The following is a 71,375-nucleotide window of genomic DNA, read 5'->3' on the forward strand; positions in this document are numbered from 1 at the left end:
CTTTAATTTACAATCTGTAATAACAGCAGTACCAGTCAAAAGTTGGGACACCTACTCATTCAAGGGTTTTTCATATTTTCTACATTGTAGAATAGTGACATCAAAACTACGAAATAACACATATGGAATCATGTAATAACAAAAAAAGTGTCAAACAAATCAAAATATATTTGAAATTCTTCAAAGTAGCCACCCTTTACCTTGACAGCTATACACACTCTTGGCATTCACTCAACCAGCTTCATGAGGAATGCTTTTCAAAACAGTCTTGAAGGAGTTCCCACATATGCTGAGAACTTGTTGGCTTCTTTACCTTCACTCTGCATCCAACTAATCCCAAACCATCTCAATTGGGTTGAGGTCAGGTGATTTTGGAGGCCAGGTCATCTGATGCAGCACTCCATCACACTCCTTGGTCAAATAGCCCTTACACAGCCTGGAGGTGTGTTTTGGGTCATTGTCATGTTGAGAAAAAAAAGATAGTTCCACTAAGTGCAAACCAGATGGGATGGTGTATCGCTGAAGAATGCTGTGGTAGCCATGCTGGTTAAGTGTGCCTTGAATTCTAAATAAATCACCAGAAAAGCACCCCCACACCATAACACCTCCTCCATGCTTCACGCTGGAGATCATCCGTTCACATACTCTGCGTCTCACAATGACACAGTGATTGGATCCAAAAATCTCAAATTTGGACTCATCAGACCAAAGGACAGATTTCCACCAGTCTAATGTCCATTGCTTGTGTTTCTTGGCCCAAGCAAGTCTTCTTATTGGTGTCCTTAGTAGTGGTTTCTTTGCAGCAATTTGACCATGATGGCCTGATTCGCACAGTCTCCTCTGAACAGCTGACGTTGAGATGTCTGTTACTTGAAGTCTGAAGCATTTATTTGGGCTGCAATCTGAGGTGCAGTTAACTCTAATGAATTTGTCCTCTGCAGCTGAGGTAACTCTGGGTCTTCCTTTCCTGTGGCGGTCCTCATGAGAGCCAGTTTCATCATAGCGCTTGATGGTTTTTGCGACTGCACTTGAAGTTCCCGTATAGACTGACTTTCATGTCTTACTGGTGGACCGTTGTCTTAATGATGGACCGTTGTTTCTCTTTGCTTATTTGAGCTGTTCTTGCCATAATATGGACTTTATATTTGACCAAATAGGGCTATCTTCTGTAAACCATCCCTACCTTGTAACACAACTGATCGGCTGAAACGCATTAAGAAGGAAATAAGGTTACTTTTTACAAGGCACACCTGTTAAATGAAATGCAGTCCAGGTGACTACCTCTTGATGCTGGTTGAGAGAAGGCCAAGAGTGTGCAAAGCTGTCAAGGCAAAGGGTGGCTACTTTGAAGAATGTAAAATATATTTTTGTTTAGCACTTTTTTGGTTACTACATGATTCCATATGTGTTATTTCATAGTTTTGATGTCTTCACTATTATTCTAAAATGTAGAAAAGAGTATAAAAAAAAGAAAAACCCTTGAATGAGTAAGTGTGTCCAAACTTGACTGGTACTGTATGTTATGTAGGAAAAAGTCAGTTATAAATTATTCTCTCTTGGTTAAAAACCAGTTGTCATAGGCATTTGACTATATGTTCAATATACTTGCCCTCTCGTAAATTCTGTAAGAGTAATGTGAATACCAATTATTTATAGTGCCCAAAATAAAGGGTAAATACATAAAACAAAATAAAGTTCGGATCTTATATCGCTCAGATATAGGACATACACTTCAGAAAAACTTTATTTAGATTTATCTGTTCCATGTAGTGAATCTGTTATTCAATGTGTTTGTATGGGCTAATAGCAGTATGTCCAAATACAATGTTCATCAAATTCTTAATTAAATATTGTTGGGGGATACTTCAAGCTGTCTTAGAATTAAAACAGCAAAATTATCCTTGGTATGACCTTAAAACAATTCCATATAGCTTAGTAGGCATGATTACCAACGATGAGACAGCCTACAGGGAGGAGGTGAGAGCCCTCGGAGTGTGGTGTCAGGTAAATAGCCTCTCACTCAATGTCAGCAAAACAAAAAAGAGATGATCGTGGACTTCAGGAAACAGCATTGGCCACTTTAATAAATGGAACACTATTCACTTTAATAATTCCACATTAAGAATGTTTACATATCTTGCATTACTCATTTCATGTATATACTGTATCCTATCTAATTACTTTATCTATTGCATCTTAGCCGCTGTCACTGCTCATCCATATATTTTCTACTTATATATTCTTATTCCTTTACTAGATTGTGTATTAGATTTTGTTGTGGAATTTGTTAGATATTACTGTTGGATATGGAGGCATAAGCATTTCGCTACACTCGCAATAACATCTGCTAACCATGTATGTGACCAATAAAATGTTGTTTGATAACTCCATCGCTTCTATTCATAATATAATAGCATTTAAAAAAATGTTTTCCAGAAAATGTTTTAATTAATCAGTATATTTGATGTTAAGTGGCATGATGGATGCATGTACTAGTGCTTTTTCCATACCCTAGTCCTCTGATCGAGTGAAACAGCGGGAACCGGGATTCATCAGACCAGGCAATGTTTTTCCAAATGTCCAGTGTTTTCGTTCCTTAGCCCACTGCAACCGCAGTGTCTTGTTTTGTGCTGAACGAAGTGGAACTCTGTAAGGTAGTCGGCTGCCATGCCACATCAATGTATGGCGAGTTGTGCATTATTTTATGGGCAGAAATGTTGTACCGGACTGTCAGTTGACTAATTGTAGCCCGTCTGTTGCTCTGCACATTTTGCCTCCTTTGTCCTCTTTCATCAATCACCAGTGTTCAACCACCGGCCTGCCGGTTGGCTAGATGTCCTTTGGGTGGTGGACTATTGATACACACCGGAAACTGTTGAGCGTGAAAAACCCATTAGCGGTGCAATTTAGTGCGCGGGACACCTACTACCATACCCCGTTCAAAGGCACTTCAATTTTTAGTCTTGCCCATTCACCCTCTGAATGGCACACATACACAACCCATGCCGCAAGGCTTAAATCCTTCGGTCAGTATATGTCATAGAAAGAGGGGTAGGAAGTGTCCCATGAAATAACATTATATATAGATTCTACAGACCCTAGTGAATAATCCCAACCCCACTTTTACTTCGGCACCTAAACAAGTTCTCTCTAAAAACCAATATATAATATACAGTGTATGCATTGGGGGCATTTATTTGACCTTGGAACATGTTTTAAACCCCAAATGTAATGAAAATATCACTCAACAATATTTAATATTTCTTCATGTTTAACATTTAGACAATTTTTCATATATCATTAATAAATACAGATTAATAATGGAACTTCTACTATTACATGAGACTTTTATTATGAACGTTTCCGAAATTCTGTGACCCGGAAGTACTTTTTGAGTGTTGCTGACGACACGCTGACGTTGGTCAAATCCAGCAGAAAACGAGGAAGCGGAGATATAAAGTACTGTATCTCTGGAGAAAGTATCTAACGAGTGGCATACATTAATCTACCGAGGCGACATTACCACAGTTATAAGAGCTAGCAACTAACAAGGTTAGTTACAAATATCTTTGACATTACTCTCCAGCCTTCAAGGTGGACATCTCACCACTGGTAACGTAATACAGTATCCTTTCATCCCCGTTTTATTTATGTAGTTAGCTACTGTAACGTCAGTTTTCTAATTTCAACAAAAATAACTGACTAGCTAGTTCGGTTAGCTAACTGTTGCTGCCTAATTTACAGTTTTTATGCAATGCTATTCGTAGCAAGTTAGTTAACTAGCTAGCTATGTCTGATCATTCAAGTTAATTTAGCCAGCTAACTGAATCTGACAGCGAGTTGGGACTCAATTCATTCTGAACTACAACCAGCCAAGTTAAACAGCGATGCAGTCGGGCCAAAATGTGACGGAGTGTCACGGCGAAGGGGCGCTTGGCAAATCTGACAATACGGCGACTTTGAGATACATTCCCACTCTGAAGACGGAGGACACTGGTCCAACCGTGGATAATAAAAAAGTTGGGGACACCCTGGTCACCAATGAGAGCAACCTCAGGGCGCCGAGTCCCCGTGGAGCAAATGGTGATGACGATTCTGAAGCGGAGTCGTACCGGGATGGGCGGACAGAGGTGGTGGACATGGATATGAAAGGCAGAGCGTTCGCCTGGTGCCGAGACTTCCTTTCCGGGTCATGGAAAAGCATTCCCGAGGCAGATTTTCAGATCAGCATTGTCAGGTAATCTGGGATGAGGATTGAAAGATCTGGGACTTTTTCTCACACAGGCAAATCATAATCTCTCACGCTCTGAAACACACACTTAAAAATAATGCCACACTATCTGACATAACTTTATGAGTATCCTATAAGGTATTGTACTGTGCTCCATGCCGTCCACGTTAGCACACATGAAAGTGACAATCCAATGTCCAACTTCTCTTTCTCCCTCTCGGTTTATCTACAGTGGTGGACTCAGCAACCTGCTGTTCATGTGCAGTCTGCCAGACCATGCCCACACTATTGGAGATGAACCTCGCAGGGTCTTGTTGCGAGTCTATGGGGCCATCCTACAGGTCAGCCACCTTAAATCAAGCCTATAATTGTCCCAGATGGCTAATGTAGTTTGTCTAGCTATAGCCTAGATTTAGTTTAACTCTGCCTGTTCACATTGAAGTGACTGGGAATTTATCATCAGAATCGCCTTGATTCGCCAAGTAAATAAATAAATCATACTGATACTGGCTTTCTGGAACACAGTCCAAATTAAAGCATTGCAAAAACTTGGCAAGTTTCTGTACAAGCCAGAATGTTGAATACAATTACATTTGAAGTCAGAAGTTTACATGCACCTTAGCCAAATGCATTGAAACTCAGTTTATCACAATTCTTGACATTTAGTCCTCTGAAAAATACCCTGTCTTAGGTCAGTTAGGATCACCACTTTTATTTTAAGTATGTGAAATGTCAGAATAATAGTTGAGAAAATGATTTAATTCAAGCTTTTATTTCTTTCATCACTTTCCCAGTGGGTCAGAAGTTTACATGCAGACAATTAGTATTTGGTAGCATTGGCTTTTAAATTGTTTAACTTGGGTCAAACATTTCGGGTAGCCTTCCACAAGCTTCCCACAATAATTTGGGTGACTTTTGTCCCATTCCTCCTGACAGAGCTGGTGTAACTGAGTCAGGTTTGTAGGCCTCTTTGCTCGCACACGCCTTTTCCGTTCTGCCCACACTTCTATAGGATTAAGGTCAGGGCTTTGTGATGGCCACTCCAATACCTTGACTTTGTTGTCCTTAAGCCATTTTGCCACAACTTTGGAAGTATGCTTGGGGTCATTGTCTATTTGGAAGACCCATTTGTGACCAAGCTTTAACTTCCTGACTGGTGTCTTGAGATGTTACTTCAATCTATCCACAATTGTCCTTACTCACAATGCCATCTATTTTGTGAAGTGCACCAGTCCCTCCTGCAGCAAAGCACTCCCACAACATGATGCTGCCACCCCCGTGCTTCACGGTTGGGATGGTGTTCTTCGGCTTGCAAGCCTCCCCCTTTCTCCTCCAAACATAACGATGGTCATTATAGCCAAACAGTTCTATTTTTGTTTCATCAGACCAGAAGACATTTCTCCAAAAAGTACGATCTTTGTCCCCATGTGCAGTTACAAACCGTAGTGTATTTTTTATGGCTGTTTTGGAGCAGTAGCTTCTTCCTTGCTGAGCGGCCTTTCAGGTTATGTCGATATAGGACTCGTTTTACTGTGGGTATAGATACTTTTGTACCTGTTTCCTCCAGCATCTTCACAAGGTCCTTTGCTGTTGTTCTGGGATTGATTTGACATTTCGCACCAAAGTACATTCATCTCTACGAAACAGAACGCGTCTCCTTCCTGAGAGGTATGACGGCTGCGTGGTCACATGGTGTTTATACTTGTGTACTATTGTTTGTACTGACTTGTGGAAGTCCACAATTTTTTTTTTCTGAGGTCTTGGCTGATTTCTTTTGATTTTCCCATGATGTCAAGCAAAGTGGCACTGAGTTTGAAGGTAGGCCTTGAAATACATCCACAGGTACACCTCCAATTGACTCATGATGTCAATTAGCCTATTAGAAGCTTCTAAAGCCATGACATAATCTTCTGGAATTTTCCAAGCTGTTTAAAGGCACAGTCAACTTAGTGTTTGTAAACTTCTGACCCACTGGAATTGTGATACAGTGAAATAATCCGTCTGAAAACAATTGGTGGGAAAATTACTTGTCATGCACAAGTAGATGTCCTAACCGACTTGCCAAAACTATAGTTTGTTAACAAGAAATTTGTGGAGTGGTTGAAAAAACGAGTTTTAATGACTCCAACCTAAGTGTATGTAAACTTCCAACTTTAACTGTACATACACACTGAGTATACAAAACATTACGACATAGCTTTCACATGTTCAGTCTATGATCCCTTATTGATGTCACCTGTTAAATCGACTTCAATCAGTGTAAAGGAGATGGGTTAAAGAAGGAATGTTAAGCCTGAGACATGGATTGTGTATGTCTGCCGTTGATAGGGTGAATGGGCAAGACAAAATATTTAAGTGCCTTTTGAATGGGCAAAATGCTAACCTCCTGTGTTATTGTAATGTTGAGCGGTTAGCATGTCCTTGGGATATATTTGTGCATCAAACTTTCTCACTCATTATTATTCACAATACATTATTAATTACAATAAAAATTACACAATACATTATTTACTATTCATTTCTATTGGGCACAAAATAATCTGATAACCAACCAAAACAAAAAGCAAATGCATCCAATAAAATTCTAACGTCACGTCACAAGCTTGATGTAGTCATTGCGTGCTATGACTATGGGACCAAATACTGAACTTTGTACTACTTTAATACACAAGTGAATTTGTACCAATTAATTTGGCCCTTAAAATGAGGGGGACGGGATGATTTATGTACAGAAAGTGCTGCAATTTCTAAATGATTCACCTGATATGTGTAAAAAAAAAAATACCCTTAAAGCAAAGCTAACAGTCAAAACAATCAAATGTGTCACTGTCCCAATACTTTTGGAGCTCACTGTATTGGAACATCAAATTTCAATAAAATCACAGTATCGAATCGCAATACATATAGTATCGTGAGGTCCCTGGCAATTACCCTAGAATATATAGATGAAGAATATACGATGTGCAAGTGACGTTATTCTAAGTCATACTTCTGGGGTCATGTTCTGGCTCTTTTGAATGTGCTTCAAGATTATGTCATCAAATTCATGAAAATGTGGTCATTTAAGGTGTGTGGGTGTGTACGTATATATTGCAGTGAAAAAGTATTTTCCCCATTGCTGATTTTTGATGCTGAATGTTATCAGATCTTCAACACAAACCTAATATTAGATCAAGGGGACCTGAGTTAACAAATAAAGTTATGCAACACCCAATTCCCCTGTGTGATAAAGTAATTGCCCCCCTTACACTCATTACTGGTTGTGCCACTTAGTTGCAATGACTGCAACCAAATGCTTCCTGTAGTTTTTGATCAGTCTCTCATATTGCTGTGGAGGAATTTTGGCCCACTCTTGCATGCAGAACTGTCTTAACTCAAATACACTTGTGGGTTTTCAAGCATGAACTACTCGTTTCAAGTACTGCCACAACATCTCAATTGGGATTAGGTCTGGACTTTGACTTCAAATTAGTTGCTTTTTAACCATTTTCATCTTGACTTGATTGTGTGTTTTGGATCATATTCTTGCTGCCTGACCCGGCTGCGCTTCAGCTTCAGCTCACAGACGGATGGCCTGACATTCTCATGTAGAATTCTCTGATACAGAGCAGAATTCATTGTTCCTTCTATTAAGGCAAGTCGTCCAGGTCCTGAGGCAGCAAAGCATCCCCAAACTATCACATTACCACCACCATGCTTGACTATTGTTATTCAGTATCAAAAATATGCAAAAGTAGAGAAAATTAGAAAGGGGCAAATACTTTTTCACAGCACTGTGTGTATATATAAAATTATATTTGTTTTGATTTAACCATACCTGATTCCTTTCATCAAAATATTTGACGCTCAAGAAGTAAGACACATTGCCGAAAGTTAGAAAAGTCTTATTTGGACTACGTCTCCTGCTGCTTTGATAGCATGTCAGTGTTCCTGCTCAAGCTGGGGATTTAGAGGATGGTAAGAATCCATTAGTTACAGGCCATTTGTGTTTAATATTAGATTACGCCGTTTAAAAAATAAACAACTTTGCCAGCCAATACTTTTTTCAAATGTTTAATTGTAGACCAGCAAGCTGTCAAAAGATTTGTAGTTCGTGTCTTTAGATCTAATGAAACGGATTCAACTTTTTGGCGTCGTGCTACTTCTTGGCCGTAAAATACAGCAAGTTAATTAACTTGGAAACCCATTTAAACAGTTTAAAAAATATATTATATCTTAATTGGTCGCATTTTCATGACTTTGACGATGCAAATTTGAGGCTCATTCTTAACCTACAAAAATGTACTTACATTTTACATATGAGTAATCCCGGGAATCAAACCGACTATTCTGGCGTTGCAAGTGCAATGCTCTACCAATTGAGCTACATGGGCTAAGCATTGCTACACCACATGAGCTAAGCATTGCCACATTCCACATACAATATGTACATTGTAGATCTACACAGGATGATAATTCCTGTGTTGAGATTAGTCATGTAGAACTGACAGATGGATAGATAAGCCTATTGTCTGATTTTCTCATATTTGCTTTATGTACAAAAAATGCACTGCGATAGGGAAGGATTCATGACAGAAAGACATGGCATAGGCTAGACCTTACATCAAACATACAGATTACTGTTATGTACTCAATATTACACAGTCCCTGAACAGAACATCTTCAGTCCGCATCAGCAACCTATGAAATGCTTCAATGGTCTCTGACTCATCTCGTGTGTGTGTGAACAGGGAGTGGATTCTCTTGTCTTGGAGAGTGTGATGTTTGCCATCCTGGCGGAGAGAGCCCTGGGGCCACGGCTCTATGGAATCTTCCCTGAGGGACGCCTGGAACAGTACCTGCCGGTACACACACACACACACACACACACGAGAATAATAACATCTATAGAAATATTGTAATATCCAGACCTTGCAACTTTTGCTGTGTGTTAGGTAGGCACACATTCATAACTGACTGTGAAACTTTGAAAAGGCTTTTAATAAAGTACAACTGGAATTTAAATAAATGCCTAGAATGTTTCAATTTTGGAGAATCTCATACAATGGTTTAAAGTTATGTATTTATTATGGATCACCATTAGCTGCTGCCAGGGAAGCAACATTTATTTGAAAAACATTACAATATATTCAGATTTCACAAACACTGTGTGCTCTCAGGGCCCTACTCCATCACTACCACATATCTACAATACAAAATCCACGTGTACGTGTGTATAGTACATATGTTACTGTGTGTAAGCATGTGTCTGTGCCTATGTTTGTTGCTTCACTGTCCCCGCTGTTCCATAAGGTGTATTTATATTTAATTCATTGTAGAATAATGCTGTAATGTAACATTTGGAAAAGGGGAAGGGGTCTGAATTCTTTCTGTTAGCACTGTATATATTTTGTGTGTGTTTTTTGAAAAAATATATGGGGGATTGGAAATGATGCATACATTGGAAGCTACAATCTATCTGCAATATTACAGCTGATCTCCCACCATAATAATGTATTTATTTATAATTACTTGAATATAACTTATGAATGCCTCATGAGCTTAGTTCAACTGTAGTACCCTATCAGAATCCTAAATAAAAGCTTTTTTTACGTCTTTGTTTATAAACAATGTAATTGTAAACAAACGTATACCCTCAACATGGTTAACTATAATCTCATGAATGGTCAGTCCTTGCTTCTGTACATCTGTCTATCAATTTTCAGCCCCATCTCTTTGCTGTTTACCAAATTAGTGGTGGGAATATCCCTTTGTTATTGTTTGAACTGCAGACTGCCCCTTTAAAAACAGTATCAGTTTAACACTGTGCAATACCTATGCATCGCTATATGGATCAATCAGTTTGAAATGGAATCCATTCGCAAGTGCTTCCAGAATGCATGATGTTGACGGGTCTTCTCTCTGACCAGCACATTACTTGTCATTTCTTTTTTACACTTTCTGACAAAGCCTCAAATAGACAGTTTGCAAATGTCAAATCTGTTTCAATCATGTGTTTGAAAGTATCTCTGCCTTTGTTTTTCACTGTGAGCTAAATGCATACAGATTCACTTTCACATTCCATGTGTGTAGAGAAATGTCTGCATATCCTTTTTTGTCCTATGCTTATTTTACCATGTGCGCTTACATACAGACATATGCACTTGTCATGTGTGTTCATAAAAATGTCTCTCAAACTCAAATATCGAACTCAACATACAGGTTGACAATAACAGATATCTCAATTGATAGTTTTAAGTGAGCATCTTTGTAGTGATTGAGGGGGGACAACCGGCGCTGGGATTTAATGACTGGCGAGTGCACCTTTTACATAAAGGTCCAGACTTTTGGGCAGATGTTGCAGAAAAGTCCCATACATTTTAAGTGAATATGAGTGTAAAGTCCTGTATCTTTGTGCTTATCTCCCAGAGCAACCGTCTGCGTACAGAGCAGCTCTTTGTTCCGGAACTGTCCGCTGAGATCGCCTCAAAGATGGCCCGCTTCCATAGGATGGTCATGCCCTTTAACAAGGAACCCAAGTGGCTGTTCGGGACCATTGGCAGGTGAGGATAGGATGGGACTGCTCTCTCCAAGTCAAAGCCTACACCAAGTATTGACTAAGGAGCACTGTAAAAATATGTATTGATTTGAATTTGAGGTAACTGTTTGCAGGTAGTACTTTTCATCAGCTGTTTTCCACAATACTCAATAATGCTCTGTCTGGTGTTGTCTCAGGTACATGGATCAGGTGATGAACTTAAAGTTTGCCCGGGAGGCTCACGTCAAGAAATACAACAAGTTGATTAAGTACGACCTCCCGGCAGAGCTGGAGAGTCTCCGGTGAGTCAGGAGATGCTGGGGAAGGGAATGGCTGGAAAGGACAATGATCTGGCAAGGGAGATGTCTGGGAATGGCAAGGCTATGGGAGGAGAGGAGGTGGGAGTGGCCGGGGAAAGTAATGCTATGGCAGGGGAGCTAAAAGGGGGGAAACAGGCATGTTTAGGGAAGGCGGGAGAGTTGGTAGATCCATGTCACAATGGACCTTACTCAACCGCACACAAATACACACACACATCATATACATGAGCAAACTCTTTCACGTCCACAATCATGTTACTCTCTAATAAATATGTGGTGTTCTCTCTCTGCAGCCAGTTAGAAAGTTGACCTCTCCCCCAGTGCCTTTCTCTGACACTGCCCTATCAGGAGACTGTTGGACTTTAGCTTCCTGTGACACCACACACACCCAGACCAGCAGTGTGTGCCCCATAGAGATAGTTAGAGAAGGATGCAACTTTGTATTTGGCCTATTATGCGTCTGTGAGAGCATGGGCAGTGCCATTGAGGCCATCTCCATTTTGAAGTAGTACGTTTTCTTCTACTACTATGAGTTGGTAACAAACTGAAAGGGTGCATACTGCCACCTGAGGGGTATACCATGTACCAGGTTTGAGGAGTTAGTAAGGTAACATTGGTCAACTCTGAGTTCAACTCAAGATAACCGGTCATACGAAATGGCTCACCTTTTAGCCAGGTACATTTCTATGGCAACGAATCCTTCAAAATTAACCTGCTATGGGCAGGCTAACTCAGGTCTAACTCCCATTTTATCCTGAATGAGCCACAAGTTGAGGACTAATGAAATCAGATACCCTCCCTCTGGCAAAGATTGTCATCATCCCCTTCATTTGAGGAAGACAACTGATCAAACATTTGACTAATATAATAAAAAATCACATCACACATTTAGTAATGATAGCCTTTGCTTTCCAAACTGTATGTTTTTCTCGTGATTGTATTTAGCCATTTGCAAAAGGCAAACTGACAGCCGTAACTAAACAGACATATATACACTGCTCAAAAAAATGTGCATGTGTCTGGCCACAAATGTGCATGTGTCTGCTCAAACGGTCAGAAACAGACTCCATGAGGGTGGTATGAGGGCCCGATGTCCACAGGTGGGGGTTGTGCTTACACCACTTAGCACATGAGCACATGTGACAGACGTGACAGAGTCTGGAGACGCCGTGGAGAACGTTCTGCTGCCTGCAACATCCTCCAGCATGACCGGTTTGGCGATGGGTCAGTCATGGTGTGGGGTGGCATTTCTTTGTGGGGCCGCACAGCCCTCCATGTGCTCGCCAGAGGTAGCCTGACTGCCAATAGGTACCGAGATGAGATCCTCAGACCCCTTGTGAGACCATATGCTGACACATGCACATTTGTGGCCTACTGGAGGTCATTTTGCAAGGCTCTGGCAGTGCACCTCCTTGCACAAAGGCGGAGGTAGCGGTCCTGCTGCTGGGTTGTTGCCCTCCTACGGCCTCCTCCACGTCTCCTGATGTACTGGCCTGTCTCCTGGTAGCGCCTCCATGCTCTGGACACTACACTGACAGACACAGCAAACCTTTTTGCCACAGCTCGCATTGATGTGCCATCCTGGATGAACTGCACTACCTGAGCCACTTGTGTGGGTTGTAGACTCCGTCTCATGCTACCACTAGAGTGAGAGCACCGCCAGCATTCAAAAGTGACCAAAACATCAGCCAGGAAGCATAGGAACTGAGAAGTGGTCTGTGGTCACCACCTGCAGAATCACTCCTTTATTGGGGGTGTCTTGCTAATTGCCTATAATTTCCACCTTTTGTCTATTCCATTTGCACAACAGCATGTGAAATTTATTGTCAATCAGTGTTGCTTCCTAAGTGGACAGTTTGATTTCACAGAAGTGTGATTGACTTGGAGTTACATTGTGTTGTTTAAGTGTTCCCTTTATTTTTTTGAGCAGTGTATAGATGGCAGTTCCCATTCAAGTCAAGACTGGCAGCCTTTGCTAGCCTACCCATGAGTTTAACGGTCAAATTAACGTTCCAAAACCCTTCTATAGATTATATGTCTATGACCACAACACGTCAAGCTGTTCCACAGATAGATGGAGCAATAGGAGTGGGAAAATGGTCATGCATTAATAAGCACACTAAACAATAAATAAAGACGGCACATAAAGGCCTATTTCACACTATAGCCTGCTGATTTTGCAAGATAATGTTTCTTTCATTTTGATATCGGCACAAATGAAAATGTGGCACTGAGTCGCCCAAGGATTCACGTTTCAGCATTGTCTCAATGAAGAGTCCGGCCTTTCACAAGCCATGTGCGAGATGCACGCACAGTTACAAGCCTGCTAGAGTTAGCGGCAACTGGACGAGCAATATTCACCGTCGTAATACGGATGAAGCTTGACCTGGAATGTGAAGCTAACTGAAGCTGGATAGCTTTATAAAAGCCTGAGTAGATTGCTTTGTAGTATACCTCTCCAGAGTGTGTTGTTTGAACAGGTATAAAGCAAAGATTGGTGATTATTGCCGCTTGCTGTTTATGGAATGTTTGCTCGCAAGTATAATTCATTGGCTGATCCTTCCTAATGACTTGGATGGAATTATTTGAACCTTCCGTACCCATAGGAAGTCCCACTGAGTTAACTACTTCAAAATGTTGAAACTCAATGATGCTTTGCCGCTGCCCATGCTCAAATGTGTTTTTGGGTACTAGAGATGTCTATCTAAGTCTATGGTGTGCCCTTACTGTCTGGCAGCCAGTCCTCTACACACCTCAAGGTCACCTGCTCTAATAATAATGATAGCTCACATTCATATCGTTTTCTACTACGTCAAGGTGCATTCAAGCGATCAGTCACATTATCACATGCGTAACAGCAACCTGGACCAATATTATACACATCTGTACAGCTTTGTTATGTCATTAGATGTGTATCTAAATGTCCAATGTACTAGCTACGAATTGCTGTGTAATAGTTGTAGAGTTACTGAAAGTGTTACCACATACAGTGCCCTCAGTAATTATTGAGTCAGTGACAATGTGTTGTTGTTTTGGCTCTGTACTCCAGCACTTTGGATTTGAAATTATACATTATTTACAAATATTATACCCCCCCCCAAAAAATGCTAACCTCCTCTGTTATTGTAATGGTGAGAGGTTAGCATCCTCACTCATCACTCATTCAGGACTATCTGTAATCATGGTAGCATCTACATTAAAGTAGAAGTGTTTAGAAACATATTCTATTCTTATTTACAATAAAAGTGATTCCAATACATGACACAATACATTATTTACCATTTCTTATCTATTGGGCACAAAATAATCTCAAACGCAACCAAAACAAACAGCAAATGCATCCAACAAGTTTTTAGAGTCACAAACTTGATGTAGTCTTTGCGTGCTAGGAATATGGGACTAAATACTGAACTTTTGCCTACTTTAATACCTACATAAGTGAATTTCTCCCAATACTTTTGGTCCCCTAAAATGAGGGAGGGACTATGTACAAAAAGTGCTGTAATATCTAAATGGATTAAACTCTCTAAAAATTAAATCTGTCTGTACTATAACCTCATAGTCATTGTCTCATTTCAAATCCAAAGTGCTGGAGAACAGAGCCAAAACAGCAACACATTTGTCACTGGATGGCACTGCATCTACAGCCACTGCCACGGTTGGCTAATGTTAGGGTGGTTGAGACTCTTCTGTATATCTACCTGTGACTATATCAGGAGCATAGATCAACATATCTTACAGAACCTGCATTCTGAACATGGCTGCTCAATCAACCACAAATATCACAATCACGTATTTCACTTTTGCTCAGGTCATTTCCTATTGAGCTACCCTTGGAGAGTCAGAGGCATGCATGACATGCCATTATTGCACAATCCAACTAAATAGTTGCTATGCCATGGTGTCCAGTACTCAATGCTTCCCATAACTACTCTACCGTCATGATCGTGCACTTGAAATCGTGAAGGGAGTAATCGGGTCTACCAAATAGTGTGTTGTGTAATTCCGTAGTCTGTCTTTGTCTACAATAAAACATATATTTTTTGATATTGTAGAGAGTGATAACCTATGAGCTGTTGACATGTGCCATAACCTCTGCCGTTTAAAGTTCACTGAAAGTTGAAGTGTGTACATAATACATTAATTTCATGTTCTCTCCCTCTCTGACAGAGTGTTGTTGTCAGCGACCCCATCTCCAGTGGTGTTCTGTCATAATGATGTGCAAGAAGGTAAAGGTCTATCTTTGTGCTCTCTTCCCTTCACTCACTCTACCCATCTCCCTCGCTCCCCTCTAACCATATTTACCTCTAATTTGGGCTGCTTGACCCTCCCCCTGGCTCAACAGTGGATGTCCGTCACTTCCTGAAAGGACAGGATATTACATAAGTTGGAGAAAGAAGGGGTGGAGGGTATCTATTTTTAGAGACTGAACACATTCGTACGCAACACCCTCCGGCAGGTGCAAACCAATAGAGTAGATGGTACAGGTGGTGGCCGTAGATTGCCTATACATGCAGTTGACTCCTGAAGTGCACATCAGGACACACTGAATGTACAGTCATATTTAACTCTTGAGGAGGAAGTGGGATTGTTGTAACCTCCTGTCTCTCGTCCTCAGGTAATATTTTGATGCTGGAGGACAGAGACCGCACCTCCACTGGGAAACTGATGCTCATAGACTTTGAGTACAGCAGCTACAACTACAGGTAAAGGCCTTTTGTGTACATACACACTCAACCCTTACACCTGTAGTTTTAGTTATGACCACACACTCTCAGCTACAACTACATAGGAATGCTTCTAGACCCATATAGTGTACATCAATTACATTTACAGTTGAGTCATTTAGCAGATGCGCTTATCCAATGAAACGTACTGGAGCAATTAGGGTTAAGTGCCTTGCTCAAGGACACATCAGATTCTTCACCTAGTCAGCTCCGGGATTCAAACCAGCGACCTTTCGGTTACTAGCCCAACGCTATTAACCACTAGGCTACCTGCCACCAATCAAAGGCACACACAGCTTAACGGTAACAGCATTGATTAAGGTACAGTTGAAGTCGGAAGTTTACATACTTAGGATTGGTGTTATTAAAACTTGTTTTTCAACCACTCCACAAATTTCTTGTTAACAAACTATAGTTTTGGCAAGTCGGTTAGGATATCTACTTTGTATGACACAAGTCATTTTTCCAACAATTGTTTACAGACAGATTATTTCACTTATAATTCACTGTATCACAATTCCAGTGGGTCAGAAGTTTACATACACTAAGTTGACTGTGCCTTTTAAACAGCTTGGAAAATTCCAGCAAATTATGTCATGGCTTTAGAAGCTTCTGCTAGGCTAATTGACATAATTTGAGTCAATTGGAGGTCTACCTGTGGATGTATTTCAAGGCCTACCTTCAAACGCAGTGCCTCTTTGCTTGACATCATGGGAAAGTCAAAAGAAATCAGCCAAGACCTCAACAACAACAAAAAATTCCAAGCGCCGCAAGGTACCGGGTTCATCTGTACAAACAATAGTACGCAAGGATAAACACCATGGGACCACGCAGCCGTCATACTGCTCAGGAAGAAGACGCATTTTGTCTCCTAGAGATGAACATACGTTGGTGCAAAAAGTGCAAATCAATCTCAGAACAACAGCAAAGGACCTTGTGAAGATGCTGGAGGAAACAAGTATAAAAGTATCTATATCCACAGTAAAACGAGTCCTATATCGACATAACCTGAAATGCCGCTCAGCAAGGAAGAAGCCACTGCTACAAAACCGCCATAAGAAAGCCAGACTACGGTTTGCAACTGCACATGGGGACAAACATCGTACTTTTTGGAGAAATGTCCTCTGGTCTGATGAAACAAAAATAGAACTGTTTGGTCATAATGACCATTATGTTTGGAGGAAAAAGGGGGAGGCTTGCAAGCCGAAGAACACCATCCCAACCGTGAAGCCTGGGGGTGGCAGCATCATGTTGTGGGTGTGCTTTGCTGCAGGAGGAGCTGGTACACTTCACAAAATAGGTGGCATCAAGAGGGAGGGAATTTATGTGGATATATTGAAGCAACATCAAGACATCAGTCAGGAAGTTAAAGCTTGGTCACAAATGGGTCTTCCAAATGGACAATGACCCCAAGCATACTTCCAAAGTTGTGGCAAAATGGCTTAAGGACAACAAAGTCAAGGTATTGGAGTGGCCATCACAAAGCCCTGACCTCAATTCTATAGAACATTTGTGGGCCGAACTGAAAAAGCATGTGTGAGCAAGGAGGCCTACAAACCTGACTCAGTTACACCAGCTCTGTCAGGAGGAATGGGCCAAAATTCACCCAACGTATTGTGGGAAGCTTGTGGAAGGCTACCCGAAACATTTGACCCAAGTTAAACAATTTAAAGGCAATGCTACAAAATACTAATTGAGTGCATGTAAACTTCTGACCCACTGGGAATGTGATGAAACAAATAAAAGCTGAAATAAATCATTCTCTCTACTATTATTCTGACATTTCACGTTCTTAAAATAAAGTGGTGTTCCTAACATACCTAAGACAGGGGATTTTTACTTGGATTAAATGTCAGGAATTGTGAAAAATATATTTGGCTAAGATGTATGTAAACTTTAGACTTCAACTGTATGTCTCTACGAGTAAAAGGGACAGATCTAAGTATTATATTATCCATATGTAGTGGCGATTGTCTCAATTTCTTTGATTGTCATCTTAGATTGTGCTGCAATGTGTTTGTTTGTTTAGGGGTTTTGACTTTGGGAACCACTTCTGTGAGTGGTGCTATGACTACACATACAACAAGTGGCCCTTCTACAAGTGTACACCTGACAACTACCCCAGCAGAGAACAACAGGTGACTACAACCTCAACCACACCTATATCAAAATGCCCTCTAACATATCTATGCAAACACAGTGGTTGTGTCCGAATACCCATGCTAGCGTACTACATACTTAAACTGCATACTATATACTCGTCGTTGCATACTATTTAGCACGTACTGTTTAGTAAAAAGTATGCAGTATGCCATGGTCGTAACGCAATATTGGCTGGTGAGTGGGTGCGGTAGGGCAGAGTGCGGGTGGATTTTTCCAAATTCGACAGACATGCATCGCATTAACCAGTCTGATAATAGCTCATTTCCAAAGTCAATGCATTGTTCTATTCTCTGAATAGAATAGGAAGAGTTATATTCCTACCCAGGCTGGTTATTGGCATCACATTCAACCTATACCATAGCCCATCTATCCAATAACCGAAGACAGAAACCGATCATTTGGTTCCATTTCAACATGATTTATTAGTGAAACCAAAGGGCTGTAACATATATAAATACAATTGCTTAGTACACACACAAACTTTTTAAATGTTCAAATCAAAAGGCGCAGAAAAACGTGGACGGTCGGGTGAATCGCTAATTCAGAACCACTGGACATCAACATAATAAACTAAAGCACTGATTATTGGGATCAGAATGATTGCCAAGGCTTGATCCATTAATTAAATGGGTTCAAATCAATGTTCAAATCAAAAGGCCTGATTTAACATGACATCAACAACGCAGCCAAATCCTTAGTCCCCGTGCCAACACATTCAGAAATCAAAATATGGTTTTGCATTTAGTTTAAAAGCTTTAACGAAGGCAAAGAGAAAAATAAAACACTTTTTTTAATGAGAAAACAGAAATCCACTTTGGGTAAAAAAGAATTTTTTTTCAAAGATGTAACCTACGATGAAAAATCTGTGATCGTTTTCAGGAGAACAAAAACAACTTCATTTGAACACAACCGCAGAAGCTTTGCTATTCGTCATCTTCCCAATTAAGTAGCATAGATTTGTTGTTTGGCTAAATAAAGATAACTAAGGTCTATCACTCGCAGCCCACCTCTTCCAATGCATTGTGGGAAAGTGTGCATCAAACTTTACCAGATGAAGAGCAAATTAGTATATCATCCTGGCATTTAAACCATACTCGATTTTAGAAAATTCACATACTATAAAACATTCTGTTTTCGCATACTGAGAATACGTCATGTGTAATGTGTATGTCCTCAGACATAATGTATGTCTGTCCAGTCTTGTAGAACTATTTTTCTGACCACATTATCTAGTTGAAACAAAACTATGCATGCACATTTCCAGAACTCATGAAATCAGCTGGTCTAATACAATGACACAATTGCAAATGCATTATTTTTAAGTTATTGATACAAGCCAGGGAATTCCATTTATAGATTAAGTCTATGTGGCGTCCCTCATCTCTGAGCGCGTGTGTTTTATCACTGCAGTTGCATTTCATCCGTAACTACCTGGTGGAGACGGGAGGCTATTCAGAGAGCACCATGCACGAGGACCAAGCTCGTATAGAGCAGGACTTGCTGGTCGAAGCCAATCGGTAGGACACAGACTTCTACCACAGATGAATCCAAAAAGGACAGTTTGCTCACAAATCAAATATATATATATATATATATATATATATATATATATATATATATATATATATATATATATATATATATATATATTTTTTTTTAATCTTTAAAGGATTCTACAATATGTGCTCTGTTTTGTAATAATAATCATAATTGATTGGATTTATATTGCTTTTCCACCTAGAGCTTTACATAATAAGAGGGAAAAGTCACCTTTACCACTACCAATGTGGTGCTTACTTTTGAAAATGTCTAATAGTGTTGATTTTGGTATGAACTATTCAATGCTACGGTATCCACATGTACAGTAAGTAGCCAGTCTGTTGGCAGTTAATTTAGGGATTAATGATTTTCCCACAGATTCGCCATGGCATCTCACTTCCTCTGGGGCCTGTGGTCTATCATTCAAGCCAGGATATCCAAGATTGAGTTTGGCTACATGGTAAGTACATGAGTAGACTTTACTTCACCTGGTGAGATAGACTTCACCTCACTAGAATGAAAGGATACAGTAGATCTTCAGCATACTGGAACATTGATTGTCATTCACATGACATTGCAGGTGTTTAGTGGTCACTCACTCTGTTTATTTGCTGAGTGATTTGTTCTATGACCTGGCTAAATAGTGCTTCTAAAACACACGATCCTTCTTGAAGTTTACACCTGTTCATTTGATCTCTGTCGTTTCAGGACTATGCCCAGTCACGATTTGATGCCTACTTCAAGCAGAAAAAGTTATTTTCCTAAATCGCTAAAAGAACAGATTGACTTCAATGGAATGTACTGTCATTTTTATATCTGCTGATTCTTCCTGTACGCAACTGTCCTGATGCAGAAACGTAGTTAACTAGGCATATCTGTTAAGTGTTGAAACCAAACCAAATATGAGGGGTAAACGCCCACTGAAGAGTCTTAGGTGGATTTTTACAAATGATCTATTGTTTGAACTTGATATTTCTAATATACCAGGACCCCATCTATCTAGTATCTTTCCATCTAGTAGCATCCAATACATTGCTCTGCCTGAGACAAGTAACAGTGAAGCAGGGACTTAGCTGCACTCCAACAAAATGCACTTATCTTCCCCTACTATGAAATGTGAAATTCTGTGAAAATGCACAGCAAAAAAAAAGCATGTTATTTGTTTACATTAGTTACGATCTACTGGTTCCATACATTTATGTTTCAAACCCTGTAGTCATGTGCTTTCTTTGTCATTCAACTCTGCTTCTTTCTTTACCCCACCTCGTAATTTAATTGTTGTTGAACTTCAGTACACCCTTGATTTCAGGGTCGAAATATGCTCATTTTGTGCAGTCTTTTTTCCTTTCTTTTTTTTCCTTGACTTGTTTGTTAAATGCCTGTTCTATGCATGGTGCTGGTGCGTGGACACAATACAGCATGGCAGAGAATCAAGCTGCATATCAGAACTCAGTTCATACTGTAGTTATGTTTCTTTGTAGTGCAGTAGGGAAAACTGGACTCATGGCCCTATTCAGAACTAGTAAGAAAAGAACATGCTCCATTGCATAGTAAGTCAAATATGTTCTTAAACAGGATGTTGTTTTTGACCTTTCTCTATGACTGTTTCTGATTGAATTGGGCTTAAACCCCATGTACGACCTGTCTGTTTTAGCATTCTCTCTAGTCAAACTATATATAGAGGGGTTGCAGTTGTCAGAAATCACTTAGCAACCATGCAGGCGCCATGTTGGAAGACCAGTCACTGTGGTGGAAGAATGGTGCAGCCTGCTGGCTGTTTGTGAGCATGTACACTGCATTGCACAGCCAATTGTTTCTTAGCAAGGCAATTTGTTTTCTCAGCTTTAGTGTCTTGGCTGCCAATTACGGCACAGAAATTGACCATGGTGATGAACCAAGTAAGTTTAGGCACTGTTATCATTCAGCTTGGGGCTGCCACTCAGTTGTTGTCAGAAGAATTGATGCGGTGGTCTTCCAACATGGCTGCCAGGAGGTGTCGCATGTCACCTCCTGGCACAAGTATTTTGTGTCATTCTACCTCTTCACAACAATGGGGGTCAATTTACACTTTGTATGATAAATGAGCAAATGTAGACCTGAAACTAAATTATTAAAAAAGGAACATGTTTTGGTTATAGACAAAGCTTATTGCACAACCTCTCAGAGGAGAGCAGTTTATGAAAATAATAATCTCTGTTATATATATATATAAATAGCTTTTGTCTGGCTTTGATGTCATTGCATTCTGACTAGGTTTACCTTTCATTCTAAAGCTGTTCCATTACTAGTAAACTGGTATAGAACTGTCTGTCACGGTTTGACTCTGCCCAAGGTTTGGATGTTTGTCCTTTTCCATTTCTGACCAAGAACCACAATGGTTAAAGAAAGCTGTCCATGACTTTGAACAACAGATGTATCTTATTTAAATGTGCATTTGGCTTCTGTGTGTGTCTGCCTGCCTAACATTATTAAAACCAAATGGAATATCTGCATGCTTTTGGAATTCAGATCCAAAGATTTTGAAAATGGGATGATGTTTTTTTTCTTCAATGGCAATCATTTTGAACACATGGAATTGTTTTTCAGTATAATTTGTTATAATTTATTTAGTATATTTGTTTGCCCAGTGAAGTGCTCTTTTGTTTTGATGTGAGTTATAATAAAGGTGGACCTGTGAGTTTACCCTTTGTATAATGTTAGAATATATGTTGTGGATGTAGGCCAATGTTCGATTTCCGAGAATATGAAACTGCCTAGTATAGAAGCCAGTGTCTCGTCAACTAGCTAAATTAAGTAACTGTCTTTCATTACACATCAATCCTGTCCAAAACCCTTTGATGTTCTTGATATTCTCCCTGCACTGCAGCTGCTGTGTAAGTATAACTGAACTGCAAATAAACATGCTTGATACCTGATTGATTATGTCTTCATTTATTGATGATTAGAAATTAAATAGAATGTTATGGCAACAGTTATTTTAATCTCAAATCTATACTGTAGAAAATCAATACATTTTCAGGAACCGGAGCTACCCCTAATGGTACAATTCATAGCAGATTTAGGGAAGTCCTATTTCTAACTTGCAGACTTGGTCCATTTCAAATCGATCCCTGGCTTCATGGCACTTCATGTCAGTCTGCAAGAATTGGATAGATATTCAATATGCCAATAGCTGCACCTCTTAACTAGCTGGGAGTTTCACTGTATCACATCTGTTCCTCACTTCCAGTGCATTGAAGGTAGGGGATATGGGGAGTAGCTAGGAGATGATTTAGAACTAGGCATGAGTCCCCCATGAGGCCTAAAATCAGTCCTGTAGAGCTGTTTTCCTGCACTGAGTTCCAATGCGGGTATATAACTGACTGTGTGCTCACTCTGCTCTCACACGGGATCAAAGCTGGATTTATGCAAGTTTGGGATGTCATTGTTAGGGGTCCAAGCAACATAGTTGCTGGAGGCCAATTGTATTTCTTGCCATTTGTTCTGTTGCGTATCCACTGGTGTGTGGTGTTCAGGCCAGTCTTATAGCTGCTGGTCTGTTTAACTTATCAGACAAGTTACACTGAGCTGCTATGGATCAAAGAGATAAATGTTTATTAGGACCCTGGAGTGTGTTCAGTCTTGTTCATTTTCCATCGTGCTCTGGATTGTTTCTGTATAATGTTAGCGCTTCTCCTTGAGTTCTCTCTTGCAGGATGTTGTTCAATGTTTCCAGGATCTAAGGTTAAATATCTGTTTCTCACAGTTTGTGTCTAGTGTAGGCCTGTTTATCTTCCTGTGGCAAATATGACTACAATATTAGCATAATTGTTCAAATGTATTACATGATTTTTTTTTAAATTTACAGATTTTTGACAAGTCCCAACACTGTTTTAAGAGACAGAAAGTTCTGTACAAGATAGATTTATAAGATTGATGAGGTAGGTCCATTTTAATATTAGGGTGCATTTGTAAATTCAACTCTGGCTAGCTACTCTGATTTCGGAGCACTCTCATCTGAGTGTGCCAGAGTGCAGAATATCTGATGAATTTATGAACGCTCAACACTTGTTGAATATGACTGGTGTTAGTAAAAATGCAATTAAATTGTTCCCAGCAGCACAGTTAGTCACTAACAATCTAGATACTGTGATAATAATAATTGATAATAATATATTAATAATATATTAATAATAATAATAATAATAATAATTAATAATAATAATTGATGCTGTGAACCATCAGATCCTCCTCTCCACCCTCTCCGAGTTGGGCATCTCCGGCGCGGCCCACGCTTGGATTGCGTCCTACCTGACAGGTCGCTCCTACCAGGTGGCGTGGCGAGAATCTGTCTCCTCACCACGTGCTCTCACCACTGGTGTCCCCCAGGGCTCTGTTCTAGGCCCTCTCCTATTCTCGCTATACACCAAGTCACTTGGCTCTGTCATAACCTCACATGGTCTCTCCTATCATTGCTATGCAGACGACACACAATTAATCTTCTCCTTTCCCCCTTCTGATAACCAGGTGGCGAATCGCATCTCTGCATGTCTGGCAGACATATCAGTGTGGATGACGGATCACCACCTCAAGCTGAACCTCAACAAGACGGAGCTGCTCTTACTCCCGGGGAAGGACTGCCCGTTCCATGATCTCGCCATCACGGTTGACAACTCCATTGTGTCCTCCTCCCAGAGCGCTAAGAACCTTGGCGTGATCCTGGACAACACCCTGTCGTTCTCAACTAACATCAAGGCGGTGGCCCGTTCCTGTAGGTTCATGCTCTACAACATCCGCAGAGTACGACCCTGCCTCACACAGGAAGCGGCGCAGGTCCTAATCCAGGCACTTGTCATCTCCCGTCTGGACTACTGCAACTCGCTGTTGGCTGGGCTCCCTGCCTGTGCCATTAAACCCCTACAACTCATCCAGAACGCCGCAGCCCGTCTGGTGTTCAACCTTCCCAAGTTCTCTCACGTCACCCCGCTCCTCCGCTCTCTCCACTGGCTTCCAGTTGAAGCTCGCATCCGCTACAAGACCATGATGCTTGCCTACGGAGCTGTGAGGGGAACGGCACCTCCGTACCTTCAGGCTCTGATCAGGCCCTACACCCAAACAAGGGCACTGCGTTCATCCACCTCTGGCCTGCTCGCCTCCCTACCTCTGAGGAAGTACAGTTCCCGCTCAGCCCAGTCAAAACTGTTCGCTGCTCTGGCACCCCAATGGTGGAACAAACTCCCTCACGACGCCAGGACAGCGGAGTCAATCACCACCTTCCGGAGACACCTGAAACCCCACCTCTTTAAGGAATACCTAGGATAGGATAAAGTAATCCTTCTGACCCCCCCCCCCCCCCCCCTTAAAAGATTTAGATGCACTATTGTAAAGTGGCTGTTCCACTGGATATCTTAAGGTGAATGCACCAATTTGTAAGTCGCTCTGGATAAGAGCGTCTGCTAAATGACTTAAATGTAAATGTAAATGTAGATAACATGAAAATAGCCTAACCAGATCTACTAAGGAGAATAAAATGGTCAGAGTGCAGTGTTCTCTCATTTGTGTCTGGAAGTAGCTAGCGAGCTAGCCAACTTTAGCCAGTTACCTTGGGCACTTGACTGTCGTGAGTTCAATGCTCGGATCAACCCTATTCCTCGCCCAGTTTGTGCTCCGAAACGCTCAATTTACGAACAGACAATCTGACAACCCTCTGAATTTACCAACGACCCTACACACTGTAGGCAATTTACGACCGCACCCGTAGTAAAGAATCTCCTCTCCTCAGTATGATGAGTCTTCTCAGACAGTATGTGACAGTTTTGCTGCTGTGGATCAGCGGGTGGTTGAAGTATGCTTTAGAGAGGGTGTGGCGAACACCCTTCTCGGTGCCACACCCCTGGCTGACATCACCAGGTGACTCGGGTGAAGGACAGGGTGTCAGAGGAGTGGCAGACCAATGAAGCATATCATACCTATGACCATGGAGATGGAAGCAGAACCATGGTTACAGTGCAGACCAGCACACATGCCTTCCACGTAAGTTAACAGCTACTGTATGTCATCACATCATCCCTGCATTGCCTTTAGAAATGGTACACCTCACTTCTCCATTATGTAGAGTGTCCCATCAGACATTGCAGCATTTTTCCATAGCTTGACATAATGACAAAGCTAACCTTCCATCTCTGTGTGTAAGGTAAACCTGGGTCGTCTGTCTGACTGTAATGAGTACTTCAGAGCCATGTCCCAGTCCAGTATGAGAGAGACCTCAGAGAGCCTGATTCTCCTGGATCACATTCCATTCTCAGTCTTCCACTCCCTCCTAGAATTCTGCTTCTGGAATGACCAGCGTTCCTCAGGAGAAGCTGGAAGAACACATCTAAGTGGGTATTATTCCTCATATATCATACTTCATTTTCTATTCATGGAAATTCATCTGGCCCAGGCTGGCACATCACACACAGCACCAGCAATTTATTGTTTGTAATGTTGTAATGTTTATAATGTTGCAATGCTCTCTTTCTGTCTGGCTCTGGAGGTGGGCAGCTACCTGCTGTCTGACACATTTGTCCTGTCGGGTGTTCTAACCCTAGACACCTGTCTGTCCTGCCTGGCTCTAGCCCAGGACATCTGCTGTACTGAGCTGGAGACAACTGTGTTCTTCTACCTCAGCAGACACCTGCTGGAGCTGCCTCACCTCACCAGGTGCAGCATGACATCCTGTACCCCCATTCACCCCATACCTGTCCTCAATCAGCCTACTTGATGGGTTTCAAGTTCCACACCAATAAATAATCTTAAATTGCAAGGAGTGAATTCTCCTTTCAATTGAAAACTGTTTATTCATATTTTACACATTGTGAATGCATTGCCAGGTGTCTGCCGGCTGAACACAGGGCTGAACTGACCTCTCTGAGGTGGCAGGGAGAGCTCTGGCTCTGCAGCATGAGGAAGGAGAACCTGACCTCCTGGAACGATCCAGAAACAGAAGCCACCCGCCACCTCTTCACCCTGGATGGGTCAGAGGTCACCGGTGACTGGCATCCAATAGCAGAGCTCCCCTTCATGGCTGATAAGTGGTGCTTTACTGCGGTGATTCTATTCAACTACCTCATCGGGGGCTACAGGCAATGGGCTAAGAGGGTCTGGGAGTTTAAAATGGCCTCCTTTAGGTACAACCCCTTCATAGCACGCAATGGCCACATCAAGCTTGTGGCTCTACAAATGTCTAACTTTTGCCTATACACATATAAGTACATTTTTTATACAAAAAGCATTACAAGAATATTGATGTCTTGATTTTGTCCAAAGCAACAGCAAAATCAGGTAAATTGATAAAACACACATTCTTTTACCTCATTGTCAACTTGTTTGGACATTGCATTGTGGTTTTTAGCTGTATGCATGATGTATTTTGGATGTTTTCAGTCTATTTTGAACACGTTCAGACAATGCGATTAACTGTCCAACCATATGTGTGTGTGTGTGTGTGTGTGTGTGTGTGTGTGTGTGTGTGTGTGTGTGTGTGTGTGTGTGTGTGTGTGTGTGTGTGTGTGTGTGTGTGTGTGTGTGTGTGTGTGTGTGTGTGTGTGTGTGTGTGTGTGTGCTCTGCTGCAGGTTTTGTCTCCTTTCTGCCTCTGACTGACTTTCAGTTCACCCTGTTCCTGTCCCATGACCTCCCTCTGGCCACCAGCCTGGGCCTCTGTCTCTATGTCCTGGGGAACATCCAGAGGACTGGAGAAAAGCTGCTACTACAGTATGACTCCAGGCAAGGTCAAACAGTCTTGTCTCAATCCAGGTAGTGAGTGGACTTGTTTATTTCAACCTTACATGTTGGTCAATTGCAAGCTGCAGTCTAATGAATAACAGCCTTGAACCACCTAACACACACACACACACACACACGCACACACGTTCGTACGTGCACACACACACACACACTTCTGTTTTCTCTCTCTCTTTCCCAGACTTGTGGTCTGAGCTGCTCCCTACCCTAACCAAAGCCACTGTTGACCTTCCCAGTCTCTACTTCCTGGGCACCACCGACCGGCTGTTTGTGATTGGAGGAAATAACTCAGAGAATGTGGTGGCATCATTCTGTGTGGAGTCTGGGCAGTGGGGGCAGGTGAGCAACCAACTGAGTGTTATCTTGAATGAGATTAAGTTGTTTTAAATGCCATAGACCTATCTATCTAATCCTCCCGTATCTGGTCCTAGGTGAAAGAGGCTGAGAAGGTGGCGTTAGCTGGACGGGACAGTGTTGGGTGACCAGGTGTACATGCCAGGTATAGAACACAGCACTGCTGTAATGCTGGATCATCACTCCCTCTCTCTCACTGTCCTCCCTCCTCTACCCATCTGCACCCGCTATGAAGCCCTACTTCAACTCTCCTTCTGACACAAACGTTCATCAATCAATCTGATTTGCCTTGGCTTGCTCTGTTTGGGGTTCAGGCCCAGATTTGTATTGAACGTATCTGGAAAAAGGCTGACTAATCATCAACGTGGGTCTTTGCTATATGAGGACTGTACCCGTTCTGTGTCAGCAACAATAAGCCTTGCCATGCTTTTACTCTGCCTTTAATGATAACTTGAACTAAAGTAGTCTAAAGGAGAAAACTCACCAGACGATTGTTGGTACAGTAGGGGGTCGTTTGTTTGCCATTCGTTCGCTTGGTGACGGCGCGTTGTGTAATATCATACGTATATAAAAAATTATTTTCTCCCGTTTCTACATATTGAATCGGTTTGGCTCGATTTGCAAATTACGTCCGGCACTCTGTTCAGAGGTGCTAAGTACTCTCAGCCGGCAGACACTCGACAATACTACCGATCTGTACGTGCCTTAATTCTCTGCCCAGAGGAGGATGGGCTCACGATCTCGTTTCCTTCCTTTTAAAGAATTCCTATGGAGTTTGCCTTTCCCACCGTTGCCTTTGTTTACTCTTTTTGGGGTATTTACTTACTAATAAGTACTTTGTGACAAATGTGAAATAGAGGTTAAAGAGCAATAAAACCTATTTGAAACATAAAGCCATTGATCTTAACTAATACCAGGACTCTTGGGTGTCTGACTAAAGCTTAAAGCCTGTCAGACCATGAGAAAAACAGTGAGTGAGGTATCCACAGGTGTAGTGACATAAAAACGGAACATGGTGGGTTATTACATGACATAGATACACTGCTTACCGAGAGACGGAGAGATGAAACTTGCCTCAAAACATGCCTTATAACTATTGATTATTAATGAACCATCTGTCACTGGTTGCCCTGAATGAAACTGAATATATATGTAAATAGATTGATGAATCAACATAATGTATTTATAGGTGTACTCTGTAGCGGTTTGAACACTATGTGGTCAGCAGCCACGTGAGGTTACAGTCTAGCTCTAGATAGTGTCCAGTTACAGATAGAAAAGTCGGGGGGGGGGGGGGGGGGGGGGGCATAGGGGAAGTACAGAGAGAGAGAGGGGGGGGGGGGCATAGGGGATAGCATTGCTCTCAGTACCTGAGGAAAGCCAATTCAAGGGCATAGGAATCACACACAGAACACAGAGAGAGGTTCAGCCCCAGTCCAGAGGAATTCCACTGAGAGAAACCACAGTCAATGCCTTCTTCTGTTTCACTTCAGCAAGCTTGAATTGAATCTCTAAGCAAAAAGGTATGGAATTACTGAATGTTTGGTTTTTAGATTGCTATAATGTATAATTTCATAAGCCACTGTAGCTGTCCATGACACACTAATGTATGTAATACTGTAGCCTAGTATAGTTAGATACCCTATGGATTTGTTGTTGGTGCTGGGTATAGTGCATTTCAGATGTTTGACAAACAAAGCAAGCCAAAAGTTAGTAATTGTGTAGGCTCCTTGTGCCACACAATATTTGTGTGTAAGAAGCTAGACAAATGTTTATTCATAGGAAGTCTGCATCATCATAATTAATTTGCTATTGTAAATGTTAGCTGAAGAGAATGATTCATGTCATTCTTCAGTTTATATTGTTAAAAAATGAAATTTGCTTAAATCTAGACTTGTAGGTGACTGGACACATAATATACAGCTATACTAGAGAAATATCAATTTGGCACTGATGGCACTGTATTATCATGTATTATGGCACTGATAAAGCCTATTTATTGGAATATTTTTTTATGAATTCACCTTGCAAAATGTTTCATTATGTGGTTTGTGGTGTAGTAGACCTCACATGCTCTTCCTAGTCTGCAGTGTTTATATTTTTAAACCAGTCCTACATCTGAGCGCATGCCAGTAGCCTAGGCTATATCTGGCATTTCAACTTTGCCCCACTTAGCTGCTGGCCCGTCATATGACATGGAAAAAGAAATTCAAGCCCACTTTTCAGTCAACCGGGCCACAACATAAACAGACTTATGCCCTCCACATACAGTTAGAAAATATTTAACAAATCCCTGAAATTACAAGAGGGCCGGATTACCGAACGCGCACGCAGGGCATGTGCCACGGGGCCCCTGAGATGGCATATGAACACCTCATAAACAATGGCAAAATGTGTAGAATTCCAGGAAATTAGCTTTAAAACTGCAACAACAACAAAAAAGGAGTAAATGTGGTAATGCAGCCCTGTTTCTCTCACCTAAAATTGATTAAGAGTTGACTTCATTCCCACATCCATCCATTAGCCTAAAGTTGGTTTGGTTTGATAATTGTGCAAGAGCCAACATTTAAAAATAAATTCACGTGTGTAAACAATTGATGTTCAACGTCTCTGTCTATCTATCTCTCTTAACAGGGGCTTCAACGTCACCGGGATGGCGGAGGCACATCAGGCGGTTGGCTTCCAGTTCACCGTCACCCCAGACGGCATCGACCTCCACCTGAGCCGCGAGGTACTCAAACACATCTACCTGTCGGGAGTGACATCATGGATAAAGCGCGCCATAAGATTTAAGGTTTGTCTTCGAATGATTAAGTAGCCCTACAGTCATTACCAAACCTGAACCAGATAGCTAGTTTGGTTGTTGTTGCAGTCCAGCACTAAAACAACTGATTCAAGTTATTATTATGGCCTTGATTGAATCAGGTGTGTGTAGCCTAGTGCTTGGCTAGGACATAGGCTAGCACATCCAGGAATAGCCTTGTTGGTCTGTTTGTAGGCTAACTATCTAAATTAACATTGAATTATTTTATTTCAGAATGGGATATTGACAGGGGTCTACCCTGCCAGCCCATCCAGTTGGCTGATCGCGGTGATAGCCATCATGAGCACCATGTATGCCAGGATAGACCCATCACTGGGAATGATAGATACCATCAAGAGGACCCTACCTGTCAGGTCAGTGACAAATAACACAATGATGAAGAGGCATTGGGGAAGAGTGATGCATATTTTTTCAGATTAAGTATGTAACTGTGGGTATCTGTGGAAAGAATTTTCTGTTAAAGGACAATAAACATCATTTAGATGTGAGGTTCTCTCCTCTCTCCAGTGACTACATGACAGTGCAGACCCAGACAGTGCTGAGTGCCATCCTGTTTGCCACGGGCCTGTGGCTCTCTCTCATCCTCATGCTGAGGTACATTCTCAAGGCCCTTCTCTCCTACCATGCCTGGATCTTTGAGTCCCACGGCAAAATGAGCTTCTGCACCAAACTCTGGCTGGTACGTCTGTCAAATGTCTCTATTTCAATATAAACATGACCAAAAGAGCAGCTCACTTATAATTCAGAATCAAGACAATATATTTTCTGAGCTCTTATTCTCATCCATGAGTATTTGATTATTCTGACAATTAACCCAGTCATTGTGTTGTGTTTTTTCTCTTCAGAGTCTGGTGAAGATGTTCTCTGGGCGCAGACCTCTCCTCTACAGCTTCCAGGCCTCCCTACCCAGACTACCTGTGCCTAGCGTGGACGACACCATAACCAGGGTGAGAGAGAGGTGGTTATGTGTCTCATATGCTTAGATGAAATACAATAGGAAACTGATCACATGTGTTCAGGAGAGTGATGGACCAGGACCAGTGTAGAACCATATATGTACTCTACATATCAGTATTATATCATATAATCGCTATGTGACCTTGCAGTACCTGGAATCAGTGCGCCCCCTGCTGGATGATGAGCAGTACAACCAGATGGAGGTGGTGGCCAATGACTTCAAGAGAGACGAGGCACCTAAACTCCAGAAATACCTCATCCTCAAATCCTGGTGGGCTACTAACTACGTACGTATTCTGAAGTGTGATGTCAGGTAACATGAAACGATAATGTGTTAACTTTATTTATTAAGTTGTTTTGGTGAGTGCTCTTTAAAACAAAGAATTAGTAGTTGAACAAATTATTGTAATAGATTATGTTTTACAGGTGAGTGATTGGTGGGAGGAGTACATCTACCTGAGAGGCAGGAGTCCCATCATGGTCAACAGTAACTTCTACGCCATGGTAAGACATGTCTATATGGGTACTCATACAGGGAACATGGCATTGCTTGAGATGTATCCAGTAACCTTTACCTAATGATGTATTTGATGATCTGCTTTAGGATCTGCTGTACGTGATTCCCACACACAGACAGGCAGCTCGGGCAGGGAATGTGGTTCACGCTATGCTGCAGTACCGACGCAAACTAGAGAGAGGAGAACATGCACCGGTAATGAGTACCTCTCTCTCTGTCTCTCTCACCCCCTCTTTGTACCCTTGAGAGTATTCAGGTCCCTCCCCCATTTCCCCTTTGGCCCTCGGCCCTCTCTCTAACCCCTAAATAACCCAGGTCACCTCCCTCCTTCTCTGTTAACCTAAACATCCTCCCACTGCCTTCGACTTGTTTCTGGTCTAGGGCATTTCCATTTCAAATGCCCCATGAGCACTAACATATGAAGTCCATAGGAACACATCAGATTTGGTGTCAAATGAAAGCTAAGAGTCTATTTTTTGAGAAATTAAGCCATATATACATTTTCCAACCATTTTCCCTGCTAAAAATTAGGAATAAGCAAAGGCTTAGATCTTTGGTCAATCTCATGGAAAATAGGTCCTAGAAAACATCTAGCAGAAAAGGTATTTACGGTATTAGAAATACATAAAAACACAATAACAAATATCAACACTTATATTTTGTTTTTCAGAAATGATTTGCCTTCTGTAAGTTTAATATATATTGTATTTCTGTGACCAAATACACACATATCTTTGAGATAAAAAGAAAATATATATCTTATGAGGAGGGAGGATAATTAAAGTTCACAGAGGTAAAAAGTAAAGGTAGACCTACCAATTAGTTATAGTGTTTTTACTGATAACAATTTGGTTGATGATATATTAAGTGATTAAAACGTGTCATGAAATGGACCCATTATGTTATGTTACCATTATGTTATGTTACCACCAGCTGTTATTCCACTTCACTTACTGTAGGTCAATAACCAAAATAAAAAAATTCAAAATCAAGTGGTCATATCATAGCTGTCACCCCATTCTTTCTGCAAAGATCTTTGAATCATAATTCGGAGGAGATATTTAAGAGTTTTTGTCAGCATATTTTGGTGGGATTCCAGTAACAGCTAGTTTTCCCCTCCCCACTCAGACCACTCCCAGACAGTCCTAGCGAAATTCCTGCTTGAGAAATTGCTCTTTGCCTTTTTGACCAAGCATATTAAGGTTAATATTTTATTTTTATTTAACCAGGCAAGTTAGTTAAGAACAAATTCTTGTTTACAATGACAGCCTACCGGGGAACAGTGGGTTAACTGCCTTGTTCAGGGGCAGAACAACAGATTTTTACCTTGTCAGCTCGGGGATTCGATCCGGCAACCTTTCAGTTACTTGCCCAATGCTCTAACCACTAGGCTACCTACCGCCTAGTGGTTAGATTAAGGTACTTAAATGTTACCCAGAAATTATTTTTTATGGTGATAAAAATGGCTGCTTTGGACTTTTAAATGTAGTCCTTGTGCATAGAGTTGTATGGTTTGTTTATCTTTGCAGTCAATGGTTTTTGTTTGGCATACTCTCTCTCTAGTTGAGGGCTCTGGGGGTGTTGCCCATGTGTTCCTATCAGATGGAGAGGATGTTCAACACCACACGTATCCCTGGCATAGAGACAGGTGAGCACACTGCTGCCTTCTGGGGGCATAACACTATCAAACTATCGCTGGGAGGTTGCATGAATCAATATGAACATGAGTTTGTGTCAGACACATCTTCTGACCATCTTAAACAAAAACTATCATTCAAGAGAAGTGTGCATTCCCCAACCCCTTATAATGTTCTATGTCCTCACCCCCTCTCCTACTCCTTGGTCCAGACTTTGTTCAGCACCTGAGTGACCGGAAGCACCTGGTGGTGTATCATAAGGGCCGCTTCTTTAAGGTGTGGCTGTACTACGGGGGACGTCACTTATGGCCCTCTGAGCTGGAGACTCAGTTCCAGAGGATCCTCGACGACACCACGGAGCCACAGCCTGGGGAACTCAAACTGGCTGCCCTCACAGCCGGAAACAGGTATACACACATATAGGCACGAAAGTGCAACCTCCCCTCCTTCCTCACACACACACATCAGAAATAAAATGTCCACCTCTTATCCTCTCCCAGAGTTCCTTGGGCGAGGGCTCGTCTGAAGTACTTCAGCCAGGGTGTTAACAAAGCCTCTCTGGAGGCCATCGAGACGTCAGCCTTCTTCCTCACCCTTGATGATGAGGCGCACGGTTACGACCCTGACAAGCTGAGATCATTGGACCTGTACGCCAAGTCCCTGCTGCATGGGAAGTGTTATGACAGGTGAGACAACTGGGAAGTGTTATGACAGGTGAGACAAACGGGAAGTATTATGACAAGTGAGACAAACGGGAAGTGCTATGACAGATGAGACAAATGGGAAGTGCTATGACAGATGAGACAAATGGGAAGTGCTATGACAGGTGAGAGACAAACGGGAAGTGTTATGACAGGTGAGACAAACGGAAAGTGCTATGACAGGTGAGACAAACGGGAAGTGTAATGACAAATGAGACAAACAGGAAGTGCTATGACAAGTGAGACAAACGGGAAAGGCTATAACAGGTGAGACGAACGGGAAGTGCTATGACAGGTGAGACAAACGAGAAGTGCTATGACAGGTGAGACAAACGGGAAGTGTAATGACAAATGAGACAAACAGGAAGTGCTATGACAAGTGAGACAAACGGGAAAGGCTATAACAGGTGAGACGAATGGGAAGTGCTATGACAGGTGAGACAAACGAGAAGTGCTATGACAGGTGAGACAAACGGGAAGTGTAATGACAAATGAGACAAACAGGAAGTGCTATGACAAGTGAGACAAACGGGAAAGGCTATAACAGGTGAGACGAACGGGAAGTGCTATGACAGGTGAGACAAACGAGAAGTGCTATGACAGGTGAGACAAACGGGAAGTGTTATGACAGGTGAGACAAACGAGAAGTGCTATGACAGGTGAGACAAACGAGAAGTGCTATGACAGGTGAGACAAACGAGAAGTGTTATGACAGGTGAGACAAACGGGAAGTGTTATGACAGGTGAGACAAACGAGAAGTGCTATGACAGGTGAGACAAACGAGAAGTGCTATGACAGGTGAGACAAACGGGAAGTGCTATGACAGGTGAGACAAACGGGAAGTGTTATGACAGGTGAGACGGGACAGAAAAGAAGGAAAGATGCGTTGTAAAGTAGGCCTATTTCAGTGAGGATAGTTTAACGCTATATTGCTTTTCTGTGCACTGCCTTTATGATGTGTGTTTCAGTGTTTAACCTGATATGCCTTCTCTCTCTCTCAGGTGGTTTGACAAATCCTTCACCCTGATCGCTTATAAGAATGGTAAACTGGGGGTCAATGCAGAACACTCGTGGGCAGATGCTCCCATTGTAGGACACATGTGGGAGGTAATGTTATTGATGGTCAGCCTCGTGGCAAAAACCAATTGGGGCCCCCCTATTTATGGCGAGGAGAAAAATGTGCAATTTATACCTAATTTCCTGCAATTCTACCCATTTTCCATGTGGTGGAGAGACATTTCTGCAGTTTTAAAGCTAATTTCCCCAAATTCTACACATTTTGCCATGACTTATGTCATATTAATATTATATCTGAGTGAGAATGACTAACATAATCTATGAGGGCCTCCAGGAGGTCAGGGCCCCTGGGCACGTGCCCGGTCGGTATTCGGCCATGATTACTACAAGCTGGCTAAACTACCAATCAAAAAATGTGCATGGCTGTGTCAACTAATTGCATCTGGTGTTTTCTACTATTCTTACTCTGAACAGTAAGTTGATACCCTGTCTGAGTTCCTTTTTTGGGGTCGGGGGCCCCCTTGGGACCGCTTATGTCTGGAGCTGGCCCTGTTGATGGTGGATTAATGATGTATTACAAACATGTTATTCTAAAACACAATATATGACATGGTGTGATTCATTGGGAAGTGTGTTGTGTGAATTTAATGGTTGCTGTGCTGCTGTCTCTGTGTAGTACGTCCTAGCAACGGACTGCTTCCATCTGGGTTACACAGAGGAGGGGCACTGCAAAGGAGACATCAACAAGGGCCTGCCTCCCACCGCCAAACTACAATGGGACGTTCCATTGGAGGTATGGCTTCTAATGTGTTAGGGATCAAAAGTTGTAGCTTTAGTAAAGAGGAAAAGCTAGTTTAGTGTTGTGTTCAGTAGACCAGTCGGTAGTTTCTACGGGCTGTCTTGTGTCTTGTCTGAGCCTTTCTGGTGTCTGGTCTCTCCTCATCCCTCAGTGCCAGGAGGTCATTGAGGACTCCTACATGGTTGCCAAGGAGATAGCGGATGACGTGGACTTCCATGGCTGTCTGTTTGATGAGTTTGGGAAAGGCCTGATCAAGAAGAGTAGGACCAGTCCTGATGCCTTCATACAGCTAGCACTGCAGCTGGCTCATTTCAGGGTGTGTGTGTCAGTCATGAATAGACAACAGACAAACAATATCATGTCTCTAGAAAATAAACTGAATGTATTTGTTGTCTATGTATTGTAGGATAAGGGGGAGTTCTGTCTGACTTATGAGGCCTCGATGACCCGGATGTTCCGTGAGGGTAGGACAGAGACGGTTCGCTCCTGCACCATAGAGTCCACAGCCTTCGTCAGAGCCATGGAAGACAAGAACACTAAGGTGAGGACACACACCTTAAACACACACCTCTCTTACTGTGTACCTTTGTTAATCATTTCAGAGGAAATATAGAATGCACTAATGACAGCACAAGAGCAGCAACAGTCCCCTTTCACATACATGCTATGCATGCTAGATATAGATCATCAGATGTTTGACTATTTCTGTGTTTAAACACAGTGTGGGTGCAGCACTGCAGGTGAGTAACCTTGTCTGTGGGAGTTACTGATAGACAGTGACATGATGTAACTCTGACAGTGAGGCTCAGGTCATTCTGACTCCGAGAACTAGGTGACCAGGACCCAAATGTCTGTTTATTGTACCTATCTAGCCAGAGAAGGGTGTCCTCTAGAGCAAGCATGACCAACCCTCCTTCTGGAGAGTTACTAGCTATGCACTTTTTGCTTTTGTTCCAGCCCTGCACTAACATACCTGATTCAGCTATTCAAGGTGCTGATGAACAGTTGATTAGTACAATCATGTATGTCTGAGTAGGGCTGGAGCAAAACCGTGCAAACCCAGTAGCTCTGCAGGTGGAGGACTGGCCACCACTGCACTATCTGTTGTGTTTTTTAGCTGGATCTAGGTTTTGATTGAATATCATCTGTTGTTGTCTCTGTGAGCAGAGCGCCCAGAGGTTGGACCTCTTCCGGAAGGCTGCAGACAAACACCAGAATATGTATCGTCTGGCCATGACAGGCTCTGGCATCGACAGACACCTCTTCTGTCTTTACATCATGTCCAAGTACCTCAACATCGACTCACCATTCCTCAAACAGGTCAGCTCGCTTCTGAGTGTTTGTGTAGTCAACACCATTATATGTGTTAAATTATACTTTGGCAGCCAAGTGATATGATATCAGAGATTTACACTTACCCATGTTCTCTATGGACCCCCCCCCCCCCTCCCTGTGTAGGTGTTGTCAGAGCCCTGGAGGTTGTCCACTAGTCAGACTCCTCAACAGCAGCTCAACATGGTCGACATCAACAAGTTCCCAAAATACGTGGGTGCAGGAGGGGGGTTTGGCCCTGTGAGTCTACCGCACGCACACAACACACACACACACATTAAGAAATTAGCTGGGACCAGATTACTACAGAGTACTACCAATGTGTCTTCTGTTACTTCTTCTATGTCTGCTTCTTACTTCTATGAAGTAGTCAGAGTTAGGGGTGATTGGTACTGTCTCTCCTGCACCCCCAGGTGGCTGATGACGGCTATGGCGTCTCTTACATCATTGTAGGAGAGAACCTCATCACATTCCACATCTCCAGCAAGTTCTCCAGCCCTGAGACGGTGAGACCATTGTGTCACACTACATGATGAACCATAGAGTATATAGCACTTACATACTACCTTAATGACAATCTAGCTGAATCTTTATCAGGTCAAACAACTGTCTGTCTCTTTCTCTGTAGGACTCGTACCGCTTTGGACAGAACATTCGACAGGCCATGCTGGACATTCGTGCGCTATTCGACCAAAACGACAAGAAAGAGATGTGATGAGTAGACAGACTGAAAGATCTTTATAGACTTCATACCACATTTTCATGCTCTGTGACATTACATTATTTCCAAAACGGCGGGTCACGACTAGTCTCTTCTGGGTAACGGCTTTAGAATGGGTCAAGTTATAGATCTTTTGTATATTTACTCAGTTAGCATGAGGGAATTGTTTTGTGGAAATAAATATTTAATGAAGCATTTTGACTTTATTTCGCACTATCCCTTCTATAAAATGGCAGTGAATTTTTAACATAGTATTGAACCAATTTTGGCAAGAGAAATGAAGCACAAAATGCCTTGGTAGCCTTAAAGAACATTGATTCATATGATGTAGTAATGTAGGTTAAGGATAGGCAAGGCATCTGTTTAGTTCAGAGGCAGTTGTATTTTCATCTGATTGTAATATGTGTACACTTGTAAATAGCACTGTTTTGAGTATTTAAGTGTTGTAATATATAAGGTAGTATATCTGAATCTGTTATCTGAATCGTATGTACAGTTGAAGTCGGAAGTTCACATACACTTCTGTTGGAGTCATTAAAACTCATTTTTCAACCACTCCCCAAATTTATTGTTGACAAACTATAGTTTTGGCAAGTAATTTTTCCAACAATTGTTTACAGACAGATTATTTCACTTATAACTCACTGTTTCACAATTCCAGTGGGTCAGAAGTTTACATACACTAAGTTGACTGTGCCTTTAAACAGTTTGGAAAATTCCATAAAATTATGTCATGGCTTTAGAAGCTTCTGATAGGCTAATTGACATCATTTGAGTCAATTGGAGGTGTACTTGTGGATGTATTTCAAGGCCTACCTTCAAACTCTGTGCCTCTTTGCTTGACATCATGGGAAAATCAAAAGAAATCAGCCAAGACCTCAGAAAAAAAATTGTAGACCTCCACAAGTCTGGTTCATCCTTGGGAGCAATTTCCAAACGCCTGAAGGTACCAAGTTCATCTGTACAAACAATAGTACGCAAGTATAAACACGATGGGACCACGCAGCCATCATACCGCTCAGGAAGGAGACGCATTTTGTCTCCAAGAGATGAACATACGTTGGTGCGAAAAGTGCAAATCAATCCCAGAACAACAGCAAAGGACCTTGTGAAGATGCTGGAGGAAACAGGTACAAAAAGATCTATATCCACAGTAAAACGAGTCCTATATCGACATAACCTGAAAGGCCGCTCGGCAAGGAAGAAGCCACTGCTCCAAAACTGCCATAAAAAAAGCCAGACTACAGTTTGCAACTGCACATGGGGACAAAGATCGTACTTTTTGGAGAAATGTCCTCTGGTCTGATGAAACAAAAATAGAACTGTTTGGCAGGTCACATAATGACCATCGTTATGTTTGGAGGAAAAAGGGGGAGACTTGCTAGCCGAAGAACCCCATCCCAACAGTGAAGCACGGGGTGGCAGCATCATGTATTGGGGTTGCTTTGCTGCAGGAGAGATTGGTGCACTTCACAAAATAGGTGGCATCATGAGGTAGAAAATTATATGGATATATTGATGCAACATCAAGACATCAGTCAGGAAGTTAAACCTTAGTCACAAATGGGTCTTACAAATGGACAATGACCCCAAGCATACTTCCAAAATTGTGGCAAAATGGTTTAAGGACAACAGAGTCAAGGTATTTGAGTGGCCATCACAAAGCCCTGACCTCAATCCTATAGAAAATTTGTGGGCAGAACTGAAAAAGCGTGTGCGAGCAAGGAGGCCTACAAACTTGACTCAGTTACACCAGCTCTGTCAGGAGGAATGGGCCAAAATTCACCCAACTTATTGTGGGAAGCTTGTGGAAGGCTACCCGAAACATTTGACCCAAGTTAAACAATTTAAAGGCAATGCTACCAAATACTAATTGTGTATATAAACTTTTGACCCACTGGGAATGTGATGATAGAAATAAAAGCTGAAATAAATAATTCTGTACTATTATTCTGACATTTCACATTCTTAAAATAAAGTGGTGATCCTAACTGACCTAAGACAGGGCATTTTTATTAGGATTAAATTTCAGGAATTGTGAAAAACTGAGTTTAAATATATTTGGCTAAGGTGTATGTAAACTTAAGAATTCAACTGTATGTGTTGAGTATATTATAATAAAGGATATGTTGATTGTTTGTTTTACCTCTTCTTTGGACTTGAGGACACAGATAGAAATGTATACTCTCATACCTGAACTGTGTGGCCAACTACACCACGTACATTTCCAGTTGCCATGTATAGCAGAGGAATTACATTCTGGTGTGCAAAGTGCTTAGTTACTACATGGCATAATGACAACATCCTGCTTTAAGAAACAATAGGAGAGAACAAAGGCAGTCCTTCAGTGTAAGATAAGATCCAGGTTTATTTCAGTTTGTAAGCAGAGTGCCATACAACCCTTTATGGTACCAGACATTAGAAAAGGCCTTACATCAGATGACTGGAGAGTACAAAGGGCTAGATTCAATCAGATTGACATCTGCATAGCAGTTGTTTTGGCGGCGGCGGAACTGCATAGAGCTGTCAAATCCACAAGCGTCTCATTGTGTTACCTTATTGTGGACACTGCCATTGGATACACTGAAACCCGACTATAATGGAACATCCCATGCAGCCACGTTAGAAGTTCAAACACTTGAATTAGACTGATACGCTATAAATTCCCCATTCAAATTAACATGAAAGCATGCATTAGCCTAACATCAATGGTTTGACATTTGATTAATTATTTCTAAACACCGATAGCCTATACTTTGTAGAGCCGTTTTGAACTTGTAACGCGGTAGGATTAAGGGAGTGGTTTGTGACATACAGAAGCAGCCATTCATCGATAGAATATCTCATACCGCAGTTACAACTCTAAAACATCTGCTATGCGGATGTCGGCCAATGCTGGTTAATGCTCCATCTGATTTGAATCTAAGCCCAAGACTACACATATCCCAACCAGGATGATTAGAAGCAGATTGTACATTTATTGGGATAGTGTGGAATACTAGTGTTGGCAAATCTGAGTAAAGTATACTACCGGTATACAAATTGTATGGAACCTCTAGGTACTGGAAGACTCTATAGAAAATCAGCTAGTGTACGCTCTGCTGCAGATGGATGCACTGGTACTATTTTCATGGAGCAAAGTGTCAACCAAGACTTGAACACTCACCATTTCACCTGCCTCTTACGATACCTGCTTCCTTAAAAGGTAGGTGTATGCAATGCAACAGAGTTGAGACACCATGCTCAGACTTCCTTCAAATCCTACTCAGTGTATAGGCGAGTATACCAAACTATACCAGGACGTTCTGTTTATTGTCTGTAAGATGACAGAATGGATTTAATGTCCTTGTTATTCTATCACCGATTAGAAGTACAAATTGTATGTCCTTTAATGTCCTTGTTGTGATTCTATCACTGATTAGAAGTACAAAACAGCAATATGAACAGAGGGAGTCCAATTTGATAATGCATTCCTTTAGATCCATCAATTTGATAGTGCTCTTGTAAAACTGGCAAGAAAATAAAAATCTATTTGATTTATTTGTTTTTTGGGGGGATACAAAGTGAAAGTAAAAAAGCAACCCTTACGTTCAGTCTTTTCTCTTGAAAGTAATTTTTCAATCTTTCCAGGCATCTGTTACAGCTTTAAACTAGAACTAAGTTTAACTGTACACAAAGTGAACGGACAAACAAAAACGCTATATCACTACCCATCGCTTAAAAAAAACAAAAAAACTCTTACACATACTTGTCGAGAACAAGCACCCTTTAAAAAGAGCCCAAGAAGCAACGGACACCCGAGTCTCCTAAAGATTCTAAATGAATCAACAGAATCGGATAATCATAATCTATTCTTAAACCCAGAAGCTGCCTGCCTCTTCAGTCAAACATAACAGATTACAACAGACAAAAGGCAAATGGATTTTTACTTGTTTTCTTTTTAGAGATTTTTTTGTTTTTTGTTGATAGTGCGTCCATTGTGTGATGACCTGACCTGCCCCTAAGGCTTCTGTCGGTCTGAGGCAGGTGTACATACACCTCAACCCAGTTAATTGTGTATATATATATATATATACGTGTATACATTTGACACACTCTAGGATGGTTTTCTATGAGTCTAAAAAAAACTCGGCCGAGCTCTGTGGTTCCGGTCTGCATTGCAGGGGAGAGGTATTACGAGGTTGCGCCGGGTGTGGGGTTGACATTCTGTGTGGAGAGCTGAGGAGCGACCTCGATGATTCGTGGTTTGTCGATGATGCGGGCGGTGCGGTTGCCCTTCTCCACAATGCCGATGATCCAGGCCTGGTGGCCCTCGCCGTATTTTGGAGATTTGATCTCAGCACAGAAACGAGCTGCCTGCTCCCTGGGAAGACAGATCAACAGACCCCCTATAGATACAGACAGAGATGGCTGATGAGTATGTGTGTGAAAGAGGTGAGAGAACCTAGACAGACAACAGGCCGACAAAAACACATGCACGGCCAGAGACACAAACCTGATGTCTCGGGGCAGGTGCCGTGCATGAGTCCGAACATGTTCCCGCAGGCCTTGGACACAGCGGCCATCTTGGCGAGCACAGGGAGGTTATGAATGACGAATGAAACCTCGCTACGCTGTTGCCGTGCCAATGTCTGGGCGTGGCCCAGAATCCCGAAGCCAGTGATGTCAGTGGCGGCGTGAGCGTTGAAGGTGTGCATCAGACCTGCAGCTGGAGAGATAAACACAACAACTACATAAATATTCACATTACATTCATCCAAACAATGGTAGAAGTTAGACAGGAGAGAAGGGGGAGAACAACTTGAGGATAGGTACTTGTTCTGTTGAGTCGGGCGGTGTGTGTACCTGTCCTGTTGAGCCGGGCCATGTTCATCATAGCTTCCTGATAAGCCAGCTCTACATCCTCCTGAGTCACCACCAGCTTGATCTTATTCCACTTGTCAGGCTGAGGGACAGACATATACACACAACTTTAGACCACTTTTGAGGCACGGCAATGACTGATAAAGCTTTGATTGGGTCCAACTGTCCCTCCCGTTGATATTTTTTGACGGATACAGACGTCTCGTTCATTACATTGACATTTTAGTGTTTAAGTTAAAATACAATAAATCAAAGGAAAAGTTAGTGTGTTGAGACTTACAATGTCCAGCCACTGGTGTACCGCCACAGCCACCTGAGTCCCAAGAGGTTTGGTGAGAATCAACACATCTCCTGGCACTGCGTTGTCTGGCCTGGAAAACAGCAGACATCACATCATCACCATAGCTATCATTACTATCACAACACAGAACACAGTTCACCTGATCAAAGCAATTTAAGTTTAGAGGCTCAGAGAGAGATATCTGAATAATAGTGAAATCCCCAAAAGAGTGAAAGACAGGAGGGCGGTCTGTGAGGAGAGGGTTCTTACATGATGAACTCATTGGGTTGACAGACCGTGGTGGCCACCCCCCCCAGGACCACCCAGGGGTTAAGAACCGTCTGTCCCCCCGTAACAGACGTGCCTGCTTCCTCCGACGCATCTTTGAACCCCTGGATGATCAGAGGCATCACCTTGTCCCGCTCCTGACAGGGACACAGAGACAGGGGAGGGACTATTTAGTGGCTGGGTGCTACACATTGGTATGTGTGTGTGTGTGTGTGTGTGTGTGTGTGTGTGTGTGTGTGTGTGTGTGTGTGTGTGTGTGTGTGTGTGTGTGTGTGTGTGTGTGTGTGTGTGTGTGTGTGTGTGTGTGTGTGTGTGTGTGTGTGTGTGTGTGTGTGTGTGTGTTGCCATGCACCTTTTCTGACAGTTTGTTACTGATCCCCAGCAGCATCAACATGTTGTCACATTCCGTCACTCCCATGGCGTACAGGTCACTTAGAACATTGGCACATGCAATTCGCCCCTATAGACACAGACAGGAATAAAGAAGGCATTATTGACATGATTTACTGTAGATATGAATGAAGATAACACATACTCTGCTCAAGGTGAAAGAAACGACTCCAGTCCAAAGCTCTCAGTAACTATTCAATCTATACAATACTCACAGGACCTAAAGCATGTAAGGTATGCCTGAAAACATTAACACAAAGAGGGGTACAGAATGAGAACCTACCATCATATAGGGGTCGTCCACTATGGGGTAGATGTAGTCTGTCGTCTGGACTAGAGAAAGGCCCCCGTGCCTGAGGGGGATGACACAGGTGTCCATACCAATGCCTGCAAAGAACAGTTATTATTAAACTTTCAAAGTTATCTGAAGAATGGATGTGAATAAAGTGTGTATGTGTTCATACCAAGTCTGGGCATGACGGCTCCAAGGAACTGTTCATCCTCCTGATAGTGGTTCTCCTGCAAGGCTTCTAGAAGCTTCTGTAGCACATCCTGGGGTACCTATGTAATAACAAGCAGATTACCTCAGAACTACAAGTCAAGCTTAATCATCATCCTAATGTGTTGCATTTGTAGTGCTTTTCTCAAACTCACCAAACTTTACATTGTATAGTTATGAAAATAAAGTAAATGTCTGCTCATTGCTCCCAAGCATGACTTAATGTTGACGCTAGAGACACAGCAAGGAAACTTTTGAAAGCAGCAAAGACTAAGTGGCCAAAAACATTCTATTCATTGCCATTATACCAGTAGCCAGAAAAACCCACCTTGCAGCCTGTTCCTTTGAGCTCAGTGAAGCGTGTGAGTCTGAAGCTCTTGTCTAGCTCGTAGCTCTCTGGGTTAAACGACTCTCTGACAGACATGGCTGGAGACACTTTGGGACCTCAGTCAATAACCTGAGGACAGAAGATGGGGAGAGAGGGATGAGAAACATGGCTGGAGTAACACTGGACAGTCACCCCTGACTACATCTCTGTTCAACCAATTAGCATCCAGGATCAGGATACAGCGAATAAGGAAAGAAGGACCGAGGGATGAGTAAAGGAAAGAGGTTGTGAAACTTTAAATATTCTGTTTTGGTGTAACTACTACTAAACTGAAAAGGTAAAGGCATAGTGGATGCTTATGCAGACATTTGATTAGAACAATTTACCTTCGGGTATCAATAGTGTTGAAGATTTTGTACCTCAAAATGCTATTAATGAAGATTAGGTTATATCTCAAAAATGTCCAAAGTGAGTAAACTTACAAAAAACGAATCTAACTAAAAATGCCTGTGCATGTATGTACAGTGTCTTGCCACGGAATTCACCCCCCTTGCCGTTTTTTCCTATTTTGTTGCATTACAACCTCTAATTTGAATGGATTTTTATTTGGATTGCATGTAAATGGACATACACAAAATAGTCCAAATTGGTGAAGTGAAATGAAACAAATAACTTGTTTAAAAAAACTAAAAAAAAAAAAAAAAAAACAGAAAAGTGGTGAGTGCATATGTATTCATCCCCTTTGCTATGAAGCCCCTAAAATAAGACCTGGTGCAACCAATTACCTTCAGAAGTCACATTGTTTAACTAACTAAGTCCACCTGTGTGCAATCTAAGTGTCACATGATCTCAGTATATATACACCTGTTCTGAAAGGCCCCAGAGTCTGCAACACCACTAAGCAGGCAGCACTATGAAGACCAAGGAGCTATCCAAACAGGTCAGGGACAAAGTTGTGGAGAAGTACAGATCAGGGTTGGGTTATAAAAAAATATCTGAAACTGAACATCCCACAGAGCATCATTAAATCCATTATTCAAAAATTGAAAGAATATGGCACCACAACAAACCTGCAAAGAGAGGGCCGCCCACCAAAACTCACAGACCAGGCAAGGAGGGCATTAATCAGAGAGGCAACAAAGAGACCAAAGACAACCCTGAAAGAGCTGCAAAGCTCCACAGTGGAGATTGGAGTATCTGTCCATAGGACTACTTTAAGCCGTACACTCCACAGAGCTGGCTTTACGGAAGAGTGGCCAGAAAAAAATAAGCCAACATGTTTGGTGTTCGCCAAAAGGCATGTGGGAGACTCCCCAAACATATGGAAGAAGGTCCTCTGGTCAGATGATACTAAAATGTTGCTTTTTGGCCATCAAGGAAAACACTATGTCTGGCGCAAACCCAACACCTCTCATCACCCCGAGAACATCATCCCCACAGTGAAGTATGGTGGTGGCAGCATCATCTTTTTCATCGGCAGGGACTGGGAAACTGGTCAGAATTGAAAGATGCCGCTAAATACAGGGACATTCTTGAAGGAAACCTGTTTATCTTCCAGCGATTTGAGACTGGGACGGAGGTTCACCTTCCAGCAGGACAATGACCCTAAGCATACTGCTAAAGCAACACTCGAGTGGTTTAAGGGGAAACATTTAAATGTCTTGGAATGGCCTAGTCAAAGCCCAGACTTCAATCCAATTGAGAGTCTGTGGTATGACTTAAAGATTGCTGTACACCAGCAGAACCCATCCAACTTGAAGAATGGGCAAAAATCCCAATGGCTAGATGTGCCAAGCTTATAGAGACATACCCCAAGAGACTTGCAGATGTAGTTGCTGCAAAAGGTGGCTCTACAAAGTATTGACTTTAGGGGGGGTGAATAGTTATGCACGCTCAAGTTCTTGTTTGTTTCACAAAAAATATTTTGCATCTTCAAAGTGTTAGGCATGTTGTGTAAATCAAATGTTTCAACCCCCCCCAAAATCTATTTTAATTCCAGGTTGTAAGGCAACAAAATAGGAAAAAATGCTAAGGGGGATGAATACTTTCGCAAGCCACTGTATCTTTAAAGCTGAATCAGTTGATCAATGGCTTGAACTTGTTGCAAAATCCAATAAACCAGAAATTAAATCTCTCAAAGAGGGAAAAGTTCATTTCTTAGATCAAATTAAATTGTATTTGTCAAATGCGCCAAAATAGAAGTTATAGACCTTACAGTGAAATGCTTACTTACAAGCTCTTTACCAACGATGCAGTTAAATAAGAAAAATGAAAAAAGAACAAGAAATAAAACAAGAATGAAGCCATATACAAGGATTAGCAATACCATATCAATGTGCAGGGATACATGGTAATTAAGGTAGATATGTACATGTAGACCGGGGTAAAGTGAATAGGCATCGGATAGATTGAAATTAGCAGCAGCGTATATGTGTACATGTGTGATAATGTGTGTTAGATTTTTTATGTGGGATAAGTGTGGTTTTCTAAGATAATTAAGCAATTAACATCCCATCATGCTTTGGGTCATGTGTAGAAATGCCCAGTTGCCCATTATTTTGGCTACCACAGCAAGAAGAGGTCTCAGTCTCTTTGAAAGAGGGGTCTCAAAGTAGCATAGGGGGTTTAAAGGTTGTGTGTCTCAGTCACCAGATCTAAACACAATTGAACACTTATGGGAGATTCTAGAGCGGTACCCGAGACAGCGTTTTACGCCACCATCAACAAGACACGAAATTATGGATTTTCTCTAGGAAGAAAGGTGTCGCATCCCCCCAACAGAGTTCCAGACACTTGTAGAATCTATGCCAAGGCACATTGAAGCTGTTCTCGTGGCTCAACACCCTATTAAGACACCATGTTGGTGTTTCCTTTATTTTGGCAGTTACCTGTAGTTTTGGCCAAATTCACAAGTCTTCCATTGATACCCTTTAACATAAACACCTGTTTACAAAGACAGGTACAGCCGAGAAAACACATAGCTCAATGTGAAACCATGTTTAGGCTATGTTTTCCTCTAGTTCTGCAGAGTATAAAAACTGTGCTTTTGTTGACCACTCACTGACATAACAACCAGAGACCAGTTTCCATTTATTTATTCACATATCTGTTTCACTTTGCTGTGACATTTTAAAAGCAATGATTTATATATAAACCTTGATTTGCTGATTCTATGTATCGGCCAATAAGAGGCTTTGAAGCTACAAGTTACAAATATCGCACTCACCAGAAGCAGTCATCCATAGGAATGAATGGAATTCTACAGTATTTCAATGAAATGTTTCAGGGACAAAATTACATGTATTTAAGTATTTTGTTGTTGTAGTGTGGACAGTAACATTAAAACTTTCAAACAAGGTAGATGGTAAATGTTTTTGTATATGTTTGTTTATTCTATGTTAAGCACACATTAAACTATGCATGAAGGTGTCTAATAGAATAAACGTGGCTAAACAAATCTAGACATTAATAAATGCATTTCTATAGCTTCCAAAATAATGTTTTAACTTTGGGGGAGTGCCAAGATGGAGGCGCGGTGGATTCAAAACAGCGCCTCCTGTCAGTCATCTAGAATATATCATTGATGAGCAGCGTAGAAGTTGGACATCGACTAGTTAGGTCTGATTCTATCTGGTCTCGGGGAATTTGATGGCTAAATAAAACAAAAATAGAATACATTAAATATTAAACACAATCCTAGTTGCAGGCTATCTTGCGTCACTTTGTGATCCTGTATTTTATCATGGCTCCGGATAAATTGCTGCGCTTTGGGTATTAGTCAGAGTTTGGCTTCTGAATCAGTGCGAGGAGGATGTGAAATTGGGCTAGTGTGCGCCGGCTCAAATTAAATCATGCACCAGACATTTTCAGCCAAATCAATTTCGGCAGTCAAAAGTTTCCAATATTCATCAATTAGCTATCTACAGACATTAAAATAATCTGTCATCAATAATTGTGTGAGTTTTTCCTGTCTTGCAGCTGCATGCTTGTAGCCTGCCAGAGAGCTAACATTAGCTAAGTAATAGCCTGTTTGCTAATCAATGAGTTTAGCTAGCTGATGTGCTAACTATTAATCAAGTGGGACATCGTTTGTGCGACTAATCGGGCTTCATACAATAGTTAAAAAGTGGATCAAACAATACTGTATTCTTAATCATTTAAATTAGCGAAACCAGAACGAAAAATAGCATTTTATGTTTCGAAGAAACCGGGAAAGCAGTGCATAAAAATGTCGGCGGTGGAAAAAATTAACCCCTTCCTGTACAGCGCCATGCGAGACGTGCTACAACAGACTTTGTAACAATAAAATAACGCCATACATGCAATTTGCACACAGTTTGTAATCATATGCTGCCTTACATATATGTAAAATACCCCCCCTTTGCATTTATAGGGCTGAACCAGAGTTATATTCGTATAACATTTCCCCTTTAATTGCTCTCACCAGTTTATCCTTACCGGTTTTGCTTTAGCGGCGGGTCTCCAGAAACAAGAGAAGGGACAGTACCAGAATGCATTTGGAGTAAATCGGGTGTCCTGAAGATAGCCTGACGAAAAATCGATTGACTTTTATTTTTTGTTTTACAACAGAATATATTTCTTTTTATCGCGTTGGGAAATGCATAAAATAAATAGATGTACATGCATCAGATAATATCACAAGGTGAGGACCGTCATCACAACGGGGGGGAAATCTTGAGGTTAAGCACGAGATCACAAAGGGTCCTTCGCAAGGAGACTGGCGCCTTTACCTCCCCTTTAAAGAACCGCAGTCTGGCAATAAAAAGTCAACAATGGATTGTACCTTTAATTTAGTCTTCCCTCCAATATGATAGAGATCAGTATTCAATCACATATGTTTTATAGCGTTTACTATAGAAACAGTGCATGCATAATGTTATATGATTGTACATTCATTGTGAAATTAACTCCGAATTCCAGGTTATATGTAAAGTATCTGTTTTTATAAAATGTGTGGTTTTAACCATGGAAAGAGACTGATAATTTTCCTTTTAAATTAATGCCTGAATTAAAGGTTTGCATTAGCCGACTTGCTAAATGTAATTCTAATCAGCTCATACAATTATACACCTTATATGTCAGGACTAAGGCACTGATAAAATGAGAGGGTACCATAGCATCGATGCATCTGATAATAACTGGATAGACCTGATATGACAGACTGGTCTCATAGACCAGACGTAACATAGTAAATGTAAATCCGGGACGTTGAAATTAGTATAATATGTTACGTTTGGTGTGGTACATAAGGAAGCATGTTACTTAAGATACAAACGAAAGGACGGTGGTTGGCCGGGTTGGATGGGTAGGCATATAATGTGAACGTCTAGCCAACCCAAAGGTTGTGTTTGAATCTCATCACAGAAAACTTTAGCATTCGAGGTAATTAGCAACTTTGCAACTACTTACCATGTTAGCTAACCCTAACACTTTAACTTAACTCCTAAGCCTAGCTAACGTTAGCCAGCTAGTTAACTTTAGTGTTAGCCACCTCTAGCTAACGTTAGCCATAACAAATTGGAATTCGTAACATATTGTACGTTTAGCAAATTCGTAACATGTCGTTCGAATTGCCAATGTATTACATATCGTACAAATTGTAATTCATAACATATTGTAATGAAACAGGCAGGGAGCAGGTCTCGAACCCTCAACCTTCTGGCCCAAAGTCCAGTGCGCCATCGACTGTGCCCCGAAAGCATGCTCGTGTGGCAGAGTCGATATCCGCGCTTATAAACCCAGGGTTGTTACACAACTCCCTCCTTTCAAAGTGCGCGTCCTCGTGCTAGCTTACGACTCAACATCTTATAGGAACATGCGCAATGGCCAAGCACACGCACGTTCGTGGATGCAAGGTCACTTCTGACACTAACGTAATGAAACCCAGGGTAGTTACAATATTGTTCTACTTGCATTCGTAACATATCATATGAAATGGATGATGGGCATCCACAAATTAACATATATTGTAGCAAATTTGGGTGGGTAGCTCCAACCGGAACTCGAACCCGGGTCCAGGGATTGTCAAGCCAACACCTTATCCGTTATGCCAAGAGTCCAAAACCTCTTGATGAAGTCGCTAGGTGTTGTGTAAGGTAACATAACCTCCTTCTTCTGGGAGAGCGTGTCCCCATGCTTCTCTATACTAAGTCCCTCACGTGGACACGCCTTTCCAATGGCCCCACGGCCGCCATCCCACTTTTGATACCACTGTTGCAAATGTTTGGGTTAGCTCCAACCGGGATTTGAACCCGGTCCAGCGACTGTCAAGCCAACACCTTAACCGTTACGCCAAGTGGTATGAACTGCTTGACGCAGTCGCTAGTTGTTGTGTTAAGGTCGCTACAGTGTTATACTAAATGGAGTGTCTTTGATTTACATACAGAGTAATACGACATGCTCTGAGACCACGTTGAATATGAGGGTTAAACCACGGGAACATCAACCATAATTTACAGTAGACAATTCCTAATTTCAAAATGTTTTCCCCTGTGAATAGTAAAGGGGAGAAGGCTTTTGAAATGTTCCAACAGAACCAAAAAGGTGTTGGGCCCCTGGCAAACACTAGAGGGAGATATGAGCTCACATCCCAGCTGAAAAGTTACAGTAGCCTAGGCCATCACCACTCCTCTTCACTCACTGGCCATGCTACACAGGACAAAAGGCACCTTGCATTTTATCACAAAAGTTATTTTAACCATCACCTCTAACCTTAACTCTAACCCTAATCTCTCCCCAACAGTGATGACTTGCTCATCATCACTTCTGACAATATCACTTGAACTTTGTATTCTAGCACAATTCTGACCAGCGGCGTAGACAGAATATTGCTGTGTGGCTGGACATAAGTAAAAGTGTCTGGGCCATCATTTTCCAGTAAAAATACATATTTAATTGAACATTTGTGAAATGTTTTGCCTTGGGGCAGGCAGAAAAATGTGCAGTTTTATAGCTCGGGGATTCTTGAAAGGGAACAATTTCAACTTTATTTCCACAAATATTTGTCTAAAAATTTACAACATTTTAAATATATTTTGATAGACCAAAGTATCAGCTACTGTATCACACTATGTAAAGGAACAAACTCCTAAATGTTTTTTTCTACATAAAATGCAATTTACTGCATTTTATGCAATTCCGTCAGACAGCTCTACCATACAGTTTGCAAAATAACTTGGAAGACATTTTTGATGTACCAATTCCATGTTACATGGTGGATGAATTGATACACAAACCAATCCTTGATTCAACACTTTGAGTTTTTCAATTTAAATGATTATACAAAATTCTTGCCAGCAACAGAATGTTATATATACATATTTTATATACACTGCTCAAAAAAAATAAAGGGAACACTTAAACAACACAATGTAACTCCAAGTCAATCACACTTCTGTGAAATCAAACTGTCCACTCAGGAAGCAACACTGATTGACAATAAATTTCACATGCTGTTGTGCAAATGGAATATACAAAAGGTGGAAATTATAGGCAATTAGCAAGACACCCCCAATAAAGGAGTGATTCTGCAGGTGGTGACCACAGACCACTTCTCAGTTCCTATGCTTCCTGGCTGATGTTTTGGTCACTTTTGAATGCTGGCGGTGCTTTCACTCTAGTGGTAGCATGAGACGGAGTCTACAACCCACACAAGTGGCTCAGGTAGTGCAGCTCATCCAGGATGGCACATCAATGCGAGCTGTGGCAAGAAGGTTTGCTGTGTCTGTCAGTGTAGTGTCCAGAGCATGGAGGCGCTACCAGGAGACAGGCCAGTACATCAGGAGACGTGGAGGAGGCCGTAGGAGGGCAACAACCCAGCAGCAGGACCGCTACCTCCGCCTTTGTGCAAGGAGGAGCACTGCCAGAGCCCTGCAAAATGACCTCCAGCAGGCCACAAATGTGCATGTGTCAGCATATGGTCTCACAAGGGCTCTGAGGATCTCATCTCGGTACCTAATGGCAGTCAGGCTACCTCTGGCGAGCACAAATGTATTGTCAATCAGTGTTGCTTCCTAAGTGGACAGTTTGATTTCACAGAAGTGTGATTGACTTGGAGTTACATTGTGTTGTTTAAGTGTTCCCTTTATTTTTTTGAGCAGTGTATATATATGGAGCATACAAAAATCTCAGCTCTGCAGATTTTGCTGTGAAGAAAATTTAAAGATAATTTATTCTGGTATTGTCCCCATGTAGCTTGTTTCTGGTCACAGGTTCAGGAATGGCAAAAAAATCTAAAGATTAATTTAAAATGAACCCTACAAATAGCAGTGCTGGCTGATTTGGAAAGCCATAGTCAATCAACAATATAATAAGGATCTTAGGAAAAATATTAATCTTTAACGTACAATACTATGCGATTAGAGAAGTTCATAATTCATGTGAGACATCACAGCACATTAAAGAAATATATGGCATGTGGAAATCAAAAGGGGGTGGTCTGCGAGTTTAAAAATCTCATGATGGTAATATTTATTACCGGTCGTGACACTGCTGTCAAGGCAACGGAAGGAGGGTGGGGAGATGGCGGAAAAGGAAATAAGGAAGAAAGAGGAGGATATTCTGAATAAACATGGAATGGGGGATTACAGAGGCCTTCTGAAAGATCTGGTGAAGAATATGATGGACAAGAAAAAAGGAGGGATATGGAATATGCTTTGAGTGAATATGGAACGGAGGATCGCACAGAACTTTTGGAAGAGCTTGAGGAGGAAATGGAACCTGACGAGAGTGAAGATGAATTAAATGTGGTGGCAGGTGCAGTGATTACTGCTGAGAAGAAGTTGAGTGTAGAGGGAAGTAGCCATGTGAGGAAAGTGGGTGTCAAGTGTAAAAACAGCAATACCTGCTCCAGTAGTTCGGAGATGGAACTTGTTGAGAGTGAGGGTGAAGTACCTGTGGCGAGGACCACAAAATTAATGCCTTTTCCCAAGAATGACAAGGATGATTTTGCCACAGTGGGAGTGAGATTTGTAGAGAGAATGGATCCTTGCTTTTTGGTTGCTCCATATGTGGTGTCAGTTTGGGTAAAGGAAATGTTGGGGACTGTTGAGTTGGTGAAGGTAACTTGGACTCGTGATTATTTGTTTGCGTTTCCTCCACCCAGAGGGAGCGAGCGCTCCAGATTACAAGATTAGGGACAAGAATTGTAACCTGCTTTGCTCTCCGGAGTGTGGTATCGGTGGAGAAAGTTGTGTGTGTTAGTTGTGGGGGTGATCATGGGGCTGGAGATCGGAGGTGTCCGGTGAAAGAAAGGCAGGTTGAGGATGCCAGGGTTAGAGTACAGTAGTACAGAAAGTGTTGTATGCCGAAGCAGTGAAGAGAGTGGTAGAGGAAGATGGGTACAGGGTGAGAGATCCTGAGAGGATTCCTGTGAGTAGGCAGAGATCAAGAGAGTGATGGGAAGAATATGTGCTGCTTTTTCGACTCTCCCTCTCTCTGTCTCTCTCTCTACCGCACCTGCTATCTCGACCTCTGAATGCTCAGTTATGAAAAGCCAACTTACTCCTGAGGTGCTGACCTGTTGCACCCTCTACAACCACTGTGATTATTATTAAAAAAGGGAGTTAGCAATCAGTTGACAACAGATACTCAAAACAGACATATTGTTGCCTCTAAAAATAAAAGTTCAATACAAACATTTGTAAAATATGGAAAATGATTAATTTGATAATCCCCAATAAAACCATAACCATTCTATCAGATCTTTCAACACTCTGACGGAGCTGATGTTAGACAAAAATCTGACAGAGTTGATGTTTTACAGAGTTGACAAAAATAGCATTTGTTGCTTTATGACTCTAAAACCTAATTAAAATGTAAGTGCATTCAAGACCCCTTGACTTTTCCCACATTTTGTTAAGTTGCAGCCTTATTCTAAAATGGATTAAATAGTCGTCGTCGCCCCCCCCCCATCAATCTACACACAATACCCCATAATGACGAAGCCAAAACAGGTGTTACATTTTTTAGCTAATTTATAAAAAAGAAAAAAAGAAATATCACAGTATTCAGACTCTTTACTCAGTACTTTGTAGAAGCACCTTTTGCAGTGATTACAGCCTTGAGCATTCTTGGGTATGACACTACAACCTTGGCACACCAGTTTTTGTGGAGTTTCTCCCATTCTTCTCTGCAGATCCTCTCAAGCTCTGACAGATTTGATGGGGAGTGTCACTGCACAGCTATTTTCAGGTCTCTCCAGACATGTTAGATCGGGTTCAAGTCCAGACTCTGGTTGGGCCACACAAGGACATTGAGGGTTGTCCCGGAGCCACTCCTGCATTGTCTTGGCTGTGGGCTTAAGGTCCTTGTCCTGTTTGAAGGTGAACCTTTGTCCCAGTTTGAGGTCCTGAGCGCTCTGGAGCAGGTTTTCATCAAGTATCTCTCTGTACTTTGCTCCGTTCATCTTTCCCTTGATACTGACTAGTCTCCCTGTCCCTGCCGCTGAAAAAGATCCCCACAGCATGATGCTGCCACCACCATGCTTCACCGTAAGGATGGTGCCAGGTTTCCTCCAGACATGAAGCTTGGAATTCAGGCCAATGAGTTCAATCTTGGTTTCATAAAACCAGATACTCTTGTTTCTTATGGTCTGAGAGTTATTTAGGTGCCTTTTGGCAAACTCTAAGTGTTATGTGCCTTTGCCTGAGGAGTGGCTTCCGTCTAGCTACTCTACCATAAAGGCCTGATTGGTGGAGTGGTGCAGAGATGGTTGTCCTTCTGGAAGGTTCTCCCATCTCCACAGAGGAACTCTGGAGCTCTGTCAGAGTGACCATTGGGTTCTAGGTCACCTTCCTGACCAAGGCCTTTCTCCCCCGATTGCTCAGTTTGGCTGGGTGGCCAGCTCTAGGAAGAGTCTTGGTGGTTCCAAACTTCTTCCATTTAAGAATGATGGAGGCCACTGTGTTCTTAGGGAACGTCAATGCTGCAGAAATGTTTTGGTACCCTTCGCCAGATCTGTCCCTTGACACAATCCTGTTTCGGAGCTCTACGGATAATGGACTGATGACTCCTTGCTGTCCCCAGTCCACCTGGTCATGCTGCTGCTCCAGTTTCAAATGTTCTGGTAGCGGCTATGGAACCCTGACCTGTTTACTGGACGTGCTACCTTGTCCCGGACCTGCTGTTTTGGACTCTCTCTACTGCACCTGCTGTCTCTAACTCTGAATAATTGGCTATGAAAAGCTAACTGACATTTTCTCCTGAGGTGCTGACCTGTTGCACCCTCTACAACCACTGTGATTATTATTATCTGACTCTGCTGGTCATCTATGAATGTTTAACCATCTTGGCCATGTTGTTATAATCTCCACCCGGAACAGCCAGAAGAGGACTGGCCTCCCCTCAGAGCTTGGTTCCTCTTTAGATTTCTTCCTAGTTTCTGGCCTTTCTAGGGAGTTTTTCCTAGCCACCGTGCTTTTACATCTGCATTGTTTGTGGTTTTAGGCTGGGTTTCTGTACAGCACTTTGTGACATCGGCTGATGTAAAAATAACTACATTTTATTAAATTCCTTCAACCTCATGGCTTGATCTTTTTCTCTATCATGCACTGTCAACTGTGGAACCTTATATAGACAGGTGTGTGCCTTTCCAAATCATGTACAATCAATTGAATTTACCACAGGTGGACTCCAATCAAGTTTTAGAAACATCTCAAGGATGATCAATGGAAACAGGATGCACGTGAGCTCAATTTCAAGTCTCATAGCAAAGAGTCTGAATACATATGTAAATAGTTGTTATTATTTTTACAATGTAGCTACTTCATCGTTCACATATAAGAATAATAATCGAGTGTAGCCTATTTGTCTTCCAAAGACAGCCAATACTTCACAAAGTTCCCACCCTTAGTCCTTTTTTGAAATGTATTTATATTTTTCTTAATTTTATTAACAACAAATCAATACAGGAAGTACATGTGGGAACACAAGTATATATGAATAATATACAATGGACAATTGGGCTAGGGGTACAATATCGCATTACACAAGGACCTTAAGGGACATACATACACTTATAATTCTAACAGCTTCTTTGTAAGTAGAGTATTTAATTGTCTTAAAATAGAGTTCAATTTCTTTTTGTAAGGTAAGAAAATTTATTTTTTTGTTTGTAAATTTACATTTGTGAATATGAAATTTGGCCAAAAGAATAATGAAATTAATTACATAAAAATGTTTCAGCTTATTTCTATCATAGATAAAGAATCCAAACAGTACATCTCTCCACAATAGTGTAAGATCTTCATAAATGTATTCAATTATAAATCTACTGATGACTTGCCACAGTTTTCTTACATGAATAAAATGCCAAAAAAGATGCAGCACTGTTTCTGGGTGGTCATTACAAAAGGAATAATTTGAGTTGATGTTTTCCTTAAACTTCTTCATATAGTGGTTGGCAGGATAATATTTATGAATAATTTTAAAGGAAACTACCTTAATTTTGTTAACAAGTAGGTATGTGTGTGGCAACATACAAACTTTTTTCTAACAGATATTATCAATAAATCCATTCCAATAAGGCATGACATAATACAACATCCTGCTGAAACAAGGTTCGTATCGCTCTGTTGTTGAATGGACCAAAAGAGAAACAAATCTTTCCTACTGATGAGTCAACAGGGTCAACGGAAGGTAGGCTCTGAGGGTCAGGTCTTGACACGTTCCTGAATAATAAAGCAACACCTGAGGGAATGGCATCTAAAACAATTGCAAAATCTTTAGGTGTTACAGGGACCTTGTAAAGTGATAAGAATTCCTTATAACTGAGTAAAAGACCCTCTGCATTTACCAGTAGGCTCACCAATAGGATATTATTGTCACGTTCCTGACCTTATTTCCTTTGTCTATGTCTATGTCCGTTGCCTGTGTCTGCATTGTTTAGCTTTAGCGTCACGTTCGTCAGTTTATTGTTTTGTAGTTTGTCAAGTGTTCTTCGTTTTCGTCTTAGTTTAATAAATTAAAGTATGTATTCAAACCACGCTGCACTTTGGTCCGATCCTTGCTCCTCCTCAAACGAGGAGGATTACGACGTTCGTGACAGAATAACCCACCAACCAAGGACCAAGCAGCGTGGTAACGGGTAGCAGCGACAGCGACAGCAGCAGCGGCCCATTACACAGGACTTTTGGACATGGGAGGAAATTCTGAACGGTAAGGGACCCTGGGCTAAAACTGGAGAATATCGCCGCTCTCGTGAAGAGCTGGAGGCAGCTAAAGCTGAGAGGCGGTGGTATGAGAAGGCAGCACGGAAGCGAGGCTGGAAGCCTGAGAGTCAGCCCCAAAAAAATCTTGGGGGGGGGGGGGGGGGGGGGGGGGCTAAAGGAGAGTGTGGTGAAGTCAGGTAGGAGACCTGCGCCAACTTCCCGGGCTTACCGTGGAGAGCGGGAGTGCGGGCAGACATCGTGTTATGCGGAAGAGCGCACGGTGTCTCCTGTACGTGTGCATAGCCCGGTGCGGTACATCCCAGCTCCACATATCGGCCGGGCTAGGTTGGGCATTGAGCAAGGTGCCATGAAGCCTGCTCAACGCATCTGGTCTCCAGTGCGTCTCCTCTGGCTGGTATACATGGCACCAGCCTTACGCATGGTGTCCCCGGTTCGCCAGCACAACCCAGTGCGGGTTATTCCACCTCCCCGCACTGGATAGGCTACGGGGAGCATTCAACCAGGTAAGGTTGGGCAGGCTCGGTGCTCAAGAGCTCCAGTACGCCTTCACGGTCCGGTCTATCCGGTGCCACCTCCTCGGCCCAGCCCAGTACCACCAGTGCCAACACCACGCACCAGGCTTCCAGTGCGTCTCCAGAGCCCTGTTCCTCCTCCACGCACTCACCCTGTGGTGCGTGTCTCCAGCCCGGGACCACCAGTTCCGGCACCACTCACCAAGCCTCCTGTGCGTCTCAAGAGCCCTGTACGTCCTGTTGCTGCTCCCCACACTAGCCTTGAGGTGCGTGTCCCTAGCCCGGTACCACCAGTTCCGGCACCACGCACCAGGCATACTGTGCGCCTCAGCAGGCCAGAGTCTGCCGTCTGCCCAGCGCCGTCTGAGCTGCCGCCTGCGCTGCCCGTCTGCCCAGCGCCGCCTGCGCTGTCCGTCTGCCCAGCGCCATCTGAGCTTCCCGTCTGCCCAGTGCCGTTTGAGCTGTCCGTCTGCCCAGCGCCGCCTGCGCTGTCCGTCTGCCCAGCGCCATCTGAGCTGCCCGTCTGCCCAGCGCCATCTGAGCTGCCCGTTTGTCCTGAGCCTTCAAAGCCGCCGGTCTGTCCTGAGCCTTCAGAGCCGTCCGTCAGTCAGGAGCCGCTAGAGCCGTCCGTCAGCCAGGAGCCGCTAGAGCCGTCCGTCAGTCAGGAGCCGCCAGAGCCGCCCGCCAGTCAGGATCGGCCAGAGTCGTCAGTCAGCCATGATCGGCCAGAGTCGTCAGCCAGCCAGGATCGGCCAGAGTCGTCAGCCAGCCAGGATCGGCCAGAGTCGTCAGCCAGCCAGGATCGGCCAGAGTCGTCAGCCAGCCTGGACCTGCAAGAGCCGCCAGCCAGTCCGGAGCCGCCAGCCAGTCCGGAGCCGCCCCTCAGTCCGGTGCCGCCCCTCAGTCCGGTGCCGCCCCTCAGTCCGGTGTTGCCCCTCAGTCCGGTGCTGCCCCTCCGTCCAGAGGCGTCCATCAGTCCAGTGGGGTTAATTTGGAGGGTCGCCGTTAAGAGGAGGCCACGGAAGCGGGGATTAACTATCGTGGGGTGGGGACCACGTCCAGCGCCAGAGCCGCCACCGTGGACAGATGCCCACCCAGATCCTCCCCTATAGGTTCAGGTTTTGCGGCCGGAGTCCGCACCTTGGGGGGGGGGGGGCTACTGTCACGTTCCTGACCTTATTTCCTTTGTCAATGTCTATGTCAGTTGCCTGTGTCTGCACTGTTTAGCTTTAGCGTCACATTCGTCAGTTTATTGTTTTGTAGTTTGTCAAGTGTTCTTCGTTTTCGTCTTCGTTTAAACCACGCTGCGCTTTGGTCCGATCCTTGCTCCTCCTCAGACGAGGAGGATTACGACGTTCGTGACAATTATTTCGGAACCAATATTCTAAAAACAAAGAAGTATTTTTATACAATTTATCCCGATTATTCCATATATAATATCTATGTGGAGAAAAATTATGCTTATAAATGAAGGACCATGACAAGAAAACTTGCCGATGAAAAGCAGAAAGTTTCACTGGAACTTTGTCAATATTATAATTGCAAACCAATATGAAGTTAAAGCCACCAAAAGTAGAGAAGACATGATGAGGAATAAAATTCCACATAGAAGTGGGTCTTCTTAGGAATTGTTTTATCCAATTGATCTTAAAAGTATTATTTAAGGTGGTAAAGTCCAGAAAAGCCCACCATTCTCATAAGTGTTCATTACAACAGTTTTCCTAATGTAATGGGTACGGTTTCTCCACAGAAAGTTGAAAAGCATCTGGTCTATCTCCTTGCTTATTTTACTGTCAAGATATAAAGGTAGAGCGCCATATGTTAGTCTAGGGATACCTTCAGCCTTGGTTATTAGGACTCTTCCTTTTAAAGATAAGTCCCTCTGTAGCCATTGATTTAGCTTCTTCTGGGGTTTTTTAATAAGAGGGTTAAAATTTAGTAAACCTCTAGACTTCTGATCATCACACTGTTTAGATTATATATCACTGATAGAGTGAACATTATTCAGTGAGTCAAAAAACATATCTGTGGATTCCTGACAGTACGTAGAGCTATACAATTTTCTGTAAAAATTGCTACAGTATTTAGCGATTCATTTTTGATCATCCTTAATAACGCCACCTTAGTCCAATTACTTTTATTTTGAACGCCATGACGTGTGTATTCACGTTGGAGGAAATCTTATTCACGTCCGGGTCAGATTGTTTCCAGCATTTTCCCAAACAGCTGATCCGGTCTATATATTTGAACTGTGAAGACTAAAGAAATAACGACATATTTGATAATTAATATGGATTTCTTAAATGCTGAAATCGTGAGGAAGAGAAAACTAATTGAAGACAAAAATCTTATTACTGTGAGTAGCTGGTAGCTAACGTTAGTATGTTTACTAGTCAGCTAGCTAAATTGAGCTAGCTAGAGTTGCTTTAAGTTAGGTTGCTTGGCGTGGGCAGGTACATGAACGTTTAATTAAGTGTTTACTCAAATAGTAGCTAGCTAGCCAACGTTAGCTTAAAGTACAAATTTGGTGAGCCTGCGTCATGATAAAATTAAGAGCTAACGTTATAGGACTCTGAGGTTAGCGGCATGCTTGCACCAGCTAACGTTAACTAGTTATCTTCGCTTAGTTTCAAGAGCTTATCTACGTTAGTTAGCTAAGTATTCTTTTTTTACTTGTGAGATTAAAATGTTGCCATCGTTGCATCTTATTGTTGACATGCGGTGATAATGAATATATTCACAGGATTCAAAGAAATACTTCAAACGAGCCGATCTTGCCCGAAAAGAAGAAGAAGAGTATTTCGAAAGATGTGGCCACAAGGTAATATCACAGCTTTTTTATTTTATTTTGTTTAACCGCGTTTCTAAAACCTAGAGGCGAGACTTCCGGGAAAACTTGTGAAGGAGACTAAAGAAAGGCGTATGCATGCTTTCCAGCCGAAAGAGTTCGTACATATATTATGACGAGAGTTTGGGACGTTTTAGACTTTGGACACTTTATTATAATTTTTTTGACGCAACCCGAAGTCTACGCCACTTTGTCGGTGATTGGTAGGGATTCTTCAGGGAGGGACTAATTTTCATGCCAATTATTTTAATTGAGAAATAGTGCACCATTGTGTCCGAAGTACAATTGTGTGACAAAGGTTTTCTTTGGCAAAAACTCAATAAGTCATTAATTTACTTATCTTTGATTAATTCTGATTATTTTAAGGAAGTGTGTACTGGCGATTAGAGGTCGACCGATTTATGATTTTTCAAAGCCGATACCGATTATTGGAGGACAAAAAAAAGCCAATACCGATTACTCGGCCGATTTAAAAAAAAAAAATATATATATATATATATATATATATATATATATATATATATATATATATATAAACATTTTTTTTTTATACACTGCTCAAAAAAATAAAGGGAACACTTAAACAACACAATGTAACTCCAAGTCAATCACACTTCTGTGAAATCAAACTGTCCACTTAGGAAGCAACACTGATTGACAATAAATTTCACATGCTGTTGTGCAAATGGAATAGACAAAAGGTGGAAATTATAGGCAATTAGCAAGACACCCCCAATAAAGGAGTGATTCTGCAGGTGGTGACCACAGACCACTTCTCAGTTCCTATGCTTCCTGGCTGATGTTTTGGTCACTTTTGAATGCTGGCGGTGCTCTCACTCTAGTGGTAGCATAAGACGGAGTCTACAACCCACACAAGTGGCTCAGGTAGTGCAGCTCATCCAGGATGGCACATCAATGCGAGCTGTGGCAAGAAGGTTTGCTGTGTCTGTCAGCGTAGTGTCTAGAGCATGGAGGCGCTACCAGGAGACAGGCCAGTACATCAGGAGACGTGGAGGAGACCGTAGGGCAACAACCCAGCAGCAGGACCGCTACCTCCGCCTTTGTGCAAGGAGGAGCACTGCCAGAGCCCTGCAAAATCACCTCCAGCAGGCCACAAATGTGCATGTGTCTACTCAAACGGTCAGAAACAGACTCCATGAGGGTGGTATGAGGGCCAGACGTCCACAGGTGGGGGTTGTGCTTATCCCACAACACCGTGCAGGACGTTTGGCATTTGCCAGAGAACACCAAGATTGGCAAATTCGCCACTGGAGCCCTGTGCTCTTCACAGATGAAAGCAGGTTCACACGCACATGTGACAGACGTGACAGAGTCTGGAGACGCCGTGGAGAACGCTCTGCTGCCTGCAACATCCTCCAGCATGACCGGTTTGGCGGTGGGTCAGTCATGGTGTGGGGTGGCATTTCTTTGGGGTGGGCCGCACAGCCCTCCATGTGCTCGCCAAAGGTAGCCTGACTGCCATTAGGTACTGAGATGAGATCCTCAGACCCCTTGTGAGAACATATGCTGGTGCGGTTGGCCCTGGGTTCCTCCTAATGCAAGACAATGCTAGACCTCATGTGGCAGCAGTTCCTACAAGAGGAAGGCATTGATGCTATGGACTGGCCCGCCCGTTCCCCAGACCTGAATCCAATTGAGCACATCTGGGACATCATGTCTCGCTCCATCCACCAACGCCACGTTGCACCACAGACTGTCCAGGAGTTGGCGGATGCTTTAGTCCAGGTCTGGGAGGAGATCCCTCAGGAGACCATCCGCCACCTCATCAGGAGCATGCCCAGGCGTTGTAGGGAGGTCATACAGGCACGTGGAGGCCACACACACACTACTGAGCCTCATTTTGACTTGTTCTAAGGACATTACATCAAAGTTGGATCAGCCTGTAGTGTGGTTTTCCACTTTAATTTTGAGTGTGACTACAAATCCAGACCTCCATGGGTTGATAAATTTGATTTCCATTGATCATTTTTGTGTGATTTTGTTGTCAGCACATTCAACTATGTAATGAAAAAAGTATTTAATAAGAATATTTCATTCATTCAAATCTAGGATGTGTTATTTTAGTGTTCCCTTTATTTTTTTGAGCAGTGTGTATATATATATCACACACACACATTTTTGTAATAATGACAACTGCAACAATACTGAATGAACAATGAACACTTTTTTATTTTAACCTAATATAATACATAAATACACACACACACACAGCTGAAGTGACAATGATACTGAAGAGTCTGCTTAGGAGACAAATACTCTCAACTTTTTGAATAAAAATAGAGTTTAAGTTACCTGTGATGAATGTTGAAAACAAAAACTGTCATTTCTATATGCAGGAAATCCTATTTTAATAATGGGCATGGTAAGAATTGACGACCAAAGTGCGAGTCATAATTCCCATGACACCTTCTAGCAAAATCTGAAAAGCAGTTCCTTAATTTATTCCATAGGATATTTTTAGATTCACTTAAAATAAGGTCTGTTTCGTGTAGGCTTACACCACCTTGCCAATTTTATAACTGTAGATATCCATAGGACAAGGTAACTCTGATCAATATTGGCTAAATATAAGCGAAGATACATTTTTTTGTAGAGTGGATTTATGAAAATATGTTGACAAACGTTACCTTTATCCTAGTGAGATTTACACAGGTATCAAAACCTCGAGGCGGTTTAAGCCTGCACGAAACAGACCTTATTTGAAGTAGATCAAGACATTCTCTATGGAAGACATGAACGGTAAAATAACGAAGGAACCCCTGTCAAGTTCAGCTGCAAGTTATTACAGGAATTATAACGCGTTGACTATTTCTCTCTAAACCATATACCTTTGACTGATCCGGAAACTATCACCTCAAACTAAACGTTTATTCCGTTCCGTATTTTATCTAACGGGTGGCATCCATGAGTCTAAATATTCCTGTTACATTGCACAACCTTCAATGTTTTCATAATTATGTAAAATTCTGGCAAATTAGTTCGCAAAGAGCCAGGCGGCCCAAACTGTTGCATATACCCTGACTCTGCGTGCAATGAACGCAAGAGAAATGACACAATTTCACCTGGTTAATATTGCCTGCTAGCCTGGATATCTTTTAGCTAAATATGCAGGTTTAAAAATATAAACTTGTGTATTGATTTTAAGAAAGGCATTGATGTTTATGGTTAAGTACATATTGGAGCAATGACAGTCATTGATTGATTGTTTTTTATAAGATAAGTTTAATGCTAGCTAGCAATTTACCTTAGCTTACTGCATTCGCGGCACAGGCAGGCTCCTCGTGGAGTGCAATGTAATCAGTGTTAGAGCATTGGACTAGTTAACTGTAAGGTTGCAAGATTGGAACCCCGAGCTGACAAGGTTAAAAATCTGTCGTTCTGCCTCAGTTCCTAGGCCGTCATTGAAAATAAGAATGTGTTCTTAACTGACTTGCCTAGTTAAATAAAGATTAAATAAAGGTGTAAAAAAAATAATAATAATTGGCGCCCAAAAATACCGATTTCCGATTGTTATGAAAACTTGAAATCGGCCCCGATTAATCGGTCGACCTCTACTGGCGACGGTGTCTCAAAATGGACACACAGTAGTATTTGAAAAATGAGGGGGAAAAGCACAAGGTCTTAAAGGAGTATGCAAGCACACTTGTTTGGTTTGCCTAGTTGACTTCAGCTAGCCACCAGCCGAACTGAAGCATGCCTTTTTAGTAGACCATTCCGGGGTTTGGGATTTGAAGTAAAATAAATAAATACTTTACCAGGTAAGTTGACTGAACACATTCTCATTTACATCAATGACCTGGAGAATAGTTGCGGGGGGATGAATGAGCCGATTGGAAGCTGAGGATGATTAGGTGGCCATGACGGTATGAGGGCCAGATTGGGAATTTAGCCAGGACACCGGGGTTAACACCCCTACTCTGATAAATGCTATGGGAACGTTAGTGACCACAGAGAGTAGGGACACCTGTTAAATGTCCCACCCGAAAGACGGCACCCTACACAGGGCAATGTCCCCAATCACTCCCCTAGGGCGTTGGGATATTATAATTTTTTTTAGACCAGAGGAAAGAGTGCCTCCTACTGGCCCCCTAACACCACTTCCAGCAGCATCTGGTCTCCCATCCAGGATCAACCCTCGTTAGCTTCAGAGGAAAGCCAGCATTGGGATGCAGGGTGATATGCTGCTGGATTAAGTCAATGAGAGAAGTGAAATTCTTCCTTAGTTATTCATTTTCTCAATCTAAACGTGAATTGGTACTGTTCTCGGAACACAAATCCCTCTACTTTCATTTCACATCAAAATGCACTTACTGTGCTGTTTTGAGCCGGTTTTAACAGTTGCAGGCAACAGTATTTTTCAGTGTCAACACGTTTGTGGCCGCCTTCTGTTTACACACAGATGTTCGGAGACGCCGATGTAGTCCCTCTGTCTTGTCTGTTTTCCGTAAACAAGTGCTGTAACTTTGAAATATGACTGTGTGGGAACCCTAACCCTATAAAAGTATCAGTTTTGTTTTTTGAAAATGTCTCACTGATATGAAAGATATGGTCCTTATTATTCTAAAACCGTACCGCAAGCGATGCGTGGTAATGTTCAGACCGAGCGCCGAGGCTCTTAACAAAACTCCCCTGTACAGAAGACGCCTTCATCCAATGACTCTTATGTGTAATATAATAGAACTGCGAGTCATCAAAGGTTAGCTATAGCCCATTGTCTGTTCTCTCTTATTCTCTCTCCCTTGTGCCCTTCATCTTACTCCTTGTTTCGAGATTCTCTTTTCCTCTCTGTCCGACCACCTTCTTCCATTCCCTTCCTCCTCCCCTTCCTATCTCTGCACTGTCTGTTCAATCTCCACTTTTTTTTTCTCCCCTCAGTGACTCGTCTTCAGAGTTACAGTGCAGCCTACGACTAGACCCCCTTACAGGGTTGTGTGGTAATGTTTTTCTGATGTTGCATAGCCTGTGTTGACTGTGCTCTCTTCCCATCTTGTGAACGCTGCCCTGCAGGTTCAGAAAGAGGCACCTGAGAGACAGGTAGGGGATGATGGCACAGCAAAGGCAGGGAGCATGTCTCGAGGATGATCGACAGTAGGCAGTGGTGTGTCCCAAAAATCTTGCAAAGCTCCCCTTTCCGCTGCTTCTTCCCTTCAATTCTACCTGTCTGCAAGGACTTGATAGGAGTTCAAAATATGGAGGAAATGTATCTAGCAGCAAGCTAGCTATATACAGTCCAAAATAACCCATTACCTAGTTCTTTCCTCCAGGCTGCTTCAATGTTACCTGAATGTAAGCACAGTATAAAAATATATTATGATTGCTCCACCCATCCTTCCAATAGGCTTAGAGCTTCAGTCATGTTGCTTAAACCTGTCCAATTTAAGTGGTGGATGTGTGGGTTGTATTCAGTCCCTTCACTGATCAGTTGTCTGGAAGGAGAGGGGGCAAGGAATGGAGAGTTGGGACATATCCATGTTGAGCATGAGTTTAGGCTCTGTTGTCAGTTTATCCTTTTGCTTTTTAAAGTTTTGGGTTAATCAGGCTTTGCCTCATATATTTCCAATAAGTTTGATATGGGCCTTTGTAGCAGAAAAAACGTTCTGTTTTTCCCCCTGTTTTTTGTGTTTGCAGGTTTTGCCTTACTTTTGAGAATCGCTCATGTGTGGGGAGAACTGCATTTCAATTCAGCTGACTAATACAGCTCTAAATGTGCCTAATAAAGTGGGTTTTAGTTTACAAATGCAGCACCTGCATCTGACTTGGATTCTTTGTGCATTTTGGGGTCTTTTGTGGTGTACTTTTTTTTGTTTTGATTGTGCTCTTCCTAGAAACACAATCTTAAGGTGAAGAGATGCATGTGCTTCTAAAAGCATGACCCATCAGTAGGGTTTCACATTTTGGGGAATATTCAGAGGTGGAAACTTTCCATGGGAATTAACAGGAATATATGGGAATTAACATTAATGCATTGGATATATTTACCATATCATATGGAGACAAACATAAACCTTCTATCTTATCATAAGTAGACATGATTAAATCCTAACAATGGAAATAAAAAACAATTAGTTACAAATTTAACTTTTTAATTAATTGAGTTGACTCTTCACATGGGATAATTTCACTGAACAACAAAAGGGAATGTTCAATGATCCATCGCACCTACCCAAAAAAACATTTTCAACATACATCTGTAAAATAATCTTCCTCTCAGGCTTCTATGTCTTCTCCCTGGATCTCCTCATGTCCACCTCTTGAACATCAGACTCTGAGTCCTCATCTTCACTGTCACTTTCCAACCTTGTTGAGGGTGGCTCGTTGTCAGGCTCAAAAAGGCTGAAATTTGCCCAGGTGGCCACCAATTTTTCAACCCTTGTATTGGTTAGCCTGGTGTGTGTGTGTTCCCAAACAAGGACATGTTGCTGCTGTAGTTGGTGCGATTTGGAGGATCATGGAGGCAACAGGAGAAAGAGCCTCAGTCCCTTCCACCAGGTGGCTGATGAGATACAGTTGAAGTCGGAAGTTTACATACACTTAGGTTGGAGTCATTAAAACTCGTTTTTCAACCACTCCACAAATTTCTTGGCAACAAACTATAGTTTTGGCAAGTCGGTTAGGACATCTACTTTGTGCATGACACAAGTAATTTTTCCAACTACTGTTTACAGACACATTATTTCACCTATAATTCACTGTATCACAATTCCAGTGGGTCAGAAGTTTACATAAACTGAGTTAACTGTGCCTTTAAACAGCTTGGAAAATTCCAGAAAATGATGTCATGCCTTTAGAAGCTTCTGATAGGCTAATTGACATAATTTGAGTCAATTGGAGGTATACATGTGGATGTATTTCAAGGTCTACGTTCAAACTCAGTGCCTCTTTGCGTGACATCATGGGAAAATCAAAAGAAATCAGTCAAGACTCCAGAAAATAAATTGTAGACCTCCACAAGTCTGGTTCATCCTTGGGAGCAATTTACAAATGCCTGAAGGTAGCACATTCATCTGTACAAACAATAGTACGCAAGTATAAACACCATGGGACCACGCAGCCGTCATACCGTTCAGGAACGAGACGCATTTTGTCTCCTAGAGATGAACATACGTTGGTGCAAAAAGGTCAAATCAATCCCAGAACAACAGCAAAGGACCTTGTGAAGATGCTGGAGGAAACGGGTACAAAAGTATCTACATCCACAGTAAAACAAGTCCTATATCGACATAACCTGAAAGGCCGCTCAGCAAGGAAGAAGCCACTGCTCCAAAACCGCCATAAAAAAGCCAGATTACGGTTTGCAACTGCACATGGGGACAAAGATCGTACTTTTTGGAGAAATGTCCTCTGGTCTGATGAAACAAAAATAGAATGGTTTGGCCATAATGACCATTGTTATGTTTGGAGGAAAAAGGGGGATGCTTGCAAGCCAAAGAACACCACCCCAACCATGAAGAATGGGGGTGGCAGCATCATGTTGTGGGGGTGCTTTGCTGCAGGAGGGCCTGGTGCACAAAAAGACGGCATCATGAGGAAGAAAAATTATGTAGATATATTGAAGCAACATCTCAAGACATCAGCCAGGAAGTTAAAGCGTGGTCGCAAATGGGTCTTCCAAATGTACAATGACCCTAAGCATACTTTCAAAGTTGTTGCAAAATTGCTTAAGGACAACAAAGTCAAGGTATTGGAGTGGCCATCACAAAGCCCTGACCTCAAACCTATATAAAATGTGTGGGCAGAACTGAAAAAACGTGTACGAGCAAGGAGGCCTACAAACCTAACTCAGTTACACCAGCTCTGTCAGGAGGAATGGGCCAAAATTCACCCAACTTATTGTGGGAACCTTGTGGAAGGCTAACCAAAATGTTTGACCCAAGTTAAGCAATTTATAGGCAATGCTACCAAATACTATTTGAGTATATGAACTTCTGACACACTAGGAATGTGATGATAGAAATCAAAGCTGAAATAAATCATTCTCTACTATTCTGACATTTCACATTCTTAAATGTTGGTGATCCTAACTGACCTAAGACAGGGAATTTTTACTAGGATTAAATGTCAGGAATTGTGAAACTGAGTTAGCTAAATACAGTTAAGGTGTATGTAAACTTCTGACTTCAACAGCATGTTGGCACAACTGCCATATTCCATCTCCATCCCAAAGCCCTTGCTTGGAAATGCACTTTGCCAGACTGCCAAGAACCTTGCTCTCATCCAGGCCAAGGTGGCGAGACGACACTGTAGTGATGGTAACATAGGTCTTGTTGATCTCTACACCAGACAGGATACTCTTGCCAGCATTCTTGGGGTTCAACATGTACACTGCGATGTGTATGGGCTTCAGGCAGAAGTCTTCACATTTTTTGATGCATTTCAGAACTGTATTTTCCTCTGCTTGGCGCAACAGTGAAGTGGGCAGGGCAGTATGGATTTCTTCTCTTACATATGCAAGCAGAGTCTGAACATCAGACATGACTGCATTGTCTCCCTCAATCCGTGCAATGGCTATTGCTATAGGTTTCCGGCTGCTTACCACTCTCTCCCAAAATACATCATCCAGAAGGATTCTCTTGATGGGGCTGTCCATATCGGCAGACTGTGATATGGCCATTTCTTGGAGAGACTCCTTCCCTTACAGGAGACTGTCAATCATGATAACAACACCACCCCAACGGGTGTTGCTGGGCAGCTTCAATGTGGTGTTCTTATTCTCTCTCTTTGCTTTATGAGGTAGATTGCTGCTATAACTTGATGACCCTTCACATACCTAACCATTTCCTTGGCTCTCTTGTAGAGTGTATCCATTGTTTCCAGTATCATGATGTCCTTGACGAGCAGATTCAGTGCATGAGCAGCACAGCCAATGGGTGTGATGTGAGGGTAGGACTCCTCTACTTTAGACCAAGCAGCCTTCATGTTTGTAGCATTGTCTGTCACCAGTGCAAATACCTTCTGTGGTCCAAGTCATTGACTGCCTTCAGCTCATCTGCAATGTAGAGACCGGTGTGTCTGTGCTCTTGTAGAATATACTGGTTGAGGGTTGGAGATGTAGTTAATTATTCCTTGCCCACGAACATTCGACCACCCATCAGAGATGATTGCAATAGTCTGCTTTCTCTGATTTGCTTGACCTTCACTTGAACTCTTTTGAACTAGTAGATGAAGCATGTCTTGTTGGAGGGGTGTATCCTGGGTGAAGAACATTCAGAAATCTCTTCCAATACACATTGCCTGTGAGCATCAGAGGTGAATGACTACGTTCCTCCAATGAGCCAAAAACACTTCAGATTCCAGGAGGACCATGAGCTGTTGCTACCGATAAGGTGCCTGATTCATAATTTTCACCTCGAATAGAAGTAGAGGGACTTTTGTCAGGTTGCTTGCTGTGAACGCTGAGGAAACTTTATGCACTTGGCCAGATTCTGCATCTTTGTTGCATTCTTCACATATTTTGCACAGTATTTGCAAATGTACACAGCTCTTCCTTCTACATTAGCTGCAGTGAAATGTGGCATTTTCCTGTAAAGATTAGGGAAAAAATTGTTTAAAAAAAACAACATACAATTCCATGTACAGATAAATAGTTAAGCAGTTAGATTAAACAACTCCTTTTGTAAGATGAATGTCTTATAATGAAACGTGTATTGAAAAAGGTGAATTAACACTCCTCAGTTAGCAGGCGCAAGCAAGCTAAAACCCACATGGTAGCAAAAACTAATCGGCAGAAATTAACAAGTTAGAAATGATTTAAACACACTTTGCTGTAGGCTACTATTTACTAGTTAACAAAAATCATGTAATGTAAAATATATCAACCCTCCCAGTATTGTAATCAAAACTTACCAAAAAGCATGTACGGTAGTCCTTGGCTCAGACAGTAGTAGTGTGGGCTCAATAGCATCTCATTAGTGTGCAAGATCTTGAGAATCAGCTGTACATGTGATGGAAGAATGCACTGTGCATGCAGAGGGTTGCAATTCCATTGTATTGGGGATAGTTTAACCAAAATATGCCACAAGACCTAGAATTGCCTTATG

At 42.1% G+C, this 71,375-nt stretch overlaps 4 protein-coding genes and 1 pseudogene across 9 annotated transcripts in view; 4 read left to right on the forward strand and 1 right to left on the reverse strand.

The window, feature by feature from the left end:
• The first annotated feature begins 3,137 nt into the window (after positions 1-3,137).
• On the forward strand, positions 3,138-22,412 carry chkb (choline kinase beta). Of its 2 annotated transcripts, XM_055933665.1 has the most exons (11): positions 3,139-4,237; positions 4,464-4,572; positions 8,962-9,075; positions 10,640-10,773; positions 10,946-11,050; positions 15,239-15,297; positions 15,687-15,774; positions 17,825-17,933; positions 19,369-19,475; positions 19,876-19,957; positions 20,206-22,412. In XM_055933665.1, the coding sequence occupies exons 1-11, from the start codon at positions 3,888-3,890 to the stop codon at positions 20,260-20,262; spliced, it is 1,314 nt and encodes a 437-aa protein (XP_055789640.1). In that variant the 5' UTR covers positions 3,139-3,887; the 3' UTR covers positions 20,263-22,412. The 2 variants fall into 2 exon arrangements, with proteins under 2 accessions (XP_055789641.1, XP_055789640.1); XM_055933666.1 differs by lacking the exon at positions 8,962-9,075 and having other exon boundaries at positions 3,138-4,237.
• Positions 21,381-27,871, forward strand: LOC129862961 (uncharacterized; annotated as a pseudogene).
• On the forward strand, positions 27,711-40,257 carry LOC129862231 (carnitine O-palmitoyltransferase 1, liver isoform-like). 2 transcript variants are annotated; one of them, XM_055933668.1, is made up of 19 exons: positions 27,711-27,758; positions 30,248-30,407; positions 30,651-30,790; positions 30,945-31,116; positions 31,283-31,384; positions 31,544-31,681; positions 31,821-31,898; positions 31,999-32,106; positions 33,475-33,559; positions 33,760-33,955; positions 34,049-34,234; positions 35,252-35,357; positions 35,944-36,060; positions 36,218-36,382; positions 36,473-36,607; positions 37,234-37,386; positions 37,525-37,638; positions 37,812-37,904; positions 38,027-40,257. In XM_055933668.1, the coding sequence occupies exons 2-19, from the start codon at positions 30,267-30,269 to the stop codon at positions 38,111-38,113; spliced, it is 2,316 nt and encodes a 771-aa protein (XP_055789643.1). In that variant the 5' UTR covers positions 27,711-27,758; positions 30,248-30,266; the 3' UTR covers positions 38,114-40,257. The 2 variants fall into 2 exon arrangements, with proteins under 2 accessions (XP_055789643.1, XP_055789642.1); XM_055933667.1 differs by lacking the exon at positions 27,711-27,758 and adding an exon at positions 28,989-29,136.
• A 205-nt stretch (positions 40,258-40,462) lies between these two features.
• Positions 40,463-49,325, reverse strand: LOC129862232 (selenide, water dikinase 1-like). Of its 3 annotated transcripts, none has more exons than XM_055933669.1 (10): positions 49,226-49,325; positions 44,768-44,896; positions 44,405-44,501; positions 44,224-44,327; positions 43,903-44,010; positions 43,533-43,687; positions 43,263-43,353; positions 42,965-43,064; positions 42,615-42,827; positions 40,463-42,482 (listed from the first exon to the last, which is right to left on the reverse strand). In XM_055933669.1, exons 2-10 carry the CDS (start codon positions 44,861-44,863, stop codon positions 42,229-42,231), a joined length of 1,218 nt encoding a protein of 405 aa, XP_055789644.1. In that variant the 5' UTR covers positions 44,864-44,896; positions 49,226-49,325; the 3' UTR covers positions 40,463-42,228. The 3 variants fall into 3 exon arrangements, with proteins under 3 accessions (XP_055789644.1, XP_055789646.1, XP_055789645.1); XM_055933671.1 differs by having other exon boundaries at positions 40,463-42,507; XM_055933670.1 differs by having other exon boundaries at positions 49,212-49,283.
• An 11,309-nt stretch (positions 49,326-60,634) lies between these two features.
• The window catches only part of prpf18 (PRP18 pre-mRNA processing factor 18 homolog (yeast)), a 14,752-nt gene continuing 4,011 nt past the window's right edge, over positions 60,635-71,375 (forward strand). Inside the window, exons 1-3 of one of the 2 annotated variants that reach the window (XM_055933673.1) lie at positions 60,635-60,825; positions 61,213-61,290; positions 66,346-66,372. In XM_055933673.1, coding sequence (XP_055789648.1) covers positions 60,760-60,825; positions 61,213-61,290; positions 66,346-66,372 — 171 coding nt within the window. In that variant the 5' untranslated portion in view covers positions 60,635-60,759. The remainder of the gene's footprint in view (positions 60,826-61,212; positions 61,291-66,345; positions 66,373-71,375) is intronic. The other variant, XM_055933674.1, reaches the window with a different exon arrangement.

The sequence above is a fragment of the Salvelinus fontinalis genome, chromosome 9, assembly GCF_029448725.1.
Source record: "Salvelinus fontinalis isolate EN_2023a chromosome 9, ASM2944872v1, whole genome shotgun sequence".
NCBI lineage: Eukaryota > Metazoa > Chordata > Actinopteri > Salmoniformes > Salmonidae > Salvelinus > Salvelinus fontinalis.

What these genes read in the sequence shown, in the direction of transcription:
- chkb (XM_055933665.1), top strand. Translation starts at nt 3,888, where the DNA reads ATGCAGTCGGGCCAAAATGTGACGGAGTGTCACGGCGAAGGGGCGCTT. An exon ending in CTGTTCGGGACCATTGGCAG is followed by an intron (nt 10,774 to 10,945) that starts GTGAGGATAGGA and finishes GTGTTGTCTCAG; the next exon opens with GTACATGGATCAGGTGATGA. An exon ending in TCATAATGATGTGCAAGAAG is followed by an intron (nt 15,298 to 15,686) that starts GTAAAGGTCTAT and finishes TCTCGTCCTCAG; the next exon opens with GTAATATTTTGATGCTGGAG.
- LOC129862231 (XM_055933668.1), top strand. Translation starts at nt 30,267, where the DNA reads ATGGCGGAGGCACATCAGGCGGTTGGCTTCCAGTTCACCGTCACCCCA. An exon ending in TATCCCTGGCATAGAGACAG is followed by an intron (nt 33,560 to 33,759) that starts GTGAGCACACTG and finishes TCCTTGGTCCAG; the next exon opens with ACTTTGTTCAGCACCTGAGT. An exon ending in AGTTCTCCAGCCCTGAGACG is followed by an intron (nt 37,905 to 38,026) that starts GTGAGACCATTG and finishes CTTTCTCTGTAG; the next exon opens with GACTCGTACCGCTTTGGACA.
- LOC129862232 (XM_055933669.1), bottom strand. Translation starts at nt 44,863, where the DNA reads ATGTCTGTCAGAGAGTCGTTTAACCCAGAGAGCTACGAGCTAGACAAG. An exon ending in CAACCCAATGAGTTCATCAT is followed by an intron (nt 43,354 to 43,532) that starts GTAAGAACCCTC and finishes GCTGTTTTCCAG; the next exon opens with GCCAGACAACGCAGTGCCAG. An exon ending in GGCCCGGCTCAACAGGACAG is followed by an intron (nt 42,828 to 42,964) that starts GTACACACACCG and finishes TTATCTCTCCAG; the next exon opens with CTGCAGGTCTGATGCACACC.